The sequence below is a fragment of the Brachyistius frenatus genome, unplaced genomic scaffold (genome assembly GCF_029030835.1).
Source record: "Brachyistius frenatus isolate BFR_SWC_R1_liver_20210118 unplaced genomic scaffold, ASM2903083v1 Contig_24, whole genome shotgun sequence".
Lineage (NCBI taxonomy): Eukaryota > Metazoa > Chordata > Actinopteri > Embiotocidae > Brachyistius > Brachyistius frenatus.
Window position 1 is genome coordinate 2,264,224 of NW_027210623.1, and position 60,948 is coordinate 2,325,171.

General features: G+C 39.7%; 4 protein-coding genes across 5 annotated transcripts; 2 read left to right on the forward strand and 2 right to left on the reverse strand.

The window, feature by feature from the left end:
* Nucleotides 1-15,841: 15,841 nt before the first annotated feature.
* On the reverse strand, nt 15,842-42,383 carry cdh16 (cadherin 16, KSP-cadherin). The gene is made up of 17 exons (XM_069697737.1): nt 42,320-42,383; nt 42,101-42,199; nt 39,440-39,574; nt 39,017-39,146; nt 38,159-38,317; nt 36,917-37,113; nt 31,293-31,418; nt 29,772-29,922; nt 28,649-28,861; nt 27,903-27,979; nt 25,493-25,684; nt 20,973-21,214; nt 20,757-20,887; nt 20,363-20,602; nt 17,927-18,043; nt 17,147-17,263; nt 15,842-16,454 (listed from the first exon to the last, which is right to left on the reverse strand). The coding sequence occupies exons 1-17, from the start codon at nt 42,362-42,364 to the stop codon at nt 16,354-16,356; spliced, it is 2,472 nt and encodes an 823-aa protein (XP_069553838.1). The 5' UTR covers nt 42,365-42,383; the 3' UTR covers nt 15,842-16,353.
* A 644-nt stretch (nt 42,384-43,027) lies between these two features.
* Nucleotides 43,028-46,321, reverse strand: rrad (Ras-related associated with diabetes). The gene is made up of 5 exons (XM_069697738.1): nt 46,236-46,321; nt 45,552-45,942; nt 44,720-44,793; nt 44,426-44,630; nt 43,028-44,028 (listed from the first exon to the last, which is right to left on the reverse strand). Exons 2-5 carry the CDS (start codon nt 45,922-45,924, stop codon nt 43,751-43,753), a joined length of 930 nt encoding a protein of 309 aa, XP_069553839.1. The 5' UTR covers nt 45,925-45,942; nt 46,236-46,321; the 3' UTR covers nt 43,028-43,750.
* A 2,578-nt stretch (nt 46,322-48,899) lies between these two features.
* On the forward strand, nt 48,900-52,105 carry LOC138620489 (ATP synthase F(0) complex subunit C2, mitochondrial-like). 2 transcript variants are annotated; one of them, XM_069697740.1, is made up of 5 exons: nt 48,900-48,987; nt 49,299-49,398; nt 50,175-50,246; nt 51,081-51,280; nt 51,716-52,105. In XM_069697740.1, exons 2-5 carry the CDS (start codon nt 49,360-49,362, stop codon nt 51,828-51,830), a joined length of 426 nt encoding a protein of 141 aa, XP_069553841.1. In that variant the 5' UTR covers nt 48,900-48,987; nt 49,299-49,359; the 3' UTR covers nt 51,831-52,105. The 2 variants fall into 2 exon arrangements, with proteins under 2 accessions (XP_069553841.1, XP_069553840.1); XM_069697739.1 differs by lacking the exon at nt 48,900-48,987 and adding an exon at nt 48,994-49,165.
* A 1,466-nt stretch (nt 52,106-53,571) lies between these two features.
* nsun3 (NOP2/Sun RNA methyltransferase 3) lies at nt 53,572-59,872 on the forward strand. Its single transcript, XM_069697575.1, has 6 exons — nt 53,572-53,856; nt 55,286-55,389; nt 55,474-56,000; nt 56,523-56,677; nt 57,299-57,420; nt 58,756-59,872. Exons 1-6 carry the CDS (start codon nt 53,692-53,694, stop codon nt 59,066-59,068), a joined length of 1,386 nt encoding a protein of 461 aa, XP_069553676.1. The 5' UTR covers nt 53,572-53,691; the 3' UTR covers nt 59,069-59,872.
* The last annotated feature ends 1,076 nt before the right edge of the window (nt 59,873-60,948 follow it).

Consider the following 60,948-nt stretch of genomic DNA (forward strand, 5'->3'; position numbering starts at 1 on the left):
AAACCTTCAAAATTTCAAAAGAAGAATTTTAAACCAGTCTTGTGTCCAACTCAGAACAAACATAATTACAGTAAAGCTTAAACAGATATTTCTCTTTGATTATATGAATAAACTGGTATTATAATAAATATGCTGTAGAGGGAAGCTATTACACCTGTTTGGATCTTGTAAAGCCAGAAACCTTACATATGGGAGACACCCCCTCCCCCACTCCACTGTCTAGACACACAAACAGACAAACACTGAATACATGAGATTCAAATTAAATCAGAATTCTTTTTTGTTGTGTAATACTGTATTTAGATTTTTTTTTAAAGAGCCCTGACTGAATATATTGACAAATTTCTTAAAAAACAAAGGCAATTTTTTTTCTTCTGAGAGTGACTGATTTTGTGTCTTAACTGTGAGCTCTTCAGTATTTTTTTTTAAAGTGCTACCTGATAAAGAGGCATTTCACAGACATGACCTTCCTTTGTCTCCAACATGTGGCTACAATATTTGTCCAGCAGATGGCAAGATGGAGGTGTTGTTTGCAGGTTATGTATTCTTGTTCTTGTATGAGTAATAATAAAATCTTTAACTAAAATGGTAATCTAAAACAGTTTTAAGATGCCTTAGGTTAAAAAGACAATAACTCTGAATAGTGTTTTTAAGAAATAGGCCCAAATTTCACAAGAAAACCAAAAAGTTTTTTTTTTTTTTTAACATTTACTCCCCAATCAGAATGACACACTGTATAATCAATTACAGTTTAAGCTCATATTTAAATTGGTAGAAAATTGTGTCTTCTCACTTGCAAGGTGAATTTATGCTTTCTGCTGTTTCTTATTTATCCAGGCTGATATTTTATGTAAATTGTTTGTCAGATATATTTTGATTTCATTTTAGATTTTACATGATACTGCTTTCATGTGACCAACAGTGTTCAGCTTGTGTTGATCTTCCTGTAGGTGGCAGCATCCACTTCCTTTTGTATCAAATGCAGTGAGAACGATTTTGTCTGTACCACACAAGAATTTTATCAAAAAGTAAAAATAAACCACATGCAACTGCACAATACACGGGAACAGATGAATAAGGACATAAAATGATACACCGATAATGCTGACTACACCAGAAACACAACTTGCGTCCAAGGAGACAGCCTCATTTTTCTGCATCTCTATCAATAACAATTGACCTTGTCTTTGTCTGTCCTCCTAGCCACTATGCAAGTATTGTTTCAAACAAGAGGCTGCATTACCTCCGGTCTGGTGTCATTTCTATCTGATGGCTGTGGAAAAATTCAGATTGCAGGTTAATGAATAAAGAATGAAAGTGGGTGTGTGAAGTATATTTAACATGTATTCTCAAATAAACCTTCCAAAATAGCATCAGTGAGCTTTATTGAGACTGAGAATACCTGAGCAGGCACATCATCCTCAGCCACAATCGATGTGCCATGTAATAAGATATCACAGTCAGGCCTTAGAATTAGAGTCAGTCACATGTATTTTTAGCATCAGGATATCTACTTGCTTGTTGTAGTGATTTTTCCCAGACACAGCAGCATCTGAGCAACATTGTGAAATACAAACCTGCAGGACAAACACGCAGCAGAAAAAGTTGCTGTTCAGACAAAAGAATGACCTCAGTTCTCAGGAGAAAAGCTGAATGATCTTCATGTTGGTGAATTAATAAGAAAATAGAGAAATGAAATTACTGCACACAGACTACGGGACATCTTTAGATCTGTCTAAACCATTATTGTTCTACCAGTGCCAAACATGTGCAGATCAAACATTTTACAGAAATAAAGTGAAACTATTCAAACTAATATAGACTCTACATATGTATAAGGTCTGACTCTTAAAAAAATATGGTGTCTTCCTTTAAGGGGCACTCTACTAATTCTACATTTCAAAACCAATTTACCAGTCATGAGTCGTAATTCAGCCTGTGGGAGCAGCTGAAAATAAATCTCTGTGGCTCTTAAGGATTTTTTTAAGGATAAGAAAATTGATTACAATTGCCACTGATGTAAAAATTAATAAAACCCAATCATACTGTAAAGCCCAGCATTACAAATGTTACTTAAGTAGCATGAAACTGTACTTGAAGTATGAAACATAAAAGTACTCATGCGGGAAAACAGCACCTGCCAGTGTTGGATCAGCACCTACATTGATTGATTATGTCTGAACTCCCATCAAGGTCATGTGTTTCCAAGTGGACCTCCTCAGATCCAACTGAATGGAGGGGAGTCCCGAGCTTTTAACCTCTTTTGTGGTTGTTATTATTGGATTCTTATCGATGATACATTAATGTTTAAGAAGCATTATATGTTGTAGGAGCTAATACTGTTGAGTAAATTAACCAATAGCAATGCACTGTGTTTTACAAGCACAGGAATGAATCTGAAAGTAAGCATAGCTGTTAAATAAATATATTTTAATAGAGTAAAAAGAGCAACAATTCCTTGAGATCTGTTAAAGTAGCATTAATGTATAATGTAGCATAAAATGGAAATATCTAAGTACAAATACCTCAAAATTGCAAACGATAAGTGCAGCACTTGGATAAATGTATTCGGGTAAATTCCAGCAAACCCTCAGCCTCATGGATGTGCTACATTACTGCAGAGCCCCTTAAAGTGAAGTTTAATCATCTAAATTCATTCTTATATAATATTATAGGCCTCATGACCTCTGATTTGAAAAAAACTCATGTTTGACCGTCATAAAGCTACACAGGCTCAAACATATGTGGCGCTAAACCACATCAGAGCAAATCTGATCTTCTGATCTTGTGTTTTTTATGATGTGTCAGTCCACACAGTTCTGTTTCAGCAGTAAAGCTGAAAATGGGATGCTCCACTCCTGACTCATTTTAAGTTTCTCAGTATTGTCAAGGACAGCGACTGTATCTGGCAATCAGAGGACCAGCCATGGTGCAGTTGCCATGGATACAAACAGCACATGTAACACAACACAAACGTTTGGCCAGCTTATATCTCCCCTACTTGTCTACGCACCGGTGATCCATCGCCATCACCCTGTCAGAAAATAAAACCATAGTACAAAAATATCTAACGCTTCTCTCCCCTCCGGTGACACGTGTGTGTTCCTGTATTCATTAGCGATCTATTTTGTGTGGATAATCAGTGATCTCCAACTTATTCCACACACACACACACACACACACACACACACACACACACACACACACACACACACACACACACACACACACACACACACACACACACACACACACACACACACACACACACACACACACACACACACACACACACACACACACACACACACACACACACACACACACACACACACACACACACACACACACACACACACACACACACACACACACACACACACCCTGTCTGTCTGTCTTTCCTGGGTGATGATGTTTAGCCTCCCCCCAGGTTCAGGGTCACAGCCATAACAACTAACCAAACAATATCCACCTTTTATGGCGTTTGTATATACACCAAAAACATTAAGGTGGGACAGTGGCCTTGGTTCACTGAGTGCATTATAAATCACAGCAGAAGAGAAGATGAGGTTCCCTCTCTAGGGCACACTGTCGGTGGTCTGTTATGATAATTAAAGAAAACAGATCTGCGCTGTCATAGGAGAGAGGTCAAGATCTGTAATTCAATATTTGGCTTTTAACTTGTACTCCATAAAGCCTTGGATCTGTTGTAACATTTTCCATAAAATATCTATTAGTTGACTCTGGCCTGGGTGTTTGATTTTGCTCTTCCCTCTCAGTTACTCAGTATACCTACAGTAAATGTTGATTGACACACTAATATGGAGTATGTGAGGTAGGACAGTTACACCCTGACCCCTGAAAGCTGATCTTAACAGTGTGAGGTTACCCAGCAGTAAGACATGACACAGTCTGAGTGGGTGACAGACACCTACATGGTCTTCAGGGAACTGGGCTGACTTTACTCAGTGACCAGTAAACCCCCGTGAGTCAATCCAACACCCAGTAAACACTGGGAGAGTGTCTATAGCAACACACGCAGTCAGAGCTGCATCAGTGCTCGGTCCACTCCTATTTATATAATGTCTGTTTAAGATCAATGAGAGAAACGTTTGGCTGGCTGTGGGGATATATTAAAAGCAACTCCAGTAGACTTAAGAATCAGAGATTTACATAGAGAAGACTGAAGAGGGTAAATATATAACAGTGCTCTCAAAGGCCCATTGTTAGAATAAACAGGCTGAAAAGTGAAGCCAATGTGGAAGTGAATCAAACTGCAATACAACAGAGGGCCACTCGGGGCTGGCTCCAAAAAAACGTCTGACTACAAAACACTTTAATTTCTCTCCTGAAATACAAAGTCAATAAATTTTATACACAAGTCAAAATGGAGTCCTTCCTTCTGTTCAGAGTTCTGGTGATCCCTATGAACATAATCCCATAATCAATCGGATATTGGGCCTCAAAAAGGTATAAGAGAGGGCATGTCTGGTTAAATTGACATGCATTGGGTGCAGTCAGGTTGTTCGCAGTGTCCTTTACTTTCTAAGTCAGATCCACCCCGAGCTCCTCCCCAACTTCTCCAAATATGGTCAAAGATGGTGACGTCCGAAATGTCCCTGCGTGCGAGAATTAAAAACGACAGTTCACAATCTACGGGTAACGTAGGTTCAAATTAGCTAAACAGTTTAATCTTTTATTATATATAATTTTGTATTCATTGTTGTGACTTAATAACGGACCAAACCATTTTTCATTGTTGAGTTTAGCATGATACATTTTAAAGGTGTTTTTTTTTTTTTTTTAGCTTTGTTGCATATTTTTATAGGCGCTCCATTAAGCTGACATATAAACTTTATGTAAACTCTCAGTTTCCAAAAAAGGTCCTCAAACTAAAATGACAATGGATAATTAGACGTCATGTTTTCATAAGTGTGACCGGACATTTTTGGGCCGAAACAGGAATCTGCAGTCATGCTAGCAGCTCTGTGAGACTGCGCTCAGGCTGTGCAGTGCCATCAGCTCAATGCTAATGCAACATGAATGCTCGTTTTACAGATGTCTTGTCCAAAACCAAAGAAAAGAGCAAACTGGCATTTTGACCGAATTATGTCTCTACATGAAAAATCAGAGGTTTGCCAAAGTCACTTTAAATAAATCTCACGAGGTGTCAACATCATGCACTGCAGGATAATATAGGAATGATCCTGTGGGGAACACATTGACCAGCTGGTGGTGCTAAAAAAAAAAAGAGGATCATTAAAGATTATTGATGGAACTTCATTTTCATCAAATTCTACGGCAATCCACCAAGTAGTTGTAGAAATATTTCAGCCGTGGACCCACTTGTCCTTTCCTAAAGCAAAGCTGCTAATACGGCTAAAAATAATGAGTCGACTTTGCCGACACTGTGCAGTATTACAAATAGTAGAAAATCATATCAAGAATTGCACATGAACTCGATTCGTCTATGTTTATGGGGAAATACAAGAAGAAAGTAAAAATGAATAAACTTAAGTATGATATGCAGCACTTAGTTTGTCTCAGAACAAAGTGCAATTTTAATTCAGGTGAAGCGGAGTCAATCCAAGCGTTATTTAAATTGTGCTGCAGACAGACCCAAGAGCAATTTGATAACCTAACGATTCTGACTGGGATGGACTCATGTGATCATCTCTCTGTCTGCCTTTCTGGATCGTCTCCAAAAACATCACAGGCCTCGGGCCAGTTTGATCCCTGCCGCATCTGCTATCGGCTGTGACTCCCACAACCAACCACCACCAACACATTCAAGTCAGAAGGGTCAGTCATGCACCCAGAAGCGTCACAAGTTTCCAAGATCCCTATCCCCGAAGTCCAGCGGTTCAAAAATAGAGCCTGTTAGCCTTTTATAAATCAGAGTGGTTCTATAAAAAGCATTTGGCTGACCAGAAACCTCGGCTGAAGCCACATCACCCTATCTTTAGCTGTATTTATGTCCTGGTGTTGACAGTGCCACTTGCAAAGCTTTCCAGTCACCGTTCAATGGGTCACATGTGTGCCAAGCCCTCTGCCCAATGTTGGAAAGCACTGTGGAGTGAAAACGGTAATCAGTGAGCCCACAGTGCTGGTCAGCCTGCAACCCGAAGAGAAACAAGCCACCTAACAGCTGCTGAGTTAACGGCTCGACGATTCCTGCCCTCAGATTCTTTCCATCTACTTAGTGTTTATGGAGCTCTCTTCTGATGACAGATAAGCATGTCCACTATTGTGAAATGATGATTGGCATTATTACAACTGTCACATGACAAAAGCTATTGCCATATGAGAGCTGTAAAAACATAGAGAGGCCCATAAATGTATGTCACGTTTCACTGTCTTCTACTATTTTACTCTCACCATCTAAATGCTCACCCCTGGCTTCCTCAGTGCCTCACACTTTGACTGCTCCAGCATGAAGCCCACGGGAACAACATCTTGTTCAGGACTTCCAAAAAGCAGCAAGCATTATTAGAAAGCTGAGCTTCGATCTCAAAACAAGACATGCAAAGCAGAATTCTGTAGATGAATCCAGGACCAATACAGACAAAGGTAAAACACAGATTATGTGAATGACATTGAGATAAACATGTTTCTTTTGTTTGAGTGGCTCGAGAATAAAGAATGACTGCAGATGTGGGAAATAACATTTTAAGAATTCCTGTTTAGTCACGTAAAATGATCAAAAAGTAAAAAGCTTGAAGAAGCTTTGCATACTCGGAGTCAAGGAATGATGATCTTAACAATTAACCTGCTGAATAAAGCTGCCCTTCAGAGGCACCTGTATATCTGAATGTGCATATGGACAAACAGTGTAGAGCACTGTAGGTCAAATGCTATGTACAGTAACTCAAAGTCAATGGGTGGAACTGTGATGCCGCACGTGATGCTGCTAACTGCCCAACCCTTTTGGGAGATATGGATCAGTCGGCCTTGTGCACTTCACATTAAAAGGAAACAACGGGGAGAAGGTCAAAGTGCCTCCATGGTGGAAAAACTGAATGTGTCACTGCTCCTCGCCAGCTTTTCCTCATCTTTCTCTCTCCCTCCAGCTCTCCTCTCGGGTGTTTCGTTGAGAATAGTTCAGAGCAAGTTCGCCCACACAAGGACAGTAGGTCTCATCCCACTCAAGCTTCAGTTCATGACTGATGGCCGAGGCCACATTCGCAGTGAACAAAGTGGGTGTAGGTGGACCGTGTGTATGTGTGTCTGCATCTGTGTCTGTATCTGTGGGCTTGTTGCTGCAGCATAGTTACACTAAAGCCTTGAATCTTCCAAATGTTGGCCATTTGTTGCTCTTCTAGTGTCTCCATGAAATGATTATTTTAACCATACAGAGAATAGGTGGTCATCATTTCTATTTATAATCCCTTATTGAACCTTGCATTGATGTGTGTCAAGTCTAAGGACTGCAATCATGCAAATGTCGGTGCCAAGATGGAGATGTGTCAGAGTTTGTAGATTATGTGTGTGGGATGAGTGAGTCTGAGAGGAATAAATGATTGCAACATTTTCATCCAATTTATTTATTTTGCCTCTGTCACTTGTCCAGAGATGTAGGTCTGTGGATGGTCTTTACACATTTTCCTCTTTAGATTGAAAGATGATAAAAACCAGTGTAATTATTTTTACATGATGACCATTTCCTGCTTGAGGTAAAATGATAGATTATAGTGATTATAATGAAGTTACAAAGGAGCAACTAACTTGGATGTTTTGCCAACAATGTAGTATTCCTTGTGCAATTGTATAATACTGTATACAAGTATTCAGTTCATTTAAGCAGCAATCCTACACTTTGAAAACACTCCAAGTAAAAAAATGACATTGTATTTTCTTTTATACTCCTATCTTGTTTATAAATCATATTTATTGTATGTTTTATATGCACATTTCTTCTTTTGTTTTTATCTATGTGAAACACAATTTATTGCCCCTCTGGACCAAATGCACTATACAAATAAACATACTTGCTTTAGTATCATCAACACAGTATGATTGAAGCATCAAAAGCAAAAGTACACTGTATTATGTATTGAGTATAATATAGTCTGCATTAACTAAAATATCTCCTTTTTGCTAATTATTATTGCATGTTATATAGTTATTATTGAGAGGTCCACATGCAAGCTGCACTGTAATGTACCTGGTTGAGGTACAGTTCATTTAAATCACTTCACATACTGATGGGCATTTCATCTTTAACTGTACAATAAAATACAAGTATGTGCATACCTCAGTACAGAGCTTTACCAAGTGTACTTTGCACATTTATTGTCCTCATGAATGTTGCTGAAAATTTATAAAACATTCAGCAACAAGTAGAAGGCTGTAATACTTTGCACAGGTGGAAACAAACACAAAGGCCTTTTTTTGTAACCATAGAAACAGGTTGCTCGGTAATAAAAGAAAAGGCAATATGATTAAAAAGAATTGAGGAAGACGATGGCTAGTGAGCTACTTCATCTCCTCTGTTTCCTTCCTGACTCCTTATCTGTCCTGTAATCTGTCCTCTAGGGTTACAGAATAGTTTTCCTTATGCTTCCATCTGCACCCTCTGGACATGATTTGTCATGTCCACTTTAGTGCTTCTATTGCTCTCACACACCCCCACACCCCCACACCCCCCGTCCATGACTGCCACTTGGACTAAATTAAAACAATAATTGTATGTAATGTGTTTTCCTGCTGTTTGATTAATTGTGTTGAATTTGGAGTGAAATGATAATCCTCGTCATGTTTCATACTCCTGTTATTGTTACCACATTAAATAAAATGACAAACCAAATATGAATTGATCTCACTATAGAAAGTATTGTGTGTGTAACTAAAGCTTGATATCTCCAGTATTTTTCTTTGCCATTAATCCTCATTGTTGCCCAAATACACATCAGTGAGCCACACGGCTACACTGGAGGACATATTTCTTCATTACAGTGAACACAGTGATCTCAATAAAACCATCCTGCTGTTGTAAACACTCACTTGTCCAGAGCTGAAAATACCATCTCTGTAGTTTTTAGAAAATGCTATAAAAGTGCTCCTTTGTAGCATTTGCTAAAAACTAGTGCCCTGTTGTTTTGGAAAATTACAGCGCCTATTTAAAAATGAAAATATTTGGGGTTTTGGGCTGAGAGCCGGGGGGTGGTGGGATAGGAAAGTCAGAGTATATGGGATGGATTAAGATATTGTTTACAGTCTTTTCATAGGATTTATTTATAGACTATTGTCAGCCTTATTTCGTAAGCACATTCATATTAAAAATTCTAAATAATACAGTGTATGATTTCTGAAGAAGTATCATATTAGTGATTAGTGTTTCTAATTGGTGAATTAGAAACATCAATATTTAATTTGTTAGTGATGTTTCTGATGTTATGACAGTTGTCTGAGAAGGATTGTTGCTGGTGATTTGTGCTTATTAGATACATGTATTTCATTAACATACTGTCTGAAGATATAATAGTGGGGGGGCAGCATGAATGCATGTTCCCCCACCGGTGCCAAATGATGCCTGTAGAAATAGTTGTCTTTTTTTTTTTTTAAAGACATTTTAAATGAACAAATAGACATATACATCAACTGAGATTTTGGAAGAAATAAAGTCTGATTGATTTACCTAAATATAAAATAAATATCTCATTTATAAACTGATGTTTGTCTGAACACCTTTAGCAATCTGTTCATTCAATGCATGAATAGAAAACCTGCGATTTACAATAACACTGCGAATGTACCTCTATTAAAATCTATCCCTCTAACACTTACAGCGACGTGTGTGATGGAGTCTGGTTTACTTTCATGTGCGTGTTCCAGCTGCGTCTTGAATCAGATTGTTGATTTCCAACTTCCTGTCTTGATAGTCTGAAATGTAAGAGTGATTACAGTCTCTGAAATGCCATAAATAGCAGGAGTGACGCACAGACTCTGTCAAATGTCCATTTCATGTGACTAGCAGTTTAAACTGTTTTCCTGTTCGGAACATCAAATTACTGCATTGAATTGATTAAGAGAAAACAGAAGACAGAAGCTTTTCTTTTCTGTCTCGTGTGTGTTGCATACAAAACACTCATCCTCTTTGTTTGGAGCTTGTAATAATGTAAACAGCTTTTTATTGTAATACCAGTCGACCAGGCAACCTTGCAAGTTATTATTAGATGTTATGAGAATGGAAAATGAATTAAGAAGCTGCTTTTGTCCAAAGTATTCAAGTACAAGTCCCATATTAAAATGTAATAGGTAAAAGTAGGTATTGTCAGAAACGTAAAAAAAAAAAAAGTCGTAATGAAGGAAAATAGCCACTGTAAGTGTTAACTTTATATTTCTAGGTTTCTATTACTGATTGTCTTAATGTGTAATTAGCAATTTACTGTTGCAGCTGGTCGAGGTGGAGCTAGCGTTTAACCAATTCAATAAACAACTCTATAGTCCAAAAGTGGCCACTGTGGCAGCAAGCGATAATTAAGGCTAAATTACTGCTACATATCACAAAACCTCAACATTTGACAACATCAGCCATGTTGCATGTCATAACCCTTCTCTCTCTCTCGTGTTTTCTGTCTCACTACTGTTGTGGTTCAAATGCAGGAAGGACTGAAATTAATAACACAGGCTTTAAAAACTAAAGGCAGGAGCTGGATATCTCCATACAAATCCAAAATACGAAATTAAATTTAAACAGACAATCCAAAACTCAGTGATTGAGCTGGCAATGGATTAAAAAAGGAATTTAAGAGGCAAAATCTAGAACTAAGACACTAAAGCAACAGAATCGTCAGGGACACAGAACAGGCAACTGAAACAAACTCACAAAACAAGAAAGAGAGCACGCAGACTTAATACACAAGGGAGAGGAGGACAACGAGGGACAGTGGAAACTTAATCAGGATGGGACTGGGGATCAGCAAAGGCAGGAAGTGAAGTAGATTGAGACACAGGGGGTTAGACTACAAAGCCAAACAGGAAACCCCAAACCCTCACAGAAATAAAGATGACAAAATGGAAATGAGGTCCAAACCATAACACCTACACTGTAAAATAAAAGCAGAAATGGCACATATGCTAAAATGCTAAGCTAACATAACATACGAGTCACAAAGCCAGGGAACTCACTCAGTAATGTCACATACACAACAACATGTGTCTAAAGTTAGGTAACAGTAGGCACAATAAGATTCCACACCTAATTATAAAGGTCCCTGGGGATGTTTCCCTTTTCAATGATATGCCAATCCCGCTGGGGAGTCAGGAAATCCATAAAGCTTTTACTGGCCCCGTCTGTCTCTTTACTGGCCCTCTCGGTGTGTCTGTCAGTCAGGGTGCGCACGAGCGTTTGCAGCGGTCTGGTCCCAAAAGATAAGTCCAGGACTGAGTTTCTTTCCCAGTACACCACTTGAGCTCCATAACAACTGCTTATTGTAATTAGTTTGAGTGAGTACAAGTGTATCAGAGAGGATTACTGGTACTCGTGAATGCAGATAGTGATATGGAGCCATCATATTTCCAGAATGGCCTGTGTTTGGCCACTACTGAACTTCACTGCCATGTACTGGATTTTAAGATGGTATTTAGCAGGCCAAATGCCCAATGTTATTGAAAGCAAAAAATAATTAATGGACGATTGAGCCTCTGTCCCAAGATTTGATGGGTTCTTTCTTGGCTCATGCTACACCCTTCTTCAGAGTTGAATGAAAATCTGGAAGGTAGTTTTTACGTAATCCTGGTGGCAAACAAACAAACAAACAAATTGCACTGAAAACAGCCTCCAGGCAGAGGTAATAATCCTGCAGCAGCAAGAGGGCTCAAATGAGAAAAGGTGGTGTTATTGCCAATGAATTCAACCCTTTATTTGTAATTGCAAGAGGTTGCTTGTCTTCTTGTAAACTTATATCGTCCCTCTTTAATCTACAACATTGCATCATATAAGATTCTCATATGTTTTGTGAGAAATATCGTAACTAAATAATAAGGGTTAAAAAGCACCATATTTTCTACTAAATTGCTGAGAAGAAAAAAGAATAAATCATGATGTGGAAGTACGGTGCTGTATTTATTTACATCCCACCATTGCTCGAGCAGAGCTGCAGCAAGCAGGATTAATAGTTTCTCATGCTGCCAGTGACAGTGCTATGTGAAATAAAACAGTCTTGCAACCTTTTACAATCACAGGTCAACTCCACTCAGCCCCGTTGTAAAGGTGAAGGAAGGCTTGAACATAAAATCTCCCTGTGAGGATGAGCACCATTCGTTAAAGTTCCACAGCAAGTGTCAACATTTGTGCCAAATCAACTGTTAAAGAGGGGTTACTGTAAAAGTGGACAGCTGTGAGTTGTGTCACTGTTATGCTGCACTGTTCCTGAGTGAATCAATTTATTGTGCAAATGGAAAATCCAAACAGCCTTCGACCTTTTTTTTTAACTGTCAGTAATTGCAGGCAATTTGTATTAGTCAAACATAATTTACTGAAGAAGCAGGAAATGCTGAAACAACTGGCAGCAAGTTTATTCCCACACTTTGCAGTCATTTATTGCAGCATTTCTTGAGGTCATTTCAAATGTTTTTGACCTTTTAGAATTTAAGTTTCCATTAGAACAATATTAACAGGATGCCGATGCTCGTTTACTGGAAATATTTGAATGAAAGCCTGCATACTCTGAATGCAATCAACAATATTAGATAAGAGGATAAGAAGGTATTTGCCTTCAAATTAAATACAATCAAACACTGCAATCAAAATGTAAATAAGCACAATACATGAATATGATCTGTACACGTCAGTAATGTATGTAATATACAATTAACTGGCCTCTAACGAGGCTTCAAATCAAATACTAATTATTTTTCATGCCTAAACTCTTTAAAACGGACAAGAGATGGTGATACGTTATTATTATTATTATCATTAAACTCAACAGCTGTTGCAGCCTTTTTCAAGGACCAAATAATGAAATATTATGCATCTGGGTGCAGTGTCTTCTGCGGAAGAGTTTTACTTTGGACTCATGTTTGTCTCCGCCTCATGAATGGGAGTCCAATATTCTCTCTCCTTTTTGATTTGTTTTTGTAAGAAATTCTGCTCTTTAGAAGCTAAATGCCCCAACAGAGAGTCGCCGAGTGTCTTTACATACGGATTAGTATCCTGGTTATGATTGGATCTTTGGAGTTTCATGGTTATGTGATGCACATCTTAACATTTTATCCTAGTTTTGAGAAACCTTGGTATGGTACCTGTTGGGCTCCAATAGAAATATACTGCTAGTAAACATGTAAACATGCACACATGTTTTTGAATATTGTCAACTTGTAAAGAAGATAGTGGCTGAAATCAAGGCACGACTATATACTGATGATCAAAAACCTGAATACTATGTTAATATATGTATAGAGATCAATAACCTGGGTTCTCATGTTAATATAGACACCACCTCCTGCAGGAGAAAATGGTGCTGATGAGAATGAACCAGAGCAGTAAAGTTTCAGGCTAAAACAACAAACTGAAAAAACACTCCATAGACCTGAGGGGAGCTGCAGGGGGAATTTGTAAGTTCATCATGACACACTTCTTGTTAATAAAACATATTCATTATAGATGTTCCAAAGGTTTAGGGAGATTCAGGTGGGAAAAAAAAGCTTTTGTGAGGCTGGGGGAAGAGTTGTGCGTCATATTTATAATAATAGAAGATTCAGAGATGACTTGCAGCAGTACTGATACACAGCAAGTCTTTAACAGCTACAGATGGGAAAACTGTCAAGTTTGGAGTCAAAGTGAAACTACGCAATCTTAAAACAAGCTTAAAATAGACAAAGCTGTGGGGAAACTCAGACCAGAGGGAGGAGGGATTAGGAAAAACACTCGTGCGTGTGTCGGTGACTGAGCAATGGAAAACCGGCCGGCCACTTGGGGAAAACCGGTCAGTGCTCCGCTGTTCCCTGTCCCTGAGGGTCCATCCATATGTGGTGAATTATCTCTCATTTCCCAAGGTACTTCAAGTGATTGGAAATCTCACCCCCACTTCTCTCTGTGGCCTTGCACCCCAAATCAGCCAGATGAACCCTTCACCGTCCCCGGAAGATCTGCTGGAACACATCAAGGCTAAAGTTGGAGGCTCATTACCACCCAAATGTAACGCTTGACCCCATGTCACCAGCTAATCCCTTCCCCACGGCTCTCTCATCTCCCACTGGGTGCTTTTCAGTTTACTTTTCTTTTACTTGGCGCTTGCTTTGATTGGAACCGTTAGCCGGAGATATAAATAGCCTAATATGAATGGACATTGTGTGCGTAGGCTATCAGCAGCATTGTCTGTATATTTGGTGAGTCAGTGCACATTGAAAATGTCCAGATGAGCGAGCATCTTATCCTCACACACATGAATTTGTTATAAGGAATATGTAAATGTGTTTATTTTTAGATTAGCTAACTCGTTTCTCCTCCATTAGTGCTGTTTTTCGCCACATTTCATGCCTGCTGGAAACAGTAGAGGTGACAAGTGACAAGAGGTGACTGTTTTACTCCACAGCAGACTGCTAATGCTAACCTAAGAAAAAAAAAAATAGAACTGCTAATTTTCACAGCTGAGTCCTGCCACTATGTCAATGGGTACTTCAGAATTTTTTTTTAAATAAATCTGTGATTTATGGCCCCTTTTTTTTTATTAAAAGAAATGCTTGAATCCACAGTGGTGGAAGTTGCAAGAAAGTTCTCCTCTTTATAGGTGATAGTGTCAAAACATTACCGTCTCCATTTAGTTTGGATAAATATATTTGGCACAGTGGTGCAGTGGTTAGCATTGTCGCCTCACAGCAAAAAGGTCCCGGGTTTGATTCCGGGGTCTTTCTGTGTGGAGTCTGTGTGTTCTCCCTGTGCCTGCGCGGGTTCTCTTCTCTCTTCCTCCCAACATCCAAAGACATGCATGTCAGGTGAATTGATGATTCTACAAATGCCCCTCTGGTGTGAATGAGTGTGAATGCTCTTTGTTTCCATCTGTCTCTGCGTGTTGTCCCTGTGATGGACTGGTGATCTGTCCAGGTGAACCCTGCCTTCACCCAAAGTGAGTTGGGATAGGCTGCAACCCCCCCCCCGTAACCCTGTTCAGGATAAAACAGGTATAGATAATGGATGGATGCCTGAATTGTATTTCGCCTCTTCAGATTGAAGGTCCTCTTTTTGTTCATGCTGGCTTAGTCACAGTCATGGCTCACTAGGAAAGCTGAATATAATGCTGCGAGTAGCACCGATCCTTTTTCTACGACGGCGTTTAGATATCTGGCCCATCTTTTTGTTTTCAGGGTGGATTTAGACATAAACAGCTGTTAGGATTAGACCCCTGTCAAATGTTCCACTGCTGCACACATGGCTGTCCTTTTTTCTTCACAGTTAGTAGTTATCCAAACTTAACTGCACTGCTGTCATGGCGGTCTAATGGACGAGTATGCAGCATCTATTCAGTTTGTGAACCTTTTCTGTTTTGCTGGACACTGCCAGGTGAGTGTCTTTCAGTGACCTTCAATTGTTGAGCTATTCATAGCCACACTTTGGTGTGAATATAGCTTTGCTTGCCTGTTAGGTCGTCTGGGTCAGCATTTGTGAAGCCTTCATCACAGAAACTGGAGCATGTTGCTAATGCAGTTACAAACACGGGGCAATTTCAGGCTGTCTCATTAAAGTGTTTTGGTTTGTGGAAGAAAGAAGCTGGCTACAAGGAACAAATGATGATGTTATGTGGTGTTTGCAACATGTTTTAATTCTATTGATGTGATAAATTACACAAAATCACATCTGAGCATTTACACGCATTTTTCTTCTGATTTATGTTTTGTAAAGATTTGTCATAATTTAGACACAAGGAAACAGCATCATAGTTCAGTGTTTAACAAATGAGAAGCAGGTACATGTGGTGTAAATTACAACAGAGCAGGGTCAATGTAAATGTAAAAAAAAAAAAAAAGGAACAAATGTGTGTGACTTCTTATTTTTTGGTAAAAACAAATATGACTTTTTCTTGTAAAATTGTGACTTAACGTGTCAGGTTTTTTTCCTGACGTGTTCCTGACTCTGTTGTAATAAAGAGGAACCATTGTGAAACAAATAACAGGTCTACAGCGATAACAAGTACAAATTTAAAACATAAGCCAACATTATGACCCAGGCACAGGCCTAAGCACTCAATATACATTAGATATCTAAACTAAAATATATCTTGTGTACATCTAAACTTCCAATAATTGAAATATACATTAATTTTTAGACCTTCATGGTCACATCATGAATTCAGTGCCCGTAAAGCGACATTGTTACCTTGGTCCAGTAAGCAGGTCAATACAGTTGCGTCCTAATTAGATTGAAGTCTTCAGGGGAACTCTCTCCTGGTTAGTTTTACTCGGTCGTTTGGGGTTCTGGTAGGACAGTCTCACAAACACAACAATGAGGATGGTTCCTAGAATGAAAAAAATATATATAAACAACAATAATGCTATATTATTACTGATTTGTCTGAAAATTATACTGACAATATCACAAAGCTTTGAAAATGCTGATGCAATCCTAGTGGTCCTGCAACTAAGATGATCAAACAGGCCTTTTGGAAACTTTATAACGGAGCTAGTTGTATGCTCAGGCAGCAGGGAATGGTGAGCGTTTCCATTTGGGAACGCCCCTCTTCCGAGTTGAGAGCATTTACAAACAGTCAACATGCCCACCCCTGAGAGATCTGCTCTATTTCTGCTGTCAGAATACAGGGAAGTAACGAATAACCTGGTCATCATCCATATCAATCAAAACAGGGCCCAAACGGTGATCAGGAGGTTAACAGTTTTTGTACATCGCATTTCTAGAAGTTTTTGATGTAATATAATTTTTAACGCGTGACACAGCCTAGTTAAGGCTAACCAAGCTGCACACCAGTGCTGCGACGTCCAGTGATGTAAGCCCTACTTCTCTGAGCTGTTGAAAACCTCCCACTTTCCTGATGGGAAATTCTTAGTTCAACAGGTGTATTATCCCGCTCGGAGGTGGAACTTTCCCACGTCCCAGTTGCTCATGAACGCACCTTTGTAATGCATTCCCAAACAGGTGCTTGCAAGACTTCTTAATGGAATTCACACTGTTTTTGTCAGCCTCTCAGCTTACCTATGACTGCAAACGTGCCAAGCAGAATGCCCACCGCTGACTGAATAGTTGGCATGCCCTGCAACTGCTTGACTGCCATTTTGCAGTTCCCTCTGACGTTGCAAGGACACACCGTCACTAAAAAGAGAAGGTAAGTCACAGATCTGGTATTTTTAACACTTCTCACTGAATAGGAAATACAGCTCATTTGTGTTGCGTTTAGGATTGATGTTTGGTTTTTGATTCTTTAGACAACCAAGGTTTTTGAAAATATTCGAAGAAAAATTGTATAGTTCAGAACGAATTTCGAAAAGTAGTTTTGCTTGAAATACCCATCCTAATTCATATGAAAAGATTTGTAAAATATCATATGCTGCTTCATGTGAAATTTCTTCTTCTTTTTTTTTTTTTTTTTTTTTTAAGACATACCTCATTAGTTCAAATTGATTTGACTGCAGACACAGAAAGGTAGGCAACAAGTGGGGAAACAAAGGGACAACACTGTATACCCACACTCATTTCCTAAGCCATATATTTTATCTTAACCTGTGCACAAGAAGGCATGTGTTGTTTTGTGTTTTGTGTATAAGGTGTCAGCATGATTGTATTGGGCAGAACACAATCTTAGGAGGGCAGTGTAATCACAAGCCTGGACAAATCATTTGTAAAGCCCCACTGCATCATTAATACACAAGGACAGAGGTAGGACAAGCTGGCACACTGGGGTTGATCTCTATCGATTGTTCCGACGCCCTCGTCCCCGTGCTCACTTTAGCTCATCAGCAGAAGCGTCAGCATTACCTGGCAAGTTTATAAAGGTGCTCCTGGGAGGAGAGCTGCTGTCTGAGATGGTGAAGGGCACAGTGTAGACCTCAGGGGCCAGGTACGGGATGTTTAACGACAGGTTGGTGTGAGTATCTAAAGGACAAAACATATGACACACAAAAAAATACTGTCGTTACAGAATTAGCCTAAATGATGAGGTAAAGGTTTACATTGCCTTGGTTTGATTGTTTACATTTACTTAACCTGTGTGATCCCTCATTACCTTAAATGTGTGCTGTCTAGTGTATTTAGTGGATCATTTCCATTCACTTTATTTCAGATCAAAAAGTCAGCTGTAAAAAGATGTTAAATTACGCTAAATACTTTGTTATATCTGACAGCAGTCAGCAGCAACAGAAAATACAATTGTACAATAAAAAAGCCATCACACACACAGCTTTAAAACATCTTACAACAAAACAAAAGTCAAGCAAAACAACACATAACACAACCCACAGAATGAGCGAGACTGATGGATGTGTGTGTGGAGTGGTCTGGAGCCTCGGACTCTTTATCTTATCTCTGTGAATCAGTCTTAAAAACAGGCCTGGCTGCATGACGTAAAAACCCTGTCCTGTAAAGAGACGTTTTTTTTTTTATCAAGCTGTTTGAACCATTATCTGAGGGTCTTAAACTCTGCGCTTGCACTTAACCATCATCCCCCCTTCATGTTCAATCTGTCGCTCAAGGATACACGAGCTGTGCAGCCCGTCTCTACATGCTGTTCACATTTTGAATCCTCTGCCTGCACTGCTTCACCTCTGACGTGACATTTCGCAGGCTGGATGTGTGACCATTAACCTACCACCCAGTACTATTTAAATGACTATAATACACAAGATCTTTACATTACAATGCCATTAAATGTGTTGCAGGCAGGCTGGATGTGTTTCATTTCTTTCGTTACTGCTCTGAACAGTCATGAAGAGAGGAAAAAGAGCATGCTGCCTCAATAACTGAATGTATGCATTGAAAAGAAACGTCAGTCAAATCTGGGAAAGACTTCCACTGAATGGTGCTGAAGCACATTCGATCACACTCTCGCTCACATACTCACACACAGCTATCCTTGTTAGGACATTGTATTGACTCCTATTCATTGTGGACGGCTGAACCGCAACCCCAATGCTACCCTTAACCTAACTTCAATTCACATCTTACACATAACCTTTATACAAGTCTTCAGAAAGAACGTTTTTCCTTATAGAGCCGAGCTTTGGTTCCCGTGAGGACTACTGGTGCCGAGAGGGTCGATATTTAAACTCCAAAAGGTTCCGAAGAGGTAACACACACACACGCACGCACGTTTCTCTTTTCATCAGAGGCTGTGGTTGTGTTATGTGTGTCATGCAACTCTACAGCAAAATTATATGAGTACAAGTACACATTTATTGGTACAACCATTACTGCCTGTGACCAGGTGCGAAGCATTCTGGGAGATTCCTCTTTTAGCCTCCATTAGCTGGCAGGAAACCAGTGGTGACGCCAAAGAAATTACACAGAAGATATAATTACAGCGGGGCTCAATCAATACCAACAGGAACACGGGAGTGAAAGAGGATGATAAAAAAAAACTGAGAGGGAAGTGGTTGAGCTGTTTGAATCACCTAATGACAGACAGACGTCATAGCAGTAAATACTTGGCATTAAAGGAACCCAACGCTGTCAGTTTGCAAGTGCAAAAAAAAAGGATAATTACATTATGCCTCCCATCCAAGATAGGACTGCAGAAATTATGCAGGAAGAAAGCAGAACACGGCAATTTAAACATTTTCAATGCCAGATCGTTCTGTTTCTTTGACTATCTGTATTCATGATTAGCAATTTATTTATTTGAAGTCATACAAATCAGTGAAACTCAAAACATTTAGCACACTGTGGCAAACTAGATGTCCACAAACTCCAAAAATCCATTTCTCAGTAATGTCACTTTGCACAGTCTTGTGTCTGGATAGCAACAACCTGTCTTCTCCAATAAATTAACTTCCTTACTCTCTATATTAATCACAGCAGCATACTTGGACCATCCAAGAAGACATAGCATGATTTTTGGGGCTGTTTTAAGGTGACAATTATATCCGTTTAGCAGCACTCTGGCTGCCTTTGAGACCATGTTAGACCACAATCGGATCCCAGTTTTGGTTATAATTGCTGCTTCACCTGATTGAAAACCAAAAGTGATAACAGAAAGACATTTAGCATAAATCCACTTTGATAATCCAGATTAATTTTTGATTTGGCAACATTTAATTTCAGCTGGTTAAACCTACCAACTCAATATAGCACAGTAGCTTTCCACAGCTTTTCTTAACAGTGTTACATTATTTGCCTCTCCTCTCTTTTCACCATGAATCACAAGGCTAATAATGTATGCTGTGGGTTGACTGGGTTCAGAGTCTGTGTTCACCTCACCATTGATAGGTGTTAGCTTCCAGTTTCGTCGAACTGTGGCGTCACTGCGGAGAGAGAAATTGAGTCGCCCTCCGTGCTGTGGTCCATCGCTGTCCCGTGAAGCCAGCACCAGAGCCTGTTCCTCCCAGCGAGGCGTACACAGGTACTTCCAGGAATAGTCTCCAACCAGCACTGGACTGTTGTCATTCACATCAAGGATCTGGACAGTCACCAGGGTTGACGCAGACAAGGAAGAGTTTCCTAAGATGAAAACAAGAGATGTGAAATAGATGTGCCTCCTCATAATTGCAAGATACTCAAATTTCATAACTGCTATATTCTATATTAAGAATGAAAAAGGCCGACCTTTAATTAAATAGTTGTGTGGTATTAATAATGATGGAAAGTATCTTACGTCCATCCACTGCAATGACCTCCATGGTGTACGTGCTGTTCTCCTCTCTGTCCAAGGCCTGCACAGTCTTTAGTTCACCAGAATACTTCCCTATTGAAAAGTATTTCTTGGTGTCCCCTTGAAGAGAATATCTGCACACAAATAAAGACACAGATATGTAACTCTGTAAAATGTAAAATGTGCTTCCTCATGCCTCTGTCTGGCTGAACTGGTTACCTTATTGGATGAGAATCCGGGTCGTAACCCCGGATGGTGGCGATAACCCGTCCTGGTTCCTCCCCCTCTCTGACAGTCACCTCGTAATGGCTTTGAGAAAGGATCGGACCCTCGTTCACATCGTCAACATAAATTGAGACTGTTGCTGTGGACGCAGGTCCGTATCGGCCTCGGACCAGAGCCACTGGATTCTGGGCACTGAGCACCAGGATGTACTCACTCTCACGCTCAAAGTCCAACACCTGTGAAAACATTAAAAAACAACAACAACAACAAAAAAAAACACACACATTTAATCACACACAGTTTTGATGAATTAGTAAATGATGAGTTATACATTTTTGCAATATAGAGAAATTAATGGGTCATTACACCACAACTACAGAAAAGTCCATGACCCTGAGATAAGCTTGCAGACATTTTAAGACACCAATGCAACGGATGTTAAAATAATATTTATAACATTCACCTGCTGTTTACAACAGTGTAAAGAACTGTTATGGCCACTGTAACAAGGACAGTGTTTATGAAACATGGCTTTCTTAAAGCGGTTTTTAAGGCACTGAATGTATAAATCCAAGTCAGCTAGAAGCGACTGAGATACCAGTAAGGTTGGCAGAGAAATTATGCTTTTCGGATTTAGGTAAATTGGTTCTTAAATAGATAACTAATCTACCCAATGTTCAGAGAAATCATTATGTAAGAAATACGGCAGTTGAAATAAATGTATGAAATGTCGTTCAATTTCTGTGGATGCAATTATAAGCACACCAACAGAGTAAAAATATAGCATGCCACCGTTGTCAGCAGGAGAGGGACAGTACAGTCTAACATGGCCAGTCCTCTTGTCTGGATTCATTGGCTGAGAATAGCTTTATTTCTAATATGAACTAGACCCTGTAGTTACAAGGAAACAAACCAATTGATTGGCTGTGTCAAGAATGAAACACTTTACATGATGCTGTATGTGTGCAACTGCAATGTGATAATGCAATAAATACTCACCCAAATAATGTTGAAATTGCATTGTATTAAATAGATCAATTTTGATTGAAAAAGAGCATATAAAATATATAAGTAACAAAATCGATCAAAAAGCTTTAAATTCTTCCCCTCTGGAAAAAGAGTGTAGTATGTACTATATTTGGATCAAAATTTTTGAGGCAAAATTGGGAGTAGCAGATTTCAAGTGATAGGATTACCATAATCTGGACACAAAAAATAATAACAGTGACCTGCTGACTTTGTTTGAAGGATGAAAAACGTAGTTTCACAGTGGGGGTATGGAAAGTCGGTGATTGGGATGTTTGTCACACGTTTAAAGATTTTAAAAGAGATAAAAGTGTCCAGGAAAAGGAATGAATAATCAAATAAATTGGATTATTTTAATGTAATCTTCTGATTCCTGCTCTGAAGCTTGTATTTTCTGTCAGGCTTTACCCTTAAATGTTTTCTTTCTTCCGATAAAAGAAAACCATTATTAAACCGTCATTGCCTGACATTCATGCGTTTCAGGCTCAGTGTGTCTGTTGCCAAGGAGAAGAAACGCAAACCTTGGAGGAGAGATGAGTACCGCTGCGGATTGGAAGTGACGCATCAAACTACTCAGTGTGTATCAGTGCATCAGAACATGTGCATGGACTGTCAGGAGGCTGGAGTCCCTCATTTGAACCGCTCTGACCTCACATGACGATATTACTTCTGTTTCTTTTCCCTTAGAGTGGGAATTATGTAGCAGTGAATCAGCTTCCCTGGAACAATGATACACAATATTTAGACACCTCCAACACGTGTATCTAAAAGCAACTAATCGTATTTCTTCTATTTGTACTGCTCACAATTCAATGACCTCACACTCAGTATTTTATTTAAAACTTAAATAAACACAGCCATGTTATCACCCTTTCAGTTGACATTGCACATTGGTTAGTGTACAAGTGCTTATTTACACATCCATAAGGCGAAGAGCAACACTACTGTAGCATTTTTCTGGAGTCGTGTTTGTTTGCTCCTTCTGTCTTTAGCTGATAATTTCTCCACTGTGTTTACCAGATAGTTGCTAACTATCAGAGCCCAACCAGTAGTGGATTATTGGGTGATACCGATATTAGAAAGTAAAAATATTATAGTGTTGATACATCGATTGAAATGTGATTATTAAACACAGTGGAGGCGAGATAGTTTACAGTTTACAGATAAACTTTATTGTCAGAAGTAAGAATAAAGAAGAAATATCTTATCTCATTAAAACAGTGATCTTCACTGGGAATTTGATAATGATAGATAACTATTATACATCTTTTTCTGCTCCATTTTTTAACACATACGCTGATACCGATATCTGAGATTTTTCTGAGCTTCTCTAGCTATATTCATTTGGTGCTGAGCAGGTAGTGAACAGTGGCTTTTTGACACCTCTTGCTGAAAGAGGACTAAATCAGAGCGTGAGCCAAAACAGCCATGCTGTGGGCCAAAAATCCAAAACAATGGGCTGAAAGACTCTACAGAGCTTGCAAGAGCTGAAGGGAGCTGCAGAAATGGGTGTTACATTTCTGTGGGTTTGACACTACCAGTAACACCTTTCAAATATATGTAGCCTTTTTAAACATCCATCCATCATCTATACCCACTTTATCCTGGACAGGGTCACGGGAGCCTATCCCAGCTCACTTTGGGCGAAGGCAGAGTAAACACCCTGGACAGGTCGCCAGTCCATCACAGGGCCAACACATAGAGACAGACGGAAACAAAGAGCATTCACACCTAAGGGACATTTGTAGAACCACCAATTAACCCGAGGTGCATGTTTTTGGATGGTGGGAGGAAGCCGGAGTACCCGGAGAGAACCCACACAGGCACAGGGAGAACATGCAAACTCCACACAGAAAGACCCTGACCGGGATTTGAACCCAGAACCTTTTCGCTGTGAGGCGACAATGCTAACCACTGCACCGCCCCTTTTTAAACATGTGGTAATATATTTAAAATATTGATAATTGCAACTTAAATAACTGAATTACATGAGAAACATAATACTGTATACTTTTCATCTGAACACCATGAAAATGATTTTGGTCTCCTGATGTTAAATTATCCATATTTCCAGATAGATCTATATTTAGAGCAGGTAGAGGTTAAAGTATCTCTAGTTAAATTAACAAACTCAAGACACTAATTGAAGTGTTAAAAGCCCAGTTTCACATTAGCTTCAAAAGAAGTTTCCTCCACTCTGATGAGATTCCCCTCACATCCCCTTGTTCATGATACATTTACATCAATCTGCAGCTTTTAGTCTGGGTGGTAAACAGCCATTAGTGTCTGCTCACACAATCTAATTATTCACTTGGGCTGTGAGCAATGTGTAATTTCTAATAATGAAATGTGTCTGCCCTCCGGTCCTGACCTCACACTGTAACTCGCTGAATTAAAGGATTTGCTCAAGTGCATTTTAATCCACTGGAGCTTTCCTTGTGAAGAATTTAAGCTTTTATTTTTTTACTAAAGTAAGCTAAATAAACAACAGCATCCCGTCTGCTGATACAAAGTTAGCTACAGCTGTATCTCACAAGGTCACTACAGTACATGAGCTTGATACACAGCTACTTAAACACAAAAGAATTTAATCTGCATGACATCACCCCTAAAAAACAGAAGTCCTGTGTGTTGATCTGAAATAATACATCAAGATCCATTTATAGGGTTTGGACATCTGCTTTATCTCAGAGGAGCATATGCAACTCACGTAAATCACATTCATCAACTACCCCAGAGAGGTTGAAAATAATAGACTGTCTACTGCCTGGCCCACTTACAAAAACCAGACCATTAGAGCATACGCACAGTCACAAAGACACACACACACACACACACACACACACACACACACACACACACACACACACACACACACACACACACACACACACACACACACACACACACACACACACACACACACACACACACACACACACACACACACACACTCATTCCCGCATGCATCCCTTAAACGCCCTGCGGGATTATAGGAGGAAGGTGAAGGGTGATGCGCCCTGGGGACAGGGGAGATTATTGGGCTGAAACATTCCATTGTCATTAGGACTCTGTTTTTATTTGAGGCACGCAGGACTGAGGTCCTGACGTATTGAATATTCTTTTTTCAACCTTTCTTTTGGTATCACACTGTGATATTAAAATCATGCCCTAATAAAATGACTTTAGTTTTATGTGACTGCTACTTTGGCACTGTCAGCAACTGAATGATCTCTTAGGACGGCGCACACTCCAAGGACAGAAATAAGCCATCATGCCAAAAATTGTCCTTCAATATTAACATTTATATTTCTGCCCGTAAGAGGAAACATTTGTTTGTACTTTTTCATACCAAAAACAAGATAAAGAAAACAATATCAGCATATTTTGATCCTGATTGGCATAATGTAATCTCAATCCTTTTTTCATCTGATCTTGGTATGTGTTTTAGGTAATCAAAAAGGTGGTGAAATGTGTGTGTTGTTCACCTTTGAAAGCACAAGAGAGACCTCATTGGTCTGCTTGTCTGTCACTAGTATAAAGACCTCCTCCTCGTTTCCAGATTCTAAACGGTAGTCCACCTGCCAGCTGTCTCCACCTCGAACATCTGCATCCCCTGCCAGCACAGCTGTTACTGTGGTGCCCACTGGAGCGTCCTCTGGGATGTGAAAGGGTCCGTACTGATGAGGAGGAAACACAAAATGTATGATCACTGGGCAGAGAGCACGTATTTATTGAAAAGACTCTTATTTAAAAGTGGGCAAATGTGTAGAAGCAATTTGCATCTTTTAAAATATTTTACAAAGTGCTCTACAAACAGGAAGCTCAGATCAAGCCCCACTGAATGGACTATCTTCAGGGGAAAACCTTTGTAACGGGGCAATATAATGAGAGAAAAATGGAGCATTTCATTGTCAGGCAGTAAATTTATTTTAGAAAACCACTTTTCTATATCATAGCAACGAATTGATACTGATGTTTTGAAATTTTGTGCCTGATATCATTTTCTTATCTACAACAAATTATAGCAGACATCATCTAGCCAGAGACTTCAGACAGACCGGAGGCAGGGTACTTAGTTACAATAATCTTGATATTATCAACTGACATAACGGTGGCATTAAATATTGAATAAGTAGAGGCCACTGTAAGTTTTGCCAGAGACCTACTGATGTTGTAATTTTGTGGCCATCAATAAAAGTAAAGGATTACTGACTGTCCAGTTTTCTGCGGAGATGATATGTGACTGCATGTGAGTGTACGTTTGCCACCTCTTGCCCTCCTGGTGTTAACTGACCTTTATTCACAAACCTGTGTGTGTTTAGACAGCCGTTTAATCTGCCACTCACAGAAGTCCTCTAGTGAAGCAGCCATGCCTGTGATCTGGCTGCCCCATCCACAGGGCTGCTGAACCCAGTCCTGTCACCACTCGCCTCCCAGCTCACCCCCTATTGTGCTGCCCTCACATTGCCATGGAAAAAGCTGCACTGCTCAGGCGTGTCCAGCTCAAGAGCATTTTCCACCTCTGTGTGTGTGTGTGTGTGTGTGTGTGTGTGTGTGTGTGTGTGTGTGTGTGTGTGTGTGTGTGTGTGTGTGTGTGTGTGTGTGTGTGTGTGTGTGTGTGTGTGTGTGTGTCTATGCTAGTGTGTACATTTGTTTTTAACAGCTCAAAAATGAGCATTCAGCAGTGTTTGAAAGACACATGGTTGCAGCCCATAAGTGTCCATTAGATGGGGCAAGGACGTAGAAAATGTGATGGCAGATGTTTTATAAAAAAAATATATACTGTTTAATGTTCTATTAATTGTCTTTTCAGCTATTCCTTCTCCTTTAATTGGTCTGGATATTCACGCCTGAGCTCTACAGCTAATAAGGCAGAGCCTTCTCTTGCTGCTCAAAATAAAATGTTCTCTCACAGCTCATGTCTATGAGGTTAAAAAATTTCCCCTCGGGGATTAATAAAGTATATACCTACCTACCTACCTACCTACCTATGCGGTCTTTAACTGTCACCATGGCTGAGCAGAGAGAAAAGCAAGACTGGTTCCCTATTATCACAGCATGATGGCTCTCCCACATAACTCCCAACCCTCATTGACTTTTCTTTTCTCCTTTCTATTATGCAGCACATGTGGGTGGAAGTGAGGGGATTTTCTGTTTCTGCCTATCTTTAGTCGATTTCTCTGTCACCCCCGCGGCTACACCAATATGTGGGAAACTACAGCCCAGCTTCAAGCTGGGCCTGTGATTGGAGCATTAATGAAGCTCTGTTCATCTGGATCACTACAAAATAAAGACAGATAATGGAGGTAACTCCCGAAAATGCTTGTATTATAGCAAATGAAAAGTAAAGAGTGCAATACCTCCACAAGAGAGATGAAAGTACAGAGATTTCAGGAAATAAGGAGTTTCACCTTTGTAAGATGCTGAAATAAAGATTGAGCCGACAAATTTTTTTGTGAGATTGTAATGGCTAACACGAGACTAATTCTTATATAACTTCTAACACATTAATGGTACTGGATAGCATTCTGCAGTCATGATGTAGATTTGGCTATAAATAAATGAGTGGAAACTCGTTTCCAAAGAAAGCTTTATCAGATTAAACTCTAAAAACACAGCCCACTTAGAGTACAAAGACCTGAAAAACTCCTCCAATAACATGGTGCCATCACTATAAGCCTGAGCTTAGAGGGCCTATCTAGTTCCTCATCAGGAAAATTAGATCAGTGACCTGCAGAGTGCATTCGCAAACCAACAGCCACTTATTATAGGCTGTGATGTTTGGCCTGCCTTTTGTCCAAAGGTACTGTTTGTCATGCCCTGAGCAGATCGATGCATCAGAGGTGTGTCTTAATGTCTGTGCGTGTGTGTCCGTTTGAACATGTGTTCTCATACCTCATGTTGGGAGAAGACCGGTGGGTTGTTGTTCTCATCCTGCACCGTCACAACCACAGTGCAGGAACTGTTTAGACCTGCCAGGGACATCATCACAGCTTCTGTTAGTGACTCAGGGTCAGCCCTTCACACAAATAAAGTATGCTGGAGGAACAGTGAGTACCTCGTCTTGCCTTCATCACACGTGAGTCATGCAGACCACATCATCTGTCACCCCACAGGCTAGCATATATACATCCCCTGGACGCAAACGCATCAACGACAATACTGACGCATTAGCTCACAAAGCTAATGAACTTTTGTTTGTGACCTCCATTGCTGAAGCTTCAGTGTTTTACAAATGTTTACGCTGTGTTACCTTGACACACTAACTGCTTTATAATGTTTATATCACTACTTCTCTCCATCTCTCCTTCCTTAATGTGCAACCTTCAACATAATCCTTAGAACAAGTTGTAGCTGAACTAACAACGATGTCTTTATTATGAAAGAACTTGCTAATCTTAAAGGATATAAAGTACAGATATACAGTAATATGCAACTTCATCTATATATGATCTGTAGACCTATTTTTTAAATGTTTATTAATATTAGAAACACATACATAGGAAAACTGTATGCTTTATCTCTAGTATTTGATGCTTCCCTGAATAAAGTTCTATACATAAAGAAAGCAAGTTAAACAGCAGTTTCCTTTTCATGACAATCACAACCGAACTCTGTATTTTACATTAATACTTAGTCACCTTTGGCATCCTCAGCGGTGATGGTTAGTGTGTACTGTGGTGCTGTGCCCTCCATACTGTCTGCCTGGACGGAGATGACTCCTGAGTCACGGTCTACTCTGAAGAGGGCACGAGGACTCTCTGGGATTTGTCCGATTAAACGGTAGAAGATCCGCACATTGTCCGTCTTGGGATCGTCATTATCGGCTGCCTGCACTGTCAGGATATCTGTCCCTGGGGAAGAATACACCAATATAAAACAGTAAAAGAAGGCTCTCTGATGTCATGTTAAAAGACCTTCCACAGACCTTTTCTTGGAATTTGTTTTCTTAATGCTGAATTTCAATTTTTTTTTTTAATGTTTAAATCTGAATCTCAAACTAATTTTCAACACTTGTGGCAAGTTTTCCTAGTTTCTGTAACACAGCCAGCTAAAAAAAAGAGTTTCCAAGTTACAGTCTAAGTTAGTCACATAGTGTACTGAATGAGAATGGGGGGGAGGAAGGATATAACAATAGGTTTCTCATTTAATCCTCAAGCAGTGAATTCATTTAGATTAACAGATTGCCCTGTCTAATTCATTTCACAGAATCAAAACGTTCTAAAGCATCAACAAAAAAGCTTTTATGTTGGGACCTGATATGTCACAGCACACCATGTGCTTTTTATGAGCACAGCGAGGAGTGAGGGAGCTCTCCCTGTGTCCTGGCAGAAATCCCAACTGCTTTCACAAAAGGTAGGCTGGCACTCGCAATCCTTTTATCACTTTTAGTGTTAGTTATTATAATATTCCTATTATAGTGACTTTGACAAAGGATTATTCAGATTCATTGTGTTGTTTTACAATAATCCATAACTCCATCAGTAATTTACATTTTAAAAAGAAAAGGTATTGTTGCATGAAAATATTAACACCACTATTGACACCATAAAATGTTTGTTCTGCTTTGGATTTTAATTTGAAATATTACTTGTGTACTGCAATAAATACAGTATCTTCATAAAAACTGTTTAGTCATGGCAGCTTTAGATGGCTTTTTCTAACACATGTTGGAGTAGACAACGTAAGACTCACATCTACATACTTCAAAAACATTTCATAATAATTCTTTGAGAATAAAAATATATAAAATCTGTCAGTTACCTCGAGCAGAAAGTTCCTTGACCACAGTATGGTACTGTGCCTGTGGAAAGGTGGGCCTGTTATCATTGGCGTCGCCCACCATCACCCTCAGCTCCACAGGCTTGGCAATCTCTCTGCCATCTGGACGCTCAACCACGATGCTGATTTGGAACTGACAAAGCAAAAACAGAAGCACAATATTCACATTCAGATGATTAAAAAAACAGAGTGTAAAATATCTGGTTAACTGGAGGTGTGGTACCTTCACATTGTGACCTCAGATCAGGTGGAGCATCACATTTATGCCACTTACTTTCTATTCATATTATATTAAGGAAGGAAGGAAGGAAGGAAGGAAGGAAGGAAGGAAGGAAGGAAGGAAGGAAGGAAGGAAGGAAGGAAGGAAGGAAGGAAGGAAGGAAGGAAGGAAGGAATGGCATCTCTGCATTCATCGTTCTGCAGCTGCAGCACATCGGGACATGAAGTTATACGACATGCTCCATCAGCACCATCACAGACTAATTGATGGAACTGTATTTAGACAAAAGCACTTTCACAGACTATTACTCATTTTTGGAGTGATGCTAAGTACAGTATGCATCTACAACCTTTCAATCACAAGTATTAGTAAAATACCAAAAAGCTTAAGTTTGGTACACCTTCCCCTTTGTCTTCTGAATGTCCTCCTGTCAGTTTACCTTTCAAAATCTGCTAATACATCACAATTTCTTGAAAAGTTTGAAACACAAATATGCAACTAAAGTCATTTCATCTGTTCTCCTGTCGACTGCAGACTAAACTAAACTCGTGAGGCATAGGGCTAATAAAGCATTTTCAATCTACCATTAAATGGTCACTGCAGAAGACAGAAAGTGCAGTGTGCTACAAGCGTGTGTTTTAACGGATGTCGCTCCGCCTATCTGTGTTGTTCGTTGGCCACTTGAGCATTTGTGCCAGAATGTACTGCTCACTGAGCCATTCAAAGCTCTCAGGAGCTTAAGATGTGCACAAAACTCAAAAATAAAATGTAAACCAGTGGACTTTCATTTGTAATACTGCCACCAATAATGATTCTTCCTTTGGCCTAAAATGAGCACATTTTGAAATGAGGCTTTTAGCTTTACAATTTTTGCCATAATATGGTGATCATCCTTAACTACAAAAAGGATATGGTCAAGGAACAGAGCTTTCAGTTTTTTTTTTTACTAATTGCCTCTATTTGGTTTAAAAATAAACTGTGCTCAGCTTTGTTGCAATAACGAATGAATATACTATATATGAAAATACTTGTGAATGAAATCCACTGAATCACATGTGACTCGGTTGGTTTAAAAACAGAGCATGTTGTCACAACCACTAATTTATGAGCTTTCAAATTAGGGCACAATATGTAAACTGTACTTTGTCACTTATTGTCACATGTGACACAAACTATAAGGAACTATAAGAAAAAAGGAAGAATGCAGCGCCAACATCAGTGCTCATTAACTGCCATTTACTTTCAGGTGCTGGAGATGTTGAGCTTGCAGCTCCAGTACAGACCTGGTCTTGTGTCTCTCGGTCCAGAGGTGCGTTGAGATAAATGACTCCTTCCCTGCTGATGGTGAAGAGCATCTCTGGAAACTCTCCCTCCAGACTGTACTCGGCCTGACTTCCACTCCATTTGACCTATATTAACACACACACACACACACACACACACACACACACACACACACACACACACACACACACACACACACACACACACACACACACACACACACACACACACACACACACACACACACACACACACACACACACACACACACACAAACCACATTTTTATAAACACAAAACACTAAATATCTAAGTTTATTAAGCATCAATAAAAACTACTGCAAAGTGGTTTCATCTGGCTGCAGCAAGAACATTATTATGCAGTGTTCGAGAAACTTGAAAAGATTTTCAAAAATATTAGCAAGAGCTAAGCTACCATTTGTTTACATGATAGGGAGCCAACCAAATGCACCGACAACGATGGGGAACAGGGAGCACAGCCAAAACTAACTATGCAGGCTGAAGGGGATTTTCCACTCAGCTTTACAACCCCTGGCAGAGGGCTGTGCAGAGGGCCATCAAACAGCACCACACAAGGACAGGAGCCCAGTCATTGCACAGCTGAGGCACACCCAGGGCATGTGTATATCTTCAACTCGCTGTCACACACTCCGCGCTTGTTTTGAATATAACTGCCCGAACCCAATGCTTTAATGTATACACAAAGGCACTTCACACAGCCGGCTGCCTCTCAGTGTTTCTAGACCTCGGAGCTTTAAGGGAATATGAATAATGATCACTGACTGGTCTATACAAAGTTACACACAAAACATCTATGACATCATCTGTTTTGCCTTCGTCAGTGCTCGAGTTTGAAGAGCTCCGTCTCCCCTGATAGCTTGTGTTTGAGCTGCGTCAAGAGGAGTGGCTTGTGGCTGCGTATGAACTTCCCTATATAATGCAGTTGCTGAATCACACAAAGTTGTACAATGTCCTGCATAAAGCACAAAGTCAGGCAAAAAAAAAAAAAAAAATATCAGAGTTGAGACAGTTTGTCAATTAATCAAGTTGTTGGATGACAGAAAATCAATCTGCAACTATGTTGATATTCAATTAACCTTTTAGTGAATTTTCAATCCAAAAAAAATGGTGAGAATTGAATCTACTTTCTTTGTTGTTAATAGTAATAATCTAAATTTATTTTGATTTTGAAGTGCTAAATGGACAAAACAAAGAATTTAAATATCCTGCTTTGGACTCGGAGATATAATGGACAATGTACTAAAACTAACAGTTAATACATTCAGAAAACAATCTGCAGATTAATCAATAAAATAATATAATTAAATATTGAACAGTGACTAGTAATGACTAGTAATAATCATTACTGCGGCCATTTAAAATATACAGTAAATATGAAATGATACAGATATTGACATGGTAAATATTGGACATCTTGGTGGAAGTAGAGGCCTTTTTATTGCTTGTCAGAACATCTGTAAACAAGCCCCGAAACGAAAGCTCATGTTGACGCAGGAGATAACAAATGCAATCACAGTGTGTGTTTTGGATGGAAAGCAGGTATTAGAGTCACAGAAACGAGGGGAGAGTCATCTCATTTGGGGTTAAAAACATTAAACCTTCAATAACTCCTGGGTTGTTTTGTGAGGGGTTTGTGTTGTACACGCAGCACTCACACTATCACCTTATGAAGTTGAGATGGCACCCGGGTGACCTTGTAATGTTTTGTCTCCACCAAGACCTGAGGGAGAACGCTTTAGTTTTCTCACCGACTACTTGATAACCTTGACCCATTGGTGCTGAACGGGGAACAGAAGGTGTCCTATTTGTGTTTTTTGCTGAAGACACTGACGAGAAAGGAGAGCGTGAACCAAAGTAGTTGCTGACCATAAAACAGAGAGCTGTAGATTTGTCACCACAAGCGACTCCTCTCATATAACATGGTCACTTGGTGAACTGTTCATATAAAAATATTGATTACAGTAGATGTAATGTTTCTGCTATGCACAACATGAGATACTCTCTGATTAGCTGAAGCACCGCGTTGATAAAAGTATCCTCCGTAACATTGAAAACGGATCATGAGGCTGTGACGAAGGCTTACTGGGACTCAAACTCATTCCACAACAAATAATCAGCTTTCATCTGACCATGAAACTGACAATTCGAATGTTGTTAAGAGCTTTGACTCGTTCATTCGCGGGCACCGGGGCCTCTCTCCCTCTCCAAAGTTTCAATAGATTGCATTACCGAGTTCAAGTAGTTTTACTAGTTGCATTATATAATCAAAGTTCAGGCAATCAGAAACATACAATAGATAACAGACTGAAACTAAAACTGCAAGCAGTGATATGCGGGCCCTCGTACGCTGCACGTCGGGGATCCAGCGGGTCGGGGCCGCCGGCTCCCCGACGTGCAGCAAGCGACGGTCCGCATATTACAGCTTGCAGTTATAATTGTTTTTTCTCGATCTCGTTCCTTATTCTTCTTAAAGAAAAAAAGGCCTTTTTTTGGCGGCTTTAACAGCTTCAAAAACTCATGAAAATTGGTGCCTGACGCAAGTTTCATGATGTTTGGAGCATTGTTTGACCTTAAACATCAACTTCCTGTATCACGCTGAAACATCAAACTTAGCCGCATTGCCCTGCCTATACTGTATACTATATACTCTATACTATATACTCTATACTCTATAATCTGAACTCTATAATCTGAACTCTATACTATATACTCTATACTCTATAATCTATACTATATACTCTATAATCTGAACTCTATACTATATACTCTATAATCGATACTATATACTCTATACAATATAGAATATACTATATACTCTATACAATATACTCTATACTCTATACAATATACTATATACTCTATACGATATAATCTGAACTCAATCCGATATAATCTGAACTCAATCCGATATAATCTGAACTCTATACTATATAATCTGAACTCTATACAATATAATCTGAACTCTATACGATATAATATGAACTCTATACAATATAATCTGAACTTTATACGATATAATCTGAACTCTATACTCTATACTATATACTCTATATACACAGAGAGGGATGTTGAAGAAATGCACATCAGCAATTCAGCATCCGCCACTAAACGGACAAGCTCAGCGTGTAAAAGACAACATTTGTCACGGTTGTTGAGTGGATGTGGACATGACGGCTCCATGTATCTGAGCCAGTAGGGGAGGTGAGATCCATAGAGTGGGTTCTTGAACACGACTATCTCTGCATGTGTCATACCAGCGGTTAGTCCCACCACCCACTGAGCAGAGCAGTACAATCACACAGAGTGGGCGAAATGAGGCTTCCCCCCAAGTAAACACCGTGTTAGCCTAATCCAGTTTGTGTGTTCAATTTGGAGCAAGGACAAATGGGACACTGTAACTAAATGATTTTTAATAGATGGTTCAGTAATAGAACAACAGAGGATCATCTCTCACTGTCTTTACACATGTTCCATTAAGAAGTAAAACATATACACAGGGGGAATCTATTCATTGAAATATTTCCAGGCAGCCTCACTCTCACTCTCACTCTCTCTCACTCTCACTCACACGCACTCGCACATATACACATACAGATGCTATTTGAATTTTCCTTTAAAAGTCACCAAGATGTATATTACAGCATTTCTTATTGAGTATAAAACCTGCAAGACAAAGAGACTGGCCTTTGAAAATATGAAAAACCAAAAAAAAAAATCAAATGTGCCTACACTTGTGAATCCACACATTTTCTGTGGGTGGAGGGGGATGTTAGAACAGGAGATGAGCGGCTGAGGGCGAGTGTGGGGGAGGTGGGAGAAGACATGAGGAGGGGGAGGTATTGTGATGTACCTAGTGTTCACAGCAACTCTCGGAATCGGCACAACACATTTAATTCAGCATCAGCTCTACAGTCCTCTTTGTTTCCACAGTTCGCAGAGGTGAGAGAAAAAGATAATTTTTTACCATACGGGGTTACATTTGAAACATTTCCTCGCAAAAGATAACAGCCACTGCTTGCTCTTTTTTTCTGTGTTAAGGACACCTCAGAGGGCTTTTGAGGTATTTATAGACATGTGGCTGATATGGCTAAAATTATAACAACCAAATGGTTAGACAAGACCAAAGACAGACACGAACACAGCGAAATATTACGAGAACCTGAAACCTTGACACCGAATCTACATGACGGTGCTGTATTATTGGCGGACAGACAGAAGAAAAAGGTTTCTTTTAACTACAACTTATGATCAGATATCATCAGCTGACACAATGAACTACTAATGGGACTGACTCTAGACTTCTAGGCTTTTTTAAGGGAGAGACATTATCCCAAATTGTATTAAAGCACAGGATTTGCAGTTTTAGGTTTGAAAATGTGGTCATATCATCATAAAATCATAATGACTACTGTTGAAGTTCCACTGAAACAAGTACAACAATTTGGTTGTTTGTTCAATGTAGTTTTTTTCTCGCTCCAATAGCTGAAATATATTCATTTGTTGACTTAAATAAAACTTTATAATCTATCTGTATGACTGAACCTGTTTTTTTTATTTTCATACAATATAAACTGGCAGCAGTACATACATTGAGTCAAATATTTTCTGTGATTGACTTCTTCAACCATTTTAAGTGATCCAATATCTTTTTTTTTTTTTTTTTTTTTTTTTTACCATAACAAGCATTATTCACATGTACGGCTGCAGCTAACAATTATTTTTCACTATCCATTATTCTGCCACTTATTTTCCATACTCATCATAGTTGCTCACAGTTCAAGATGATGTCTTCATATTTCATTCTTTGCACAGTTAACAGTTCAAAACTCAAAGATATTCAGAATATAAAGATATAAAAGAGAGAATAAGAGAACTGGTTTAAATTACTTTTTATAAATAGATTTGCATAGTATTTTTTTTCTGATGGATTAACTAATAAAATCGCTACAGAAGACTTTAAGGATTAACAGATGAGATATTAAGTACAATTGTGCCATAAATGAATTCAGAAAAAATACTAATGACTGTCTATTGAGTTAGACCAGGATGTTTTCTCTAGATTATATGAAATATCAAAATATTTACACTGAGGTCTACAACATGCTGAAATAACACTCCATATATTAGATGTACTTTAGTGTGGATTTTGCTGTAAACTGTAATATTTGTTTAATACCCCTCAGAGCGGTGGTTGGTGGGTGTGAGAGGCAGTGAGTGAATGGTTATGAGAGTTAAAGTGACTCAGTCAGGAGGTAGCCTGAAAGGAACCATGACATTTGGGCAGCATCAATAATTTAGTATCTGGTCACTTAGGAGGTCCCGAGAGGCCTACAAACAGCAACTTGTAATGTGATATCGCTTTACTCAGTCCAGACTATTGTCAGTGTTTGTTTTATTGTAATATGATATCATAGCTGTAACTGCATTAAGAATTATGTCTGCACTTACACCAAACTGTTTACACGATTTATGTTCAAAATCAAATATTCAAGAGTGTTTGAATTGCTGACGGATAAAAACAATTTATGAGCTCCAGTGGTGAATTTGTGTTTAAGAGTGATCACAGGGTGTTGCTGCCTCACCTGTGAAATGGGTATGGGGTACGGGCCTGGGAGATTCTCCTGAAGTCGTACGGGGTCGGGTGACGCCCAGGTGTTTCCTGTCACCTCAACAGTAACGATCCCAGTGGTGAAGAAAGCGTTCGCCTTACCAGCCATGTCCTTCACCATCACCGAGAGCTTATAACGGCCGCACATCTCTGGGTCCAGAGTCGAGGCGCCTGGCGGTCATGGTGGGAAACAAAACAAGAATACTTTATTTTAGTCATATTTTTCAATTTCATTTCATAATTACCCTCTTACAAAGACATCTATAATAAACAGGATATTGTGCCATGTTTGATGTTATGATGTTGTATATGTGCAACGTCTAAGAGAGAAACAAGTACTGGAAAGGAAAATAACAGCTTTAGAGAAACACAAAAACACGAAATAATACATACAAACACAACATAATTATATGAAGGCTTATGGAAACCCAGAATACATGTTGCTGACTATATTTCCTCAGGGATAAATGAGAAATTACACACATCACATCCTTAATCCAACATGTCCATACTGTTGGAAGCCATCTGAGTGCTGTTTTCATCACTTCATTTGCAATAATCTTTTGCTTAAATGGAAGAGAATTGACATAAACAGCCCTCCAAAGCAGTAATCATAACCATCAGTTACAGCTAGCCTGAAGATAAGGTAGAAAAAGGATGCAATCTTCACTGCTCCTAGTCGTGTGGAAATCAGCAGCAGTGTGGGCCGGAAGGGACCGGCAAGTGTGAAAGTCATCCAGCTCCTGTATAACCATAACAAAGGGCGATACCGATGCTACGGAAATAGCATCAGCACGCAGGAATTTACTGTATGTGTGTGTACTGTATGTGAGTGTACTGTATGTGTACTGTATGTGAGTGTACTGTATGTGAGTGTACTATATGTGTGTGTCCTGTATGTGTACTGTATGTGAGTGTACTGTATGTGTGTGTGTGTACTTTATGTGTACTGTATGTGTGTGTACTGTATGTGAGTGTACTGTATTTTCATAAAATGCAACCAAGAAATGAGAAAGCATTCTTGATTATATGAACCAAATAGGCCTCTGGAGTTGCAGGGAGTTCGGCCTGAAATTGGAGCATGTTATGTGTTCTTGTGTCAAAAGTGCTGCCCTCTAGCTGACCCTGTCTTCTGACCTCTGTTAAAAAAAAAACATGTCAAAACAGCTCGTGATCTTGACTCTCTCCTTCCCTTCAGTCATGGACTGGGACTGACCTTCTTCAGTGAGGGAAACCTCTCCAGTGATGGAGTCGATGAAAAACATTTGGCTGGAGGGAATCCTGGGTGTCTGCTCCATCAGGCTGAAGCGCAGCTCAGCATGGACAGTGTTGCGGTCATCACGATCTCGCGCTTCCACTTGCATGAATGGGATCCCTGAGAGATACAAGCGATGGAAGAAAAGGTATCACAGAAGTCTCTGTCTTCCCCCACCCTTATCTCTTCAGCAAAACATAGTAACCTCTGAATATATACGGTTAAGGAGAGACGATGGATGTGCCACTTAGGAGGCAAATTTAGAAAGTGAAAAGATGATACAGCTTAAAAACATAAAATCTAGTTTCAGTTAAATGACCCTTGTGGACCATTTAGAATAAAATGAAAATGAGATGAGATGCTTGTCAAGAGTGATGCATGTAGGTGTAGGTCCAATTTTAATTTTCCTAAATAAAAAACACATAAAAACATTATAAAAAACATAATGAATTTGCTAGTGGTACAGTAGTTTACCATTATGCACTGTTTGAGCCAGCGGATATTTTGCTTGACAAAACTAAACCACACACAAAGTGAATTTAAAGGACTTTAAATAAAATACATTTGCTCTAGATGTATCAGAAACATTGAGAGTTTACAAAAAAGTCATTTTTAGTGTAATTAAAATTAAACTGATCCGGTATGACTGCTACATCATTGATTCAATTAATATTGATGTGAATTGCAGCTTCCAGGCACACATTAGGTGTGTTTGGGCAAAATGTCTTGTTTTCCATACATCACGACCGGCAATGTGAATTAGGACAGACTGAATTAGGTTGAGTAATACGATGACGTCGGTGCTCAAGGTTGTCGCACCTTTAAGAAGTCCGAGCTGCACGCTGCCTCTCATGCTCTCCTCGATGAAAACGGGCACATTGTCGTTCTTGTCGATGACAAACACTTCAACAGTGAAGCTTTGACGATGCACTGATGTTCTGAAGGACAGCTGCAGCAGCGTGCACGCACACGCACACGCACACGCACACACACACACACACACACACACACACATCCTGTAAGTATCTTTTAATAACACATACTGAAATCAGGCTGCAGTCTTTCCATGGGAATGAACAAATATATACGTATAAAAAAAAAAAAAGTACTTTCACTTACAATGTGAATTTGATGCATCTTGAATGAATGTATTTCTGACAATTATTCATTGGCTAAGACGTGTGGACAATTCATATCACAATATGGTATGATAATAAAATGTGACACAATAGGATTTCCTACCTGCAGCGAGTAAGACGGCTGTTTCTCTCGGTCCAGTGGTTTTAGAGCATAGAGAAACTTTGCATCAACTCCAAATATCCCCTCATCGTCTCCCGTTACCACCAGGTCGCTATAGTTACCTGGCAGGCTGGTAAGCTGTACAGAAGGGAACAGCAAGAGTCATGAAACAATAGTTGGTGTTCCTCTTTAAAAGTAAGCCATTTATAAACAAGCAATAAAGACAGACATGGTAGTAGGAGGGCCGTTGCCACAACCATTAGTGATTTGATTGAAGTCCAACAGAGACTTCACATGAGAAACACTTTCGACAGTTAATTACTGCATATAAACCAGAATTAAAATGCTATAGACTTCAGATCATTTGGATGTCATTAATTAATCTGACAAATAAGATTACATCACTTTTAAACAGTAGGCTGACTACTATACCAAATCATTACAATTCTTACATTACCAATTATCATTATCAATTACAACATCTCTTCTGTCTTCTCCATGTTTGGTTATCTGGCCGATTCACGCTGGTTTTTAAATTAAACTGCATTACCCAGGGGGCACTGCGTGCTGCTTACCTGCTGACATCATCGCTGTCTATGATCGACTACCCTAAATAACGTTACATTAACCTGACAATAATGTCGGCCTGGAGCCAGAAGGACACAATAATGAACACAAACCAGAATGAATGCAGGCCTGAAGCAGCAAACTACCACTGTTAGAAGCGGACAGCCATTGATGAGACGTTAGTATCATAAAAAAGGAAAATCCACCTGCGGCTACAATTAAGAATAATTCCACAACAGTTTGGTGATATATCTGTCAACGTGTGAATATCTTACTCATTATGAATATCGGTGTTGTTTATCCTCTCAAAAATCACCAGTGTTTCCTAAATGTATGCTACCATAGACTGTTAAATCAGACGGTTCAACCTGCAGGTTCTCATGAACTGTGTACATAAAGGCTGCAATCCCCACTGGTCCCTGAACGCCGTGACTTCCTGTATGCGTTTCAAATTAAAAGCTCAATATCGTTTTATACATTTTTGAGCCCTATGCGCCTGCCTATGGCTCTTGCGTTTAGTTTGTTGGGGTTCTTCTTTTATTTTGAAATTATTTGCCTCTCGCATCAATTTTAATTTACTTCCTGCATTTGTGTTTTTTTTCTCCCCCCTCCAGTTCACACTATAGTTCTGCTCCTACCCATTTTCATTTGTCATATTGTCATGTCTTCATTCTGCCACTCTATTGGGTTTTTTTTTTTTAAGACTAACTGTATGACTTCCACCAGTTCCTGAATTTCTGCCTATTTTTCTGCACTGTGTTTTTCATTTACCCTTAACTGAAATGTGTATTAATCCTCTGCCAGAAAGTGTCCCCAGGAAATGTGCTATTTACAACTGTTTGAATAACATTTTCTATTGGTTGGATTCAGTCTTTTTAAGAGATTTTGTTGAGAATAATACAAAATTTAAAGTAATTCCCACTTTATTTTTTTTAATTTGATTTTTTCCAGCAATTGCCATTCTACTTGTCTGATGACCAAATTATTGTTACGAAAATCGTTCAACTCTGTAACACTTAACAGGAAGGTTCAGCCTGGATAAGCAGACTCAGGGTTTAGATGTTTTGGATTTCCTGAATGAAGGTCCTTTTAAATTTAGAGGCAATTGTATGTTGGGGCTATTTATTCACAGTAGCCTGCAAAGAGATTTAAAATGCATCTGCAGTGTACTTTGTAAGGTTTGCAAAATTAGCCATTCAAGGAATTAAAATGGGAGCTCTGACAAGTGTAGCCCTCTTTGAGCCTCATGAAGTGGTTTTACCTTGAACAAATCTGAAGCAATTAGTATGTCCATTTTATATCACAAAGCGGGGTTATTATCCTCCACTTTGGCCATTAACATGCTATTTCTGAGTGAGTTTTAATGAGATGCAGGGCGACACGGAAGACTGAAAATATGAGTACAAGATGTGATGAAATCACAATACGACCAATTAAAGTGCCATATATTCATGCTGTTGGACAATCTAGAGGATGTCTGAGTGACAGGTATGAACAAAACACCCTGCCTGCCACTCAGCTGGCCTGAATGCAAAAGCTGGGTGTGACGCCTGAAAAGCATTGTGAACATGCCAATTATAGTGTAGTGATGACGGCAGCATGCTCATACATCCTCAACCTTGAATGAAGCAAGAAAGGGAAAGAAAAAAAGAGACAGATGTAATTTTGGTTTACTATCTATCTTCATTTTCTGCCAAAAGAGTGACGCTAGTCTTTTCACTTTATTCATTCATGAGTAAAACGTTACTATTACAACAGTAATGGTTCAATCTTGGAAATGTACAAGAAATGTAGTGATTTCTGAGGACTATTAAGTGGACTTCGCTCTTATAGGAAACATTTTGGACATTTAAGAATAAAAATGTCCTGTTTAATAATGTACAGTTTTGTAGATTTTCCACAGATATCTATTTGATTTATTTTACCTTTATTTTACCAGACAAGACATCCAGAACTAATTCTTATTTGCAATGGCGACCTGCATGGTCTAACCTCTATGGTTTTATTTGTTAAAAAAAAAAGGGTAAAGAATGGAGAATAACACAGCTAATATCTTACAAGAATGCTATGAGCACAAGATGAACATTCATGGCTTACCTTGGCTAGATACCATGGGAAAATACCATCGTAGTTTTCGGGCACACCAATTTTAACATTTGCCCCGGAGCATGGTGCAAACGTGTAAAGTATCAGCAGCTGTGAAACAAGGTATTAAGTGTGTTATAGAAGCATTGAGTGTCATTGTTCATGCATTAATTTGCACCTGTAAATGAACTAAGTATGACAGTTAAGAGTAATACAAAAACAAGAACTTACTATGAGAGCTGTAATGAGCATTGGTGCAGCTCCTCTGTCAGCCATGTGTCCCTGTAAATGTGGTATATTCACAGCATTTCACACCAATTTCTGTCCTGTTACTGATTCACCATGGAATTCTTTCATATTTCACAGTTTTTCACAGCATTTAAATGCATAACCACTGACATGGCCATTCAAAGCAAGATCCGAGCCCCCGTTGGAGTCAGCACCACAGAAGGCCAACTAAAACGCATTTAATCTGGAAGTCAAACTTTTGTCTGTTGAAATCGAGTTGAATTCAAAGAATATGTCATTGCCTCTGTCAACTATTTTTTAGATACACCTGTTTAGCAATATAACTCCATTAACTCTGATTCAAACCTCCAAAGTGTAATGACCAACTTTAGATTTACTGCTGCTCAACAAAAGTAGATGGTGACAATAACAAGGAAGAAAAATTCTTAAATTATCTTCGCATTTTAAACAAAAAAGCTTTATTTTACCTTCTCCGACTGATGTGTGTGCTCCTTCTGAGAGGTGAGAGGAGTTTAAAATTGGGTGGAAAATTGTGCACTTGTACTCTTTTGGTGGATTAATGGTTAACACCAGCAGATAAAAATGCTTAACTACCTTGTTTCCTTCCTGCAAAACCAATGGGCAGTGAGGTTCCATTCCACTGATACGATCGAATGAATATTCATGAGGATGTGAATCACTTGGACAACATTGACTTCTTGATTTTGTGTTTTATTGAAAAAGGAAATCAACGTAAACAAAGATTTTTTTTAAAATCATATCAAGGTTCACAAGATTCATATAACTTATTGCTTTACTCATACATTCACACCCTTTTTTTCAATGCGATGAAACAACATAAAATAACAGGTTTTCTCTAAGCTTCCACTAGTCCTCAGTAACTTGGCCTCGGCACGAACCTGCGTACCGTTTCAAGTAAATATGACTCCAGATGAACTAGTATTGTGATCCTTTACCTTGTCTAATAGAATAATGAGATGTATGTTTCATTCAGCATTGTTCATGTTATAGTATATTACATCAATCCCCTCCGATAAAGGAGCACAATATAAACTGAACAGCAAGGAAATCTTTGCAAATCATTAAAAATAACAAGCTTTTGTGGATTTACTCATACATACTGATCATGTTATGACGGCAATATGTTTAAGGCAGACAATACAATAAAATAAAATAAAATAAAATAAATGTTTGCAAAGCTTCATGCAGGTTTTCACGATTATCATGATATGACTTGAACAACATGAGTCATTTTTATTAATTACATCCTCACTTTGCTTTTGTTGGTGTCTATAAAACAAAAATATATTTCTGTACAGCTCTATTAGTCCTTTAGGGTTAGTGTTAGAACACACACAGCATCTGGTCTTCAGAGGCCAAAGAAAAAAGATGTCCGTCTGTCCCATCAGTCCCTCAGAGAACTGTGAGATCATGGCAGGACTTTGACTTCTGCCTGAAAGCCATCTTCTTGTTCTTGCGTGCGACCATGCGACCCAGAAACCGTTTAGCCTTCTTGCCAATGCTCTCTCTGCGCCTGCAGTTGGCCATGCGGCGTGCATTCTCCTCTTTGCTGTCTTTCCTCAAGCGGATCTGTCTGACGATGCCCTCGAATAGGTCCTGCACATTGTGGTGAAGGGATGCGGACGTCTCGATGAACTTGCAGTCGAATACCACTGCGCAGGCACTTCCCTCTGCAACGCAGAAAACGTGGGAAAAGGAAAATTAGATCTCTGAGGAGGGATGCATTTTAGAAAACACACAGGCACATAGATGTAAACTGAAAACGGAAAAGTATAAATTAGCCCTAAGTGTTGTTAGTTCTTTTGGCAGATTGCTTTACTTTGCAGTGTAGGCCAAGCCTGAACCTGAGCAGTCAACTGAGAAATGTGGCCTGCCCCTACCAAAGCCAGAAGCTCAACCAGATCTGTCCAATTGTGTCATGAAAGGCCTCGAGAACTGCTTTTAAGCTTCAAATGATAAATATTAGAGCATTAAAGAATATTAAAGTAACCGCAAGTCACTTTAAATCCACTTTCCCTGACTCTTGCACATTTTAAGTTCAATAATATGTTAATTATTCTGACTTACCATCTACAGACACCTCTCTGGATCGCACCAGGTCGCTCTTGTTGCCCACGAGGATTATGGGAATGTTCTCTGACTGCCTGGCACGGCGCAGCTGAATACGGAGCTCTGACGCCTTCTCGAAGCTTGACTTGTCTGTCACTGAATACACAATGATGTAGGCGTCACCCATCCTCACGCACTGCTCCTTCAGCCACTGGCTGTTATCCTTCAGGAGGGAAACAGATTCCAAATTTAGCCTCATACATGAATCAATGTAAATGGACAAACACTGTATAAATAATATAGAACACTCACCTGTTCCCAGATGTCATACAACATAATGGACGCCTCTTCTTCATCCACCACGATAGATCTATCGTAAGTGTTTCCTGAGGAGGAAAAAAAAAAGAGATATTATGTTACAAACTGGCAGAGAGGAGCAAAGCATCTGTTATCTGAGCAGTCTTGTTTGCTGTCAGTGTGCATTGCTGCTTTTCTTCACTCTGATTTGGGCATGTTTTTTTTTTCCTTTTGTAGTCTACACATTGCAGTAGAAAGTTGATCATTGTCTGTGATCACGCCATCATTGGCCTTTTATATTTTCTCTTCACATTATGCTGTTGGATGTGTTTCTGTCAGCTGTACTGCTGAGGGCAAGGCTGGTGCCTGGCTGTAGATGGAAATAGCAATAATCAATGAATGTACACTCTTGCGTGCAAAAATAAGAACCCTGTGTTTTTCTAATCCATCTGCCGAACTATATCACTGTCCTCATTGAGAAATATAATTTTGAATTTCACAGATTTTAATGTTCCAAATGACCTTTAAGATAATAATAAAAAAGAAAAATACACACACATTATTGTTACTTATTTTATGTGTGTTGTTTTGAAGGTTATGGATTGGTTGATTGAAAAAGAAAAAAGGGACCTCCAAAATTGTATGCTTAATCAGTCACAGCTGTTCTTCATTTATTGGATCTTGTATCTCAAAGATGATAGTATAATTGTATTGTTCAGTATTAACCTTTGACAGGCTCAATTATTTCATAGCCTAATATATTCACAGACATTGAACATCCTCACTATCTCGGTCAATGAGTGTACGTTGCTATGGTTGATGACTCATCCTCGGCATCACCACTTACCTGCTTCATCGCAGTCGTGACCAGCATCCTCAACTCCTCCAAAGACGCGCGCCAGGCTGGACTTGCCGACGCCGTGCTCCCCGAGGAGAACCACCTTGTACACCTGGGACTCGGCTTCGCTGCCGGTGGAGATCACCGAGTCGGAGGAGTCCGAGGCGGAGCTGTCCTGGTGCTCGTCGTTCGGCGAGTACGACGTGCAGCGCAGGAGGTTGGACAGCTCATCAGTTTTTCCCGTCTGTGGCATCGTGGCGCGCAGGTCCCGGTCGTCAACGGGCATGCTTCTCCTGTGTAGGTTGGGTAGATTCATGGGGAACGGCATGCTTCCTCTCCTCTTGTCCATGTTCCGTAATTTGTCACCCTTGTTCAAAGTCATTGTGCTTATACCGAGAATCTGTGGATACAGTAGACGTGCCATGCGTAAATATGTGTATTTCAAGAAAGGAAAGACCCCGGCGGGGACATAGTGGAGAACGCCGCGGCTTTTACACATTTTCTCTTGTATCAATATAAGTAGGCTAATGTTGTAAATTAAAAAACAACAACATATGTTTGGTTAAGTAGCCTACAAAAAAAATAAATATATAAAATATTTTCCCGAAATGTCGACCTGACCTGAGCACATGTTCAGCCAACGCAAAATCAAACCAAAGCGTGAAAACTCTTCGCAGTATTAAAAACACTTACTGGGTGCTGGAAATTAAATCCAACGAAGGCAATCCAGTAATCCTTGGCTTGTAAAGTTGTATTCAACGCTGTTTTGCTTGAGTCTGGTCAGAGGCGCTGCTCAGACTATTTATACAGGGACTGGAGTGACGTCGGCAGGGATTCGCCCCGGAGAAACACGTCTCCGTTTGTTATAGTGGTGTGTAACATCATGCAGAGGAGGGGGCGTATGACTGGAAGAGCTGAGGAATCTCCTTTCCCTTCCGCATCGCCAAATGGAGCTCACATTTGAGGGGGCGGCCAGAGATGAAGGGAAAGCCCACATAAAGATAGGGCATACATATTTAATATTGATTTGGGAGTTAAATTTAGACTTGATGATATCCTCCCGATGTAAGATGTTAAGGTGTATAAGGGAGCAACGCCCAGATGAATGCTATTATTGAAATATGATCGTCTGTCTCATCTTTAAGCGTCATGGCCGCTGCAGGGTTGATGTTAATGCTACACCCACTGGCTATATCAGATCATTTTATGTGTTGCTCATATTGTAGCCTAAAGGCATTGATATTTGTTAGATCTAGAAATATAACTACAAAACGAATAGAATAGGCCAATGGCAATGAATCGGTAGTCTTTGGCAACCCTATACCACAACACCCAGATTCAGTTTTGTGCATGTTTAAACAATAATTAATATGCCACACATGAACAAATACAAATTCTATAGATGTATGCATTCAATGATCAGTCATCTCTAGCTCTCCGCTGCAGCCACAAAACTGCATTTGCAGATGTAATCCTTCTCCGCCGACAAGTCTAACCCATAGCTACCGGTAATGTTTGGTTGGACTGGTCTACCTTTAATAATGCAAAAGTTTTTCCATTTAAAATACATAGGCTATGTCCTGCGGAGGCCTATACCATATTAACAGAAGCACTATGACAGGCCAGTGTTCTCTATTTCACCTCTGCATGTGCTCTTATGTGAATATTGAATCAGCATATTCTACAGACATTTCCTCGCACAGAATTTAAACTGCAGCACGACCGTGTGCTCTTAAGGCAGAATTCATTTACCCTGTGTGGTGTGTTGCTGCCCTCGTGTGGCTTTTAGTCTTGCATTGCAGTTGAACCTTTTGAACTCTGCATAGGCGTGTGTTCAATATTATATAAACGTGACACATGTATTACTGCTCTTCGTGTTTTACATTTTTTTTCACGTCTACTTATCACAGTTAATAAATGCCTTAAAAACTCTTAGCACGTTATTCTTTTCCCTCCCAAATCAATATAGGTATTGTATTTCCTTTCTTCCTCTTCTTTTCCTCCTAGATCAAGTGCAAATTAGATTTTTTTTATTTATTTAATTTTTCTTTTCATCTTGAATTTAAACCAAAATGTAGCATTTGTTAATTGAAACACGACATCTTTTTTTTTTGTCCTTATTCGATTGTATATTTGAAAAGTATTCATAGCTGCCATGTTCCTCTTGGGGTCCACACATTAATTCAGATCTGTATCCACATCTTAAAATATGATCATTTAACAGGAAATGATCATGAACGGCCATGATAAAACTGAGTGTGTGAATATATAGGTTGACATCAATTTTATTCTTCAGAAATTAAATAAAGTAGTAAACTGAACATGAACTGTATGAAGCTTTTTTTCTTCTTCATTATTTCTATTAAAAGCACTAATAAAGCACTCAGAAAGTTTTAATGTTATTTTAATGTTATTTCCTAGCACCCTCCAATTTCACTTTATTTTCCTCCCTGTTGTGCTCCATCAACTACAAAACTATAAAAACAGGAAAAAGTACATTTGCCAGTATGTGGGAATGTACCTATAGTCCATTTACTCAAGTACTGTACTTAAGTACAGTCAAGAGGTAATTGTTGTACTTTACTTGAATATTTCCATTTCCGGCTACATTATACTTGAACTCCACTGCATTTATTTTACAGTTTTAGTTACTAGACGTTCTGAAATCCATATTTGTTGTACGTACATTGTAAAACATGTGATCAGTTAATGTGTTCGTGTGCATTGCTGTAAGTAGATATTCAACAATAGCCTATGGTGTTGAAATGAACTCTGATGTGACAACATTAAACTGCTGCAGACACTCTCATGTGGATGAAGCAATATGTATATATGACATATAAAACAGCCTAAATCAGGCCATTTTGAAATATTGAGCAGTCTTACTTTTGATATTTTAGGAAGTGCAGGTTGTCGACTACTTGTGTACCGGTAGATTTGAATGCTTTGTGGGCGAATTGAAGTGTTTTTCATGGTGGTATTGCTCCTTTCACATAAGTAAAGGTTTTGAGTTCTTCTTCTACCACTGGACTTTGCCAAACAATGTTCTATTTCAACATTTTGGGTGATTTCTGAGGCAGTACTTTCAGATAGCCTTAACGGTATTCTGAATCATATTACACGGAGGGTGTCGACGTTATAGTCGTTTACTTAAATGGCCTCTAGAGGGCAGTAAATACGACGTGGCTTCCTGAACAACATAGTCCCTTGCACCGGAGTTGCACCCAGTAAACAGACGTATACGCACAGTGGACTGTCCTGGTCTTTACTTTATGGAATAAACGTTTTAAATTTTTTTTGCAGTACTTAGTAGCACGATGTTCCCCCCCCCCCCCCCCCGGACATTACATCCGGGCTGCAGCACCAGGAAACCGGAAATCAACCCATGAAAGGTGACACTGCGCATGCGCCCGTCTCCCGTGCGTTCGACCTCTACTGCAGACCGGTGAGAGCTAACCTCCTGTCACGAAGCGGGTTTTGAGTTAAATATTCAGCCGCCCCGCGCCTGTCTTCCTCCGTATCTTTGTTCGTTTCCTTCCACAGCACCGCTCGGCTCTTCTGGTTTCCAGCCGGTTTGTTTTCAGTGACGTTGTGCGGTTTTGCAGCGTCTTTTGACCTTATCTGTGCGTCCGCCTCACTTTGCACGCTTAGTACTTTCTGGTTTTAGCGCACTGGTCGCAGGGTCAACTAACCAAAGCTGTGCTCGGTTGTGTTTCCTTACACGCTTTTTTTTTTTGGTGTGTTTTGTTGTTGCAGACATCGGATCCACGGCAGCTGCTTTTGGTTGAGCTGAGCAGGACGTCCCTTCGTAATAATAATGTATGCCTGTGCTAAGTTCGTCTCCACGCCCTCTCTGGTGAGTGTTGATGAATGAATGGTAATTGATAACTGGCACGTCTGCTGTGCTTAAACATCACGTCAGTCTGTGTATAGGACCAAAAAAATTAATTAATTAATTAAAAAAAAAACCCGTTTTTACAACGTGTCCTGCTAACACGGGCGCGCAGCTAGCCGTCATTGACCCTCTGCTAAAGTCAGCTGGCGCCTCCACCTGCAAGGACGTCCTATTTCCATCAGGACAACGTGTCCGCTGGTACCGTGTGAAACGGTCATCTCCTCGTTTTGACGCCTACGTGATGCAGCATGATCTAAATTGAAACGATATGACGAGTCCAATGAGAAGAAATCATATTCGGGCAGAATGAATCTAATGCAATACTGTAGTCGGTGTGTTTGTATATAATATATATATATATATAGATATATATACTGTACTGTATATACTGTACATACTGTGCATTTTATATTTATATTTTATATATTTTTTTACAGCTATTTTATTGTTTATCTATTGTTCTATTATTATCTTATTGCTTCTGTATGCTGCTGTAGCGAAAAAAATGTCCCCTCTGGGATTAATAAAGTAACTACCTAACCTAACCTAGTTCACAATATTTATGAGCAGCTGAGTGCGACCCGGAGGACACCACCATACTGATCATCCTGCGTATTCGTAGCAATGTGACCTAGACGGATGTCGGAGGTAAATATATCGTGTTATCGGAGCATGACTGCCCGAACTAAACGGGTGTATTTCTTTTTTTTTGTTGTTGTTTTCCTTCTCTAATCCAGGTGCGTGCTGGATCCCGGGCTCTTCTCAGACCCCTCTCAGCTGCAGCGCTGTCAGATGGCAGGAAAGTAGAGGTGAGCCGCTAACATCAGAACTGATTTATGGACACTTGAGTTTTCACAAAAGAGTAATTATTTCCTTTACCTTATTACACACACGCGCACGCACTCACACACGGGGATTAGACAACCTAACCCATGCACAAATTAATTCAAGGTCAAATTTAGGTCTGATTTTGATCATTTTTGGATCTTACTTGAAACTAAACTGCAAAAAAAATAAAATAATGTAGTTGCCCAAAAGAAGTCACTGAGTTTTACACTGGCAGGTATTAAGCCAGCGCAAAAACAGGGGGCGAGGTGACAGTTGAATATTGTCAGCAAATGCAATGCCGATGTTTTGCACTCAACCTTAGCTAGCCGATGTGGCTAACATTAGCTGCTGTGCTCTAAGCGAATGGCAGGATGTGAAGTTTTGCTTTTTTAAAGCTGCACTAAAGTTAATCTGAGTTTGTGGAGAACCTTCAGGTGCATCGCAGAGGCAGATTCAAGTTTGACTGGCGTGAACTTAATAGAAATTTAAAGTAATCCAAACACATGCACCGAGCAGCAGCAGCTGGTGAACGAACAAACAAACAAACGTTAGTAAACACCCAACTATTGCTTTCATTAGTTTCATTATTAAAACAACTGGTATTTTCAGATTGCTTGTTTTTTTTCCAGCTAATTGTCAAAAACCTCAGAACGATCGATTTACCAGAAGACAAATAAAAGTACCGACAGGATATTTCGTATCACCGAACAATGAAAACCGGTTTTCTTTTGTCTGTATCCAGCAGAACATGAGAATTCCCTCTTTGCAGTCCGGTCTGTTCTTTTATTTTCTACCAACCTCTCCATTTATTTCAGACGGCCTCTCTCCTGGCGCCACAGAGCATCGCAGCCTCCCAGCAGCAGGTGGCGGTGCGCGGATTCCAAACCAGCGCCGTGAGCCGTGACATCGACACCGCCGCAAAGTTCATTGGAGCGGGAGCTGCCACGGTGGGAGTGGCAGGATCTGGAGCTGGAATTGGAACCGTGTTCGGAAGCCTTATCATCGGATATGCCAGGTAAATTCAACGCATCGGCGATTTTTAGAACAGTTTCAGCTACATCTCCACCAAAGAGCGTCTTCCCTCATGTTTGCTGGCTGCTCAGGCCACAAATCTCATAAAAAAAAAAAGATCTGATGAGATTTACGCCATCGTTTCAGTTTCAGCGATGACTATAAAACCAGTAGAGGAAGACTTGATTTCAAATGCCACTGGGTTGCTTACGTGATTAATAATGACTTTGATTGGAACTTGAGATGAAGAGAATACTTTCTTTTGATCAAACAAGTAATGAAAGGATCCTTCAGCACTCCGTTCCCCTCCCTGATAGCATTATTTTGTTAGGCTTTCATGGGGAACCTTGTAAGACACTGCGACGGTCTGCTCTTTGTTTTTGTCATTAAAATATGATCATGATTCTTACCTCCTCGTCTCATCTGCTCCTCTCAACAGGAACCCCTCTCTGAAGCAGCAGCTCTTCTCTTACGCCATCCTGGGCTTCGCTCTGTCTGAAGCTATGGGTCTCTTCTGTTTGATGGTTGCGTTCCTCATTCTGTTCGCCATGTAAGCCGGTCAGTTATCTACTGCCAGAGGATACATCACAATGTTAACAGGAGCAGCAGTTTCAGATGCCCTTGAATAGTAGGATGATTTCAGCTCATCGCGTAGCTTGTTCTTGTTCCTCGGTGTTACTCGAAAGCTTGCGACTCCGTTGATGTACGAAACTGTGACAAACCCAAATCATTCTAATGATGGATTTGTCATTATATTGTATATTTAATCAAATGTTTTTGTTAACACAACGTGCAACCAATACCGGAAGTAAAACATTGAATTCCTCAAGTGTGTCTGTACATTTTTAGTGGTGTGTTTGTATGACTCTGTGTGGATCTGTGTTTCTGATTTAATAACGGGGGGTACAGTGATTTCCTGGCTGTGAATTGGAAAATGTTTCCCCTAAAAGCTGAAGATAATTTTCTCCATAAAGTTTATTTCTGGCAGGCATGACAATGTTTCCTGTACGCAAAGCTGTTTTAGCTCAAGTAGACTAAGGATTATTCAAATTTCACTCCATATGTTAAATATACCTTTCTCCATCAATGTTATAGCTACATAAATTACAAGTAACTACTTTTGTGACCTCAGCTCTCCAGAAATGATTTGAATTAAACCTGAAAGGAACAAATTAAACGGTTAACATTTGACCTGTTACACATCGGCGGCTTGGATCTTAAGGTCATACTTTTTTGAGATCCCGGATGTCTATAATCTTCCTCTTTCCACAGAGCTGTTCACTTCAGAGAGATGTAACACCACCTCAGTATCAGTCAGAAAATATCAGGGCATTTGGATTCTGAATTTCAAAATTGAAAGCCCTCTAAAATGTCATACCTGAGCTGTGTTGCCTCTGAATTCAGATTTGATATTAAAAATAAACTTCCTGTTCTCACGGATCAGTTTCACTTCAAAATGATGGATGACCTCGGACAACTATAACGGGCATTCTCCTTTCTGACAGTTTCATTGCTGGATGACATTTATTAAATGCTGAAAACCTGTTTTCCTTTCTTTTGAAATATGCCACATTTGTCCTAAACGACACATAACCAGATTTATCCTCATCACTCCTACAGTAAGTCTGTGTCACGCTGGCTTATGCATTTTTGTCTGTTCAGTGGTGGTTCTGTTAAAACATAACTGGGTAACAAAATATTATACTTTAAGTAGGATATTTTATGATTTTCAAGAACATATCGGCTTTTGTGAGTTTTATACAAATTCATTCCAGGGTTGTATCTTGGCTGATAAATGTTGGTATAAAAAAATCAACAACAAAAAAAATCACTGCAACCCTTGAATGGGTTAAATCCCATCATGGGAATGTTGATAGTAAAATAGGCCTTTACTATAGACACCTTTTGCAAATGACATCAGGTTTAGTTTCACAAACCCCAGATAGGGGATTATGCTTGGATTACCCAGATATACTGCTTGAATTAAGATTTTGTTTGGTTTCATGAGGTACAATATAGATTTACATCTGTGCAGCTCGCCTGCTCCAGAACAGGCAAACACCCGGGTGCCTTTAAATCTGCAGATACTTCCATCAGAAACCATTTTCTTGCAGTTATTCCATGTTCTACTATAAATTGGATTTATTTGACTTTATTTGTGTGAGACTGCATTAAATTAAGTTGACGTGACTTGTGTCAATTAAGCACCCAGCAATGACGAAATTAAGCGATCGGTTTGTTAGGTGGAACTAAAGCCCAGTTCACACAGTGAGGGGGACGGATTTGGAGGACGGACTCGTCAGCGTCGAATGCCTTTTTTTATGAAAGAAATTTAATTGTGATAAAAAAAAAATTAAAAAAAAAATTCCGACGTGTTAGCTGTGCAGTGAAACCGATAAACGCATGTGTAATTAAATGTATTTAGTGCAGCAGGTTGGCGGTTCGTGGAGGGGAACTTGGTTTAAAACTAAAAAACTCACACCGGCACCTCCGTGGTGGTCGCGGCCGGGTCACTGTCACACGGGTCCGCATGTTGTTGTACAGAAGAGTCGCCAGAAAGGAGCCCATAATAATAAGCAGGTAAACAGACATGCTTTTTAGAGCAAGGCTTTTTGGGAGCATCATAGACTCAGTCTTTGGGATTTGGAAGCAGCAGACTGTCATCAGGACACATCAGAAAGTTTTAACTTTATTTCCTATATTTATTTTTACAACAGCTCATAATGCATTTCAGAGCAGAAGTTTAGTACCTTGGATATTAGCTTGGATAACACCTTTTGATAGGTTACGCAGTCATTCCGAACTGGGTAGATTTTACACTCGACGTCCACCAGGGGGCGCTGGTGTGTCAGACACGAGGGAGAGCATGAGTCCAGCAACTTTAGGGCAGTTCTGGGAAAGTAATTTCTGAAATGTAATAGTTTACAGATTCCTAGTTACCCCATTCAAAATGCAATAAGTTATGTAACTACTTTAATAACTTCATTAAAATAATGCAAAGTGTTACTTTTGATTACTTTTTGATTACATTTCGATTACATTTTGAACAAATGAAGTTGAAAAGTACTAAAAAATACATGTAAACTAGGCCTCACAACAGAACTCAGCACTGATTACTATCAAACTTTATTTTAAAAGTTCTTCAATTTAACTTGAATCAAGACTGAAATGTTTTGATTTTAAAGCACAACCACCAAAACAAATCACAAGTCTGTAAATCACAACTGATTGCAGTAAAAAGAAAAATGTTCCCAGAACCTTAAACGATCAACAGAACTGGTTCGCAGAGTTTCACTCTAGTTCCTGAAAGACTCTTTTGGAATGCCTCATTTTCTGATCAGAAAGCATGGCCAACACACTTGGCGAGGTTGCTCAGAGCAACGCACATTAATTTCATCAACAGACAACAAACAACAACAGGATCGATCAAAAACGAGGCTCAAATATTCAGCTCATGCTGTCTGGACGTAGACAGAAGGAGAAAAGATGCAAAGCAGCAAAATAAATATTATATTGTCAGATATAAAACTATATTTACTAAAAAAAAGACTTTATTCCGATGTAACGCCGTTGTAATCACCAACATTATGAATAGTAATTATAACTGAATTATATATATTTTTCTCAGTAATTTGAACAGATTACAATTACATTTGTATTTTATCTACATGCAAGTAGTTATTTCCAAAGGCTTCAGGGGGAAATCGACTAAAACGGTACATCTCACTTTTCTTGTGGTTTTGATTAGTAAATTGTACATAAAAGTTAGAAATTGGAATATCAGGACTAGAAATATTGCAGCAGCTGATACTTTTAGGATTTGGTCATTATATACTTAAATGTTTGCTTGTAATATTTAGGTCCAAGTATGTTTTTAAATCAGAAATTGTCCATGTAAAAATAACCAAAAGTGCTGTTAGTTTACTGTCAAGATTGTGCCTGATTTTTTTTTTTGCCTCTCTTGAATTTATTTCCAGACAATATTTTCACCCCAGTCTGTTTGTAATAGGTAACAAAAGGGCGCAAAAAAGAAAGATCTTCATGCCAAGCAGTGCTGGATCGCTTTGACCAGCAGTACGGTGAGGAGCTCGGAGACTTGTGGGCATCTGCGAGGTAAAGTTTGTTTGGAATAATTATTGCAGCTTCCATCCAGCTCATTTCTCGTCCTCATTCCTCGGTGTTGCTCCTGTTCTGCAGAGCGGTGCTCCTGCAGCCTCCCTCCTGGCAGTATGGGGTCATGCTCAATCGCTTCAGCGCTGTGACAGACATCACACAGGCTCTTCAATCTCAGGGCTTTTTCACATTGCTGCCACAAACAAATGACTCAGCATTGCTTTGTAATGGCTCCTCCACGGTGTCGGAGTCTAAATACCAGCGAGGAAAAGACACTCTATTGCCACCACACTACATCTCCATGTGCCCTCCTGACGACTGCCGTGCGCGTCCCCAGCCTGACAGCAGCTTTCACGCCCTCGGTCAGGACCCTCGATCAGAGCCTTCGCTCGGTTCGCCCCGACCTTCATTACAGTGTTACATCCACCCATGTCCGCTGCGATTTCCCTCTCCGGCTCACAGGCCTGGCCAGCTGAAGCAGTACTACCTTCTGAACGCTGCCTCCCTGCTTCCAGTGCTGGCTTTGCAAGTCAGAGATGGGGAGAAGGTCTTGGATCTTTGCTCTGCCCCCGGGGGCAAAGCTTTAGCTATAATGCAGAGTGCCATCCCAGGTAAAACACACACTTTAACTAAAGGGCTTTGCCTACTTTTAATCAATTGTATTCATGTCATACAAAAAGGTGTGAGATTGTTAATTTAGTAGATTTATTTGTATGTGGCAACACAAGATAATATAAGAGTACTTATAATTAAATAACAATACATTGATTTATACCTTTGCAATAAAATGTTGAATACTGCCATTTTGGTATTTGTAATGAAATGTATAAATTAAAATTCAAGTTAATGTTTTAGCACGTATAGTTAATACATATTAATGTTTATAGTTAATTAGATTTAAATTACCCAAAATAATGACGAAGATATATCAAAGGACTTTTTCCTGTAAGGAGGAGTTTGGCAGGAATAAGTTTTTACAAAAACACATGTTGAAGTTTGGATTTTAAATATTAAATACAAACTTTGCATGTAAGTTTCTGCCGTTGATATAAAGGAATATTTTTGTCTGCTGTGAATAACCTATTTAAATTGAATGCTGGTCATCAATAATGCTGCTCCGTGCTCTGTTCCAGCGCTTCTCTGCTGTAATGAACTGGATCCTCACAGACGAAACTGGCTGGCCAAGACGCTCGAGTCTTTTCTGCCTCACCCGCTGAACAGCAGCGTGATTGTATCTGCGCAGGATGGACGGTCTTTTGGGCAAACACAAGCTGGTTTGTACGACAAGGTGGGCGAAGAACTCCTGTTATGTTTTCATGGCGGCATTTCATTGAATTTCACTACGCTGTCCAACAAATTCAGGTGACACACTTCTTTTCCAAGGCCCTGGTTACAAATGAATGAGAACAGCAGGCCTTTGAACAGACGCTAATAAAGCCAGCAGGATAGAAGAAAAACGTTTATTCAAAATAGGAGCCAGGAGGAGGCAGACGAATGACTGGGAGGAATCAAAGGACTCAAAGTGGCTGATAATGAACAAAATATCGAAAAATTGAAAGCACAGAATGAACAGGTTTCAAGTAAGACAGTGTGAACAACAACTGAAAGGCAGCAGGGGAGTACAAACAGACTGTGGAAGCTGTATTTTAGCATTAATACTGACTGAGAACAGATTTGTGAGGAGATTCTAAATTGAGGTGTTGTTGTGTTTTATTTTACATTTTCTGGTAAAGGTGTGATTTTGGGGGAAATTCTTTTCCTTTTTTTTGTTTCCTGGTGATTCGGGCGCTGTTGTGAAATTATAACATGTACTTGGGTGATTTTAAAAACCTCAAGCATTCTTCTTTTCATCTACTTTCACCATAATTCTGCTCCGAGCTCCTCACTTGTTTTTCTGTCTATGTCCCAGGTTTTAGTGGATGCTCCGTGTTCTAATGACAGGAGCTGGCTGTATTCTTGTAACAGCCAGCAGGGGGAACAGAGACTGCAGGGAAGAGCCAGGCTGCCTGCGCTCCAGGCTCAGCTGCTTCGGTAAGCCCAAACCCAGACATGAAAAATGTCTGTTATGTGTTAGCCTCTTCATTTTTACTGGACTGTTATTACTCAGGATATGTAATATAACCATTAATGTCTGAACATGGTAAAACCTTTGAAATACAACACTGTTTTGGTTCAGATAATGAATGATCTAAATGGATATTCCCGTGTGCTATGCAGTCACTCGCATAATAATGCAGTCACTGAAAAGACCGTAAAGGAATTACAATTACAAACATGTCAATGTCAAAGCAACTGAAAACAACTTACAATAAAGTGTTTGATGGAGGCTACATCATTCTGTATGTGGCAAGCAGCAGGTAAATCTGTCAAAAAACTGTAACGTTTTTCAGTGTTGCGGGAGGAAAAACGTGTATGACATATGAGGGGCAATCAAAATGTTGTGAGAGTGATCACATTGTGCAGCACCACGACATGCATGAGTAGAGGGAAGCTATGACCTTCATCAGTAAGTGTTATGTTGGTTGATCAACATCAGTACCTGCGTTACACGTGTTTTTATGACCTCTGGTACATGACCTTAACAGAGAGCGCAAAAATTAAAACACGAAAATGAAGTGTCAAATTTAGGAAATCAGCATCAGAGAACCTCGAAAGGCTTCAGAAAACCTACGACAATGAAGCAATAGGCAGGTGAGGTGTTTTGAGTGACATTTATAAAGAGGGGCAGATCATCACTGAACAGGGTTCATCAGGACAGGAGCACAAGGTGGGATATACAACCTCATAGGATTGCGCAGCAGGAATTCATCCCTCAGGGTCCGGCTGTCAACACCGAGTTCTGCTGGGATGTTCTGGGACTTCTCTCTAAAAATCAGACACAAAATTGTTCCAGCTGAATGGTGAAATATTAGATGCCTCCGAAACCAGTGGTCAGAAAAAAACGTGTGGAACTCAGGTGCTGATGTTGAACTTGCAATACTTACTCATGTAGGTTATACCGTAGCTTCCTCCTGCTTCCTGCACATCACGATGCCGCGTTAAAACAGTTTTGAAACTTTGATTGCACCTTGTATACAGAGTTGTGGCTAATTAAAAACATCCAATATTGAGTCCTTCACCGGAGCACCCTGCAGGGCGAATGGTTTGAGCAACATGCCACATATCTTTAATGTCCTTGCTTCGATTTCAGCTCAGGACCTCTGTTTTATATTCCACCTCCTCTTTCTCCTCTTGTTTCCTGTCTGATTCTTCACTACTGACCAGAAAACTAAAGGCAAATGTATAAAGCATGTGCAAAATCAATGACCAGTAGTGTAATTTTAAAGTCTCTTGTCGTGAAGTTCAATACTTGTCAACTCTTTACAGGTCTGCTCTGTCAGCAGTGCGACCAGGAGGCACCGTGGTCTATTCAACCTGCACACTGTCCAGCTTTGAGAACTACGCCGTAGTCGAGACGGTGCTGAAGGACTTTCCTGAGGCTGAACCTGACGACCTCTGGGAGGAGATTGCCGTTCCTTTATCAAACCACTTTGCATTTAGTTCTCACCCTGGTCATGGACAGACACCTCACAAGTCCACGGTGTCCTCTTATCACCGCAGACTCGGGGTTCTAGTGGTTCCTCAGCCTGGCAAGACCTGGGGTCCCATGTTTCTGTCTCGCATTAGAAGGAGGAAATAGTCTCTATCTTCCAACACGGAAAAGATGTGAAATGGAAACACATTAACGTAATCATGCCAAGTACCAGATTTAGAATTTAGAAATCCGCACTGTGCCAAAGTCTGCTGTTTACAGAGTAGGTAAGTAACAGCGGCTGTGATGTAGACGTGTGGGGATAAACATGTCAATGTCAACACAAACAAGTTTAATAAAGTTACATATTGCAGTTTTAACACTGCAACACTCAAACCATCTGCAAGACAGGTTTTAGTTGTTCATAGCCGCTGGCTTCTTTGTGTGTGTGGGTGTGAGATTTCACATTTAACTTGCAAATCCAAACAGGGCATTGCTCGCATCATTCATACTTACCTCCAGCAATCTGCATCAAAGACAGACCTTAGACAGTCTACTTTTAATTAATGCATATTATCCATATTTCTATAATAACAGTGCATCAAATGACAACATGAAAACAGTGAGAAAGGAGCCACTTGCAGTGATGAACCCACAGAGAATTATCAACGACATCTGCAGCTCCCGTCGGCTTTATGGAGCTTTATAGCCAGTTTCAGATCATTGTTTAGCTTTCCAGCCCACAACTTTATTGTTTTTGGTTCACTCTCACTATTTTCATAGCATCAGCTGGTTTCAGCAACAAAAAAAAAAATCTAATTGTAGCATTTAGCAGCCACAGAGCTGGAAGAGCCCTGAAACACGAGAAAGAGAGAGTGAATATTGGACTTCCATCCATCAAGAGGCTGTAAACATAAAAACATGAACGATGATGTTCCTCCTTAGGTAGCAGATATGTAAACTAGCAGCAATTTGCTCCTAAAATTAAAAAAGTGTTTAACTTTTGAGAGTATCCAGGAGGAGTGTGCTGGGGTAGAGGACACACTTTGACACCAGACAGCTATGAACTCTTGTTCACTGTTGCGGTGTTCAGCAGAAAATACCCTCAACTGCTGCTTTAAATTTTAAAATAGGAAACCCAAAACACTCGCAAACAGCAGATATTAAAAACTGCAGTTGCAACACATTACTTGCAGGAAGAAAACACAAGTGTCAAAGCTGCCGACACCGTTGGCCTGTTCATATCTTATGTAAGTCTGAACTGCTGCTGGAACTTTTCTGGAACTTTCAAGAGCAAGTGCAGGAACCTGAGTCTGTCTGAAACTACTGCAGATGTGCAGTTGGAGAATATCCACAGTTTTTTTTCTTCCCACTTATTATACATGATTTAATAACACTTATAAAGAACTTTAACCCTCGTGACTTAAAACCTAATATTAAAAAAAAAAATCACAGTTGAATATGTTAGGATTAAGTGCTTGTTCTGTGAGTTTTATTTGACTGTGAGTTTGAGTTTCTAAATTCTCTTTAAGGGGTCGTTAGAGAACGAGATGTCATTAAGAGTCAATAAATCAGGTTGCATTCATTCAATATTTATTTATTCATGTTTTTAAGCATTTAAATAAGTACAGCTAGACTATTGCAAATGTCAACAGGAGGCTAAAAGTTTCCCCTCAGAGTTGAAAAAGTCAAAGTATTTCTCTTCATTCCTTTACTGCATTGTTTTATACTGAATGACGTCTCTCCAGAAGTCATCTAACATCTGCCACGTCTGTCATCATACCTCACTTCAGTGTGACTGAGACGGCTGTATCATCTCCTACAGTGGCTCATTACCTGCTAGCGCTGTTGCCGTGTCAGCCTTGAAGGAGGCCTAGACGCCGTTTCATCGCAGCGTTGCAGCTTTTCGTCAGGCTGTGATTGCTCAGATCAGAAGCGAGGGCGTACTGAAAGTAAATGTAGACAATAACACACAAGAATCCATATACTTTTACCTTTTGAACATAACAGGCTGACAAAATATGCTGTAGCAGAGGTAGTTATGTGTG

Excerpts from the sequence above, each read along its gene's own strand:
- cdh16 (XM_069697737.1), bottom strand. The coding sequence starts at position 42,364 with ATGGCTGACAGAGGAGCTGCACCAATGCTCATTACAGCTCTCATA. Across the intron at positions 18,044-20,362 it reads GAAGCTAACACCTATCAATG|ATACTCACACCAACCTGTCG; the intron begins GTGAGGTGAACA and ends TTTGTCCTTTAG. Across the intron at positions 17,264-17,926 it reads CACCTTTATAAACTTGCCAG|TGACGGTGTGTCCTTGCAAC; the intron begins GTAATGCTGACG and ends TTCTCTTTTTAG.
- rrad (XM_069697738.1), bottom strand. The coding sequence starts at position 45,924 with ATGACTTTGAACAAGGGTGACAAATTACGGAACATGGACAAGAGGAGA. Across the intron at positions 44,794-45,551 it reads TCACGACTGCGATGAAGCAG|GAAACACTTACGATAGATCT; the intron begins GTAAGTGGTGAT and ends TTTCCTCCTCAG. Across the intron at positions 44,029-44,425 it reads CAGAGAGGTGTCTGTAGATG|AGGGAAGTGCCTGCGCAGTG; the intron begins GTAAGTCAGAAT and ends TCTGCGTTGCAG.
- LOC138620489 (XM_069697740.1), top strand. The coding sequence starts at position 49,360 with ATGTATGCCTGTGCTAAGTTCGTCTCCACGCCCTCTCTG. Across the intron at positions 49,399-50,174 it reads TCGTCTCCACGCCCTCTCTG|GTGCGTGCTGGATCCCGGGC; the intron begins GTGAGTGTTGAT and ends TCTCTAATCCAG. Across the intron at positions 51,281-51,715 it reads CTTATCATCGGATATGCCAG|GAACCCCTCTCTGAAGCAGC; the intron begins GTAAATTCAACG and ends TCCTCTCAACAG.
- nsun3 (XM_069697575.1), top strand. The coding sequence starts at position 53,692 with ATGTATTTAGTGCAGCAGGTTGGCGGTTCGTGGAGGGGAACTTGGTTT. Across the intron at positions 53,857-55,285 it reads GAGCCCATAATAATAAGCAG|GTAACAAAAGGGCGCAAAAA; the intron begins GTAAACAGACAT and ends TGTTTGTAATAG. Across the intron at positions 56,001-56,522 it reads AATGCAGAGTGCCATCCCAG|CGCTTCTCTGCTGTAATGAA; the intron begins GTAAAACACACA and ends GCTCTGTTCCAG.